Source organism: Monodelphis domestica, chromosome 8 (genome assembly GCF_027887165.1).
Source record: "Monodelphis domestica isolate mMonDom1 chromosome 8, mMonDom1.pri, whole genome shotgun sequence".
NCBI classification, from domain to species: domain Eukaryota; kingdom Metazoa; phylum Chordata; class Mammalia; order Didelphimorphia; family Didelphidae; genus Monodelphis; species Monodelphis domestica.
The window spans coordinates 92300096-92372184 of NC_077234.1; the positions used below are offsets into that span (position 1 = coordinate 92300096).

At 37.9% G+C, this 72089-nt stretch overlaps 1 protein-coding gene across 2 annotated transcripts; it reads right to left on the reverse strand.

The window, feature by feature from the left end:
• Nucleotides 1-3492: 3492 nt before the first annotated feature.
• Nucleotides 3493-56820, reverse strand: CASP18 (caspase-18). Of its 2 annotated transcripts, XM_007501503.3 has the most exons (9): nt 56722-56820; nt 53403-53724; nt 23369-23474; nt 20446-20587; nt 17707-17772; nt 12654-12721; nt 7609-7720; nt 5566-6049; nt 3493-3870 (listed from the first exon to the last, which is right to left on the reverse strand). In XM_007501503.3, exons 2-9 carry the CDS (start codon nt 53693-53695, stop codon nt 3726-3728), a joined length of 1416 nt encoding a protein of 471 aa, XP_007501565.1. In that variant the 5' UTR covers nt 53696-53724; nt 56722-56820; the 3' UTR covers nt 3493-3725.
• Nucleotides 56821-72089: the final 15269 nt, after the last annotated feature.

Sequence of the window (72089 nt, forward strand, 5' to 3'; positions counted from 1 at the left end):
TTCTATATTCCTCTTTGAGAATTTTTTGTTCTTGACATTGCCATTCAATTTTTTTTACTCCCATTGAATGTTTATTTATTTCCCATATTATATATTTGTTGTTGTAGTTCAAGTGTGCCCAGTTATTTGTGACCTCATGGACAATCTAGTGTCCGTGGGATTTTCTTGGTAAATGTGCTAGAATGGTTTGTCATTTCTTTCTCCAGTGTATTAAGGCAAATGGAGGTTAAGTTACTTGTCTAGGGTCCCACAGCTAGTAAGTGTCTGAGAAGGGATTTGAACTCAAGTCTTTCTGACTCCAGGTCCAGCACTCTATCCACTAAGCCATTTAACTGCCCCTATATTATACATAACTTTTGCATACAGATATTTATATGCATATATCTCTTTAAATTAATAGTTGTTGAACGAGTAAACAAAATATTGTAATAAATAATTTTGGAGGGGGATATATTTGATGGGTAAGTGATAACTAATGGATCAGGTATTTATCTTCTTTTGGCTACCCTCCTCCCTCTATACCTCCCTTCCTCCTGTTTTCTCCCTCTCTCTCTCCCAACCTCCCTCTTCAGCCTGTTCAGCTTCCCTCCCCTTTGTCTTCGTCTTCTTTTGCTTACTAAATTACTCAGGGTGAGTTTGTGCTGTCTCAAATGAAAATACTTTCTATCTTCTTTTATCTTAAGCAAGGGTTTATTGGGGAAGACAGGAAAAGATGGAGGTAAGAGGGTTGAGGTTTTCCTATTATTTACAGTGAGCCTTAGGTTGGACTATATTTAGAGAAATGACAATTCAGTCACTACTATGAAACAGAGCAAGTCAGAGATATATGGTCTATTGTCCTTCTTCTTCTGCCTTCAAATCAGCCAGGCCGCCTCCAGCTTGATTACTCCAAGTCCCAGAGATAAACCCAGCTTCTTCCTTCAAAGTCACCACCATCAGCCAAGAAGCCCAGAAATCAGTCAGCAGTTGACTCTTGCCTTCAACTGTTTCCCGGTAACATTCCAAATAGAATCTTCCTTTCATTGACAGCTGATCAACCTCCAGCCATTGCTTCTTGTCTTGCTGCATGCATTATAATTTCTCTCTTTTCTACAATACATATGTACATACAAACACACACACACACATATATTCTCTAAGTCTGTGTGTTGGAGACAATTTCTCAATCTTCACTGGCAAGAGGAATTTCCCCAGAATTACTTACATGTTCAAAACCTTTCAGTTACCTTCTGCTGAGACAGTTTTGCTGGAAAGTGGCTTCTGTGTGTGCTATATCTTCGTGGCACCACAGGTGAGAGTTGGGGAACAAATAGACACCAAAGATGGATGAGCAACCTTGAAAAAGGCTCAGAAAGCCCTTCTACCAGGTGCTAGTCCTCCCTGCCCACCACATACATCCCATTATTTTTTATAATAACCTTTTTAAGGATATGAATCATTTCCCAATATATACTGCCACTGAATCCCTTGTGACAAGAAAATTTGAAACAAAACTCAACCAACAAAGTAACTTTGTTATCCAAGAATATATATATGATTCCAAGAATATATATCCATATATATGTATATGTGTGTGTGTGTGTGTATAGTTCCAACCCCAAAGTCCCCCCATCTATACCAAATGGAGGGAGGAAAGTTGCCTTCTCTTTTCTCAGGAACCTAGTTTGATCATTGAAATTAACCTTAGTTTGGCAGGGCTTTATTTTTGTTTCATTTTACTGCCTAGCAATCATTGTGTCCATTATTCTCTTGATTCTACTTTCTTTTCTCTGCCAATCTTACCATGTTTCTCTTACCAATTTGCCAATCTTACCATAATCAGAACCAGGAGAACGTTGTATACAGTAATAGCACTATTATGGAATGATCAACTTGATCAACAGTGAAAGACTTAACTACTCTCAGCAATACTCTGATCCAGGACAATTCAGAGAAGACTTATGACAAAGGATGCTACCCACCTCCAGAGAAAGAACTGTTGGAATAGGAATGCAGAGGAAAGCATACAATTTTTCACTTGTTTATTTGGATTTTTGGTTTTATATGATTATTCACCTACAAAAATGAATAATGATTTACATGATAATATTTCCATAACCCAGATCAAATTGCTGACCAGTTCTGGAAGGGGAGGAGAGAAGAGAGGGAAAAAGACAATTTGGGTCATATAACTTCAGAAAACTTATATGAAAATTTGTTATCGCCATGACCAGCATGGTCAAGGAATCAGGGAGAGACTGAGAGAAAATTATTTCTCCATTTCATTAAGTATTCACAATTGGAGATGTCTAAGAGGAGGGCTGAATAATGAACTCCCCAGATTTTATTTAATGATTCATAATGCTGTATGTCTTTGCCTGTTGTTACATAGAGAATCATTGACCAAATTAATTTATATTAACTTGTGAAAAGTCCATTGGGACATTCTGAGCCCTTTTGAAGCAAAAGCTGTCAGAAAAGACATATTTGCAGATCCACCTCAAGACCCCGGCAAGGACCTGCCTGATCTTGCAGGTCTACAAATCACTGTCTAAGAATACTTGGCTTCTTATTTGGCTCAGAACATCCTGACCAGTTACTATCACAGAATCTTGAACTCTATCTCTGGGACAAGTGGTCTTTATGCATATGCCCAGCCATATTCTGGTACTTTTGTACTTTAAATGAAATCCTTATGCCAGTGATAACAGACCAAAGAGAACTTTGAAGATTACCATTAGGTGAAGGGTACTCTTAACTTTGGCACCAAGGATGTATGCTCTTGATATATTATTTTCCTTTGATCATAGAGTATAGAAACTGTAAATAGAGTGTAGAAACAATAAATATTGTACTTGTGTGCTTAATAAACTGGAATCCATGATCCCATTCATGGCCCCCTCAACCTGTCAACTTCTCATCCATATGAGACTTTTCTCTCTTCTCCCTTCTCCCCTGGAGCGGGTCTCTGGAAAGACCCTCCCATCAAACTAGTCTATTAATAAATTAATTTTAGAGGGCAGCTGGGTGGCTCAGTGGATTGAGAGTCAGACCTAGAGACGGGATGCCCTAGGTTCAACTCTGGCCTCAGACACTTCCCAGCTGTGTGACCCTGGGCAAGTCACTTGACCCCCATTGACTAGCCCTTACCACTCTTCTGCCTTGGAGCCAATACACAGTATTGACTCCAAGATGGAAGGTAAGGGTTAAAAAAATTAATTAATTTTAATACATGTAACTCTGCCTCTCAGCATTTTTAATCATCATATAACTTTAGGATGTTATTCTCTCCCAACAAATGGATTTCTATACAGCCTAGAAATTTTAAACAGGGACAGGCATCAGAAATTAAGACCTGCCTTCAGGTTTCAAATAAGCACTGCATATAATTGTAAAAGAAATAGCAAAGAAACTTGAGTCAAAGGATTTAGTAAAAGTCAACCACAAAAATGCCCATGGAAAAGGAAAACTGAGAACTTAAAATTTTTTTAATTATTTATTTAATTATTTTTGAATATTTTTCCATATTTACATGATTCATGTTCTTTCTGTCCCCTCTCCCTACTCCCCTTCCATAGCCAACAAGCAATTCCACTGGGATTTACATGTATCATTGATCCTGAGAACTTTTTTGACATCAGAATAGCCCTGATCCTCAACTCAATGCTATTCACATCTCCCTTGCTCAGATGTAGCTCAACTTCATTAGCAGATGGTTGCTAGAAGGACTTGTCATGGAGATATTTTCAGTGCCCAATTGGGGCTTTCTGTGACTCTTCTGGCACCTGAAAGATGAAAGGGGCCCGGAGTGTTGACCTGAATTCTGGCATCTGGATAATGTTACTCACTTTACTGTTCACACTTGTCATAATTTCCAGTAGCTCCTTCTTTCTGGGAGGGGAGAAAAAAGTGAACATGAGAATAAATATTTCCTATCCCTTCCCTAGCCCCAAATCAGTCAAGAATTACCGTCCTTTTTTTTCCTAAAGAGAATTACAAATCTTGGCCCAAGATTCCCAGTGTTTCACACAATTATTTATTAGCTCATCTCAATATTCTTTAGATGAAGGAAGCATTATGTTTGATACTGTTTTAGAAGAGTACCAAGAATGGGCACTATGGAACTATGGGTCCATATTCAGAGCTGCTTCTTCATCCTTGACGGAATGGGGAGAGAGATAGATTGGATGATCTCTAAAGGTTCCTTCTAGCTCCAACATCCCAAGTTCCTATGTTTCTAGGGTTGTTGCTTTAGAACGAATGAGGACAAGCATAAGGAAAATGCAGGTTTTTTTCTAGTTAGGATTTGAGTTCTCTCTTTTGTATTTATTTTGTCTTCATCTACCTACTATTGATATATCATGTGACCTCTCTTTAGGACATTTGGTTTCTTCCACCTGTGACACCTATCAGTTGTGTGACTTCAATAAATCACTCTATGCCATCTGTAAAATTGGGGAGTTAGATATGACTACTACTACGACTACCACCTCCACTTCTACTACAGCTAGCACTCATATAGCACTTCAAAGGTTGCAAAGCATTTTACTTATGTCAACTCATTTGATCTTCACCTCTTTCCTGGACAGTAGATATAACTATTATTCTTATTTTACAGATAAGGAAATTGAGACATAGAGAGGCAAATGACTTGCCCAGGGTCACAAAACTTGCATTCAAGGCAATATTCAAACTTAGGTACTTCTGACTCCAAGTCCCACACTCTATCCTCAATACCACTTAAATTCCTAATTGCATATTTTAACGAATTCCCTGAATCTTAGGAATATCGAGTATTATCAAGCAGAAAGAGACTAGTTGATCTGATCTCTTCCAGTTCCAATACCAATAATAAAATAGCAAATATTGCATTATGCTTAGGAAAAAGCACCTAATTTTATGTGTATCTATATATAATACATTGTCTTTTTTTTTTATTACAAGCATCTCACAGATAGATATACAAACTGCTAGAGTTTGGTTTGTGGTGCCTAATTGCACCAAATACACTCTATATGAATGTAATGTAAGAACATTAAGGATCACACATGGATATTTTTTGAAAGTCAAAAGTAGAGACTTTTTCTCCTCTGTCATTTGTGACCTTCTTAAGTGATCCCAATTCATGAGGCACTCACGGTAGAGAAGAGGAGAACAAGACTCAATGTGTGATTTCATTGGTACAGAAAATGGATCAAAGAATGAACTTTTATTCTTTGTCCTAAAATTAGTTCATTTAGAGTGGCAACATTTACCTCCTAATTCTAGTGCATTGCAATTTGGTCAGAATTAATGATCATCCTCTTCCTATCTTTTATAATTTCATGGACTTTGGTAATAAGCTTGGTCTTTGCTTGCAGCTTTCCAGACACAAGTCCTACCTTTTGCTAGTCTACCCCCATGTAGAAACTTCCATTTCCTTGACGTTTGTAATAAATAGATCTTGAGAGTACGGGAAGGTGAAAGAGAAATTGTGCTCCCTTCACCCTCCAAACCAGCTAGAACCCATTAGCACTAGCTTGGTTCTTCCTCCAAGGCTTATTCAGCTATGCTTTGTGTGCCATGGGAAGAGAGATTAGAACTTACTGAGGGCAGTGAGCCTCAAGCTCTTTGCAGAGATTCTGGATATATGGGCTCCCTATAGAACCACTCCTCTGGGCTAGAGAGTCTTCCACAGTGGCCATGCCAATAAAGATATCAGACCATTCATGAGTGGTGTTGCTGCAAATGGCATCTGCTTCCAAATCAAATTCAACATCCACTTCTGGGAGAGAATCACTTTTTCCATTCTGGCAAGCCTGAATAAAGAATAATTTTGGTTTATCCTTCAGAGTTTTGCACTCATTGGCTGTGAAATAAGACAGCAGCTTTTTGATGGCTACAGGTTTCCAGTCAGTTCCCAATACCACTCCTTTCTTGCCATGCGAGAGGATACAGCAGATGAAGGCATCTTGATCTGTGTAGTCCCTTTTGCTATAGTCTTTCATGACTTCATGCAATTGACTGGCATCCAAGTTCGAATGATATTTCTCTTTGAATTGAAGCCTGCCAAAGACTTTTCTCAGAGCAGCTGGGGATAGGAATGTAAAGGGGTAAAATAGTAGTACATCAATATCAGGGACAATTCAATGTAACTCAAAAGACATTGATTGACTGTCATCTCTAGACAGGACACAGAACTAAGCACTTAGGACCTTAAAAAAATCAAAAGTACATCACTCCTGCCTTCAGGGAGCTTACAACAGTGATGGTCTCTCTATGCATTGTGGTTCTTCTTATTTCACTTAAAAGATTTTTAAGGGTTGGTTTTTGTTTTGTTTGTAGGGTGTGGGAGGCCATGGAGCACCAAGTCAAGGAGCAGGAGGGGAGAGAAAGAGAGAGAACACAGTACTGTAGAGTGAAGGTAATTTTGATGGGGTTTTTTGGAATACAGATTTTTTTCAGAATTCTCTACATAGTCAAATTTATATAAAGTGAGAACTTAGTTTGAAATCTGGTACTGCTAGGCTGCTTTCCATTCCATTTTTGTTGAACAGCATCTGGTTCTGTGCTAGTAAAGGCATTCCTTATAATCTCTTTCTGACTAGTTTTCCAACCCCCTTGCTGCTTCTAGATTGAGAGCTCCTAAAACTGCTGCTGTCTCCCCAACCTCCAAGGCCCACAGTTGGTGTGGCTGCTACATGTTCTTTGGGTCAGCCTCCACTTCATTGTCACAGATCTCTCCTTCTACCCTTCTAAGTTGTCTTGGGCAGGTACAATTTCTCATCTTTTTGTTGTCTCTGCCACTCCAGAGTTCAATTTGAGATGTTATTTTCAAATTGTTTGGAGGGGAATATTGGAAGACCTTAGATGTGGTGCTGCATCTAATCTGCCACTTTGGAACAGTTTTTGATTTCTTAATGCATTTTTAAAAAATCATGTTGGAAGCAAATAAAGGAAATCTGTACACTAGAAGATGAGCTGGGGCTTTAGGCAATGACAAATACAATGCAGAACTTTTCATTTTCTGTAGGTAGTATCTTTAGCAAGTGAGCCAATCTTTTTATTTTTAAATGAATACCTTTTGTCTTAATGCACCAGTTTCTTCCTAACAAACAATCTATGCACTGCCCCCTTAGTATATTCCCATTAAAAACAACAGTTTAAAAAGCCTGCTACAGTGACATCAAATATCTTTCTATCTCATTAACAAAACAGAAGGATATGTTTTGGCTTAAGTTATTTGGACCCAATCTTGCCTATTGTACTTGTCAGCAAGTCAGTCCTAAAGCCTAGCCCAGTTCCTCACAGTGTAAAAGTCTCTATCATCACTTCCTTTCCCCTCACAATAGTATTTTCATTAGGGAGAAAGGCAAAATTGCATCTGAGGACCATGGACCTTCCCTTCGTGTCTCATAGACAACCTAAGTCCCATTCCTTTCTGTTCCAAGACTTCATTGGTGATCAGCCAAACTATTTAGATCATGACCTAAACTATTTTGGAAAATAAAAAGTTGAGGACCTCTGCTTTAGGGCCAGGGCTTCATTCCCCGAATTAGATATCCTTTCTGATCTTGAGATTATCAGGGGGCAGTCCTCCAAGGAGCTATATTAGCAATTCCAGGTCCTAGAGAATTAGCAAAGACTTACCTACATCTTTTTCTGTCCCGATTCTGACATCAACAGGGTTACTAAAATGTATGTTGTCAATGATCACAACATATCCATGGGGTACGTGCTCCATCTTGTAAGGAGGCATGGACTGCAGACAGAGAAGAAGAGCACATCAGGACCTGCTAAAGTAGCCCCGTCTCCATGTCCAAAAATCTAGGGTCTGGAAAGGAAGGTTCTAATGAAAGCCAGTTCTACACTACAGTATGATGTCAGGCCTAGTCATCTAACCTTCTCTGTGGCTCACTTTCCCACTCTGTAACAGGAGAGGACAGGACCAGATTAGCAGTTCTCAAACTTTATGATTTCTCTGGAACTCCCTTACATTTTTAAAAATTACTACGGACATCAAAGAACTTTTATTTATGTGGATTATAAGTTACCATAAGAGAACTGAAAATGTCTTAGTATTATTTTAAAAATAATTGTGACCTCACAGACTTCATAAAAGGGTTGTTTCATGGAAATGTGTTTCTTTTAGTCTTCATTCAGTTCAGAATTTTAAAATACAACAGGTTTGCCTTGGAAATTCTCATTGGAGATCTTCAGACTGAGGCTGGATGAGCATTTATCAGGCAAGTTAGAGGAGAAATTTATTTTCCAGAGTGGGTTAAAACAGATGCCTCCTAGGGCCCTCCTGACTGTAAAATTTTCTGATTCTTTGATTCTTCGTGACAGGTCCATAAGGACATGCTAGGTCCATTGAGGCAAAAGCAGACAGAAAAAGACATATTTATAAGATCTACCCCAGACCTGGCAAGGACTGGTCATGAACTTGTACGTCCAACAAATTTTGTCTTGAGTACAGCTGAGTTTCCTAATTGGCCTTCTTAATTGGCTCAGAACAATCCTGAACAGGTTAACAAAACCTTGGGCTATATCGCGAGACAGAACTCTTGGTGCCACAAGACATTCCTGTGTCAAAAGATAACATGTATTGATGAATGTATTTACTCCATTATGCAGCTGTGTACTTTTAATTGGTCTATATATTTTAAAGGCTAGTATACTTTAATTGACACTTAGAAAATATATGTTTCTGATATGATATCCTTTCCTTGATATATGATGTTGGTAATTAGCATTGATATACTTTTGACATGTTATCCTTTCCTTGATATATCATTTTCCTTTGTTCTCAGTATGAAAATTCCATATACATATTGCCTCTATACCCATTAATAAATTGAGTGTCTGAATACACATCATGGGGTTTCCCTAGGTTTTCCCCCACATCTCTTTGATTCCAGCTGTGCCTGATAGTCTGTTATCTTTCTGTGTCTCTCTTTGTCTCTTGCTTTCTCGCTCTCTGGCTTTGTAGCTCTCTATTTCTTCTAAACTCTGCCTCTCTGTCTCTGTCTCTGTCTCTGTCTCTCTCTGTCTCTGTCTCTGTCTCTGTCTCTGTCTCTCTCTCTCTCTCTCTCTCTCTCTCTCTCTCTCTCTCTCTGTGTCTCTGTCTCTGTCTCTGTCTCTCTCTCTTTCTCTGTCTCTGTCTCTGTCTCTCTGTCTCTGTTTCTCTCTCTCTCCCTCTCTGTCTCTGTCTCTCTCTGTCTCTGTCTCTCTGTCTCTCTCTCTCTCTCTTTCTCTGTCTCTGTCTCTCCCTCTCTGTCTCTGTCTCTGTCTCTGTTTCTGTCTCTGTCTCTCTCTCTCTGTCTCTGTCTCTGTCTCTCTCTCTGTCTCTCTCTGTCTCTGTCTCTGTCTCTGTCTCTGTCTCTCTCTCTCTCTCTCTCTCTGTCTCTCTGTCTCTGTTTCTCTGTCTCTGTCTCTGTCTCTGTCTCTGTCTCTCTTTCTCTGTCTCTGTCTCTCTCTCTCTCTGTCTCTGTCTCTGTCTCTGTCTCTCTGTCTCTCTGTCTCTCTCTCTCTTTCTCTGTCTCTGTCTCTCCCTCTCTGTCTCTGTCTCTGTTTCTGTCTCTGTCTATCTCTCTCTGTCTCTGTCTCTGTCTCTGTCTCTCTCTCTCTCTCTCTCTCTCTCTCTCTGTCTCTCTCTCTCTGTCTCTGTCTCTGTCTCTGTCTCTCTCTCTCTCTCTGTCTCTCTGTCTCTGTTTCTCTGTCTCTGTCTCTGTCTCTGTCTCTGTCTCTCTCTCTCACACACACACACACACACACACACACACACACAAATGTGTTGCAGAGCTTTATGGACTCCTGTAGGTCAGGAGAAGCTATGGTAATGTGGCCCCTAAGTATCTGAGCCATGGCAGTTACCTGAGGGTAGGAATTTTCTGGGGCTCCCAAGCAGCTTTCCCTAAGAATCCAATCAAGGAGCTTCTAAATCAGCTCCTTACATCACCTCAAAATAACTTGGAATAGCCTCACAAACCAGAGGGAAAGCTATCACATGTACCTTGTGAATAGGCATGAATTTCTGACTAATTATGGATGTGATTAGCTACTATATGCAATATCTCAGGCCTCTCTCATATTTCCCAGTTTTAAAGGCTTTGGAAGGTTGTAATCAGAGGATGGAAATGAAAGGAAAGTCAGGTTTACACTGGTTTGGGAGCCTTTGGGATAAAAATCACCATCCACTCAAATTACAATTACAAACCCAGAGTCAGAAAGTGAGAGAAGAAACAGCCTTAATTCTTTCTCTTGAGAAAGAGCAAGTGCCTAGATAGTGCAAATGCAATGCATGGGCCCAGAAACAAACATTACATAGGTTCCTGACCCAAGAGGACCCCTTCCCCCTTCAAGCCTGACTCCCTTTGTCTGGGGGCCAGGACTTACATGTAGTCCAGGCATGAAATCTATCCCAATCAGAAAATAGCAAGATACATAGCATAAACTCATCACTAGCCCCTACTTGGCAGGGGTAAAGTTAAGAGTGTCTCCCTACATTTTCAAAGGTATGAAGAGATAGGACAGCTGGGCTGGGTAATATACTGTTCCCCTTTTTTCTTGAACCATGATGGGATGTCCTTGAAAGGAGATAAAGTCTTCACTGGTCCTAAAATGACAGGACATCCTTGAAACTAAAGCAGACTTGCTTACATATTCCATTCCTCATGGGGGGAGGAGGGTTAGGGTTAGGGTTACAGTTGGTGGGGGGGTGAGGGGGAATTTGGGAGGCAAGATTGATGCTTTACACTGGGAATAACACACTTAATTCCCTTTTTATTTCACTCCAGAAGGAGTCAGGAAAGACTCCCCCTTGCCTAGTCCTTACCGTTCATATCTTAGAATCAATACTCTGTATTGGTTATGAGGCAGAAATAAGAGCTGAGCCAGGCATTGTGTTAAGCCCTGGGGATACACATTTAAAAAAAGAAATTCTCTGTCCTCAAGAAACTCATAATCTAGGGGGAATCTGGGTGACTCAGTGGATTGAGAGCCAAACCTAAAGACGGGAGGTCCTAGGTTCAAATCTGGCCTCAGACACTTCCTAGCTGTGTGACCCTGGGCAAGTCACTTGACCCCCATTGCCTAGCCCTTACCACTCTTCTGCCTTGGAGCCAATACACAGTATTGACTCCAAGATGGAAGGCAAGGGTTTAAAAAAAAAAGAAGCTTATAATCTAATGGGGAAAGACAACCCAAAGTCTCTCCCTCCTCTTCCATTTTTTGCTTTCCTCCCTGCTTTCCTTTAAACTCCAACTAAAACCCTACCTTATACTGAAAACTTCCAACCCCTCTTGATTCTAGTGCCTTCTCTCTGTTGATTATTTCCTATTTACTTTATATATAAAATTTGTTTTATATATGTTTGTTTCCATGTTATCTCCTCTTTTAGATTGCAATTTCCTTAGAGGACTGCCTGTATTTTGCCTCTTTTATATCTCCTGCCTAACACATAGTCAATGCTTAATATACTTTTTTATTTAGTTTATTGATTGATGGACTAATGAGCTTCCTTCCTGGGGCGTGGTTGAAAAAGACAGTCAGAAGGTTTCAAGTAGTACAAAGTGCTTTAAAACTATTACCCCATTTTATGCTCATGGCAATTCTAAACAGTAGGTGTTATTCTTAACTCCATTTTATAGATAAGAAAATTGAAGCAGACCCAGTTGGGATTTGAAATCTGGTCTTTTTGACTCCAGGCTCAGTACCTTCAACTTAATTGCAACTCTTTGACTGAAATTTCATGGGGTAGATGGGTGGATCAGGGATTGAGAGCCATACCTAAAGGCAGGAGGTCCTAGGTTCAAGTCTGGCCTCAGACACTTCCTAGCTGTGTGAACCTGGGCAAGTCGTTTAGCCCCTATTGCTTAACTCTTACATAAAAAAATTTTTTAACCCTTACCTTCCATCTTATTGGTTCTAAGATGGAAGGTAAGGGTTAAAAAAATTTTTTTAATGAAGTTTCTACCCTGATCAGGAGGGGAAACCTTATCATTTCATCAGAGGATTAAATGAGAAAAAAAATTCTGTGGTAGCAAAGAATTGGAAATCGAGGGGATGTCCTCCAATTGGGGAATGGCTGAACAAATTGTGTTATGTGTTGATGATGGAATACTATTGTGCTATGAGAAATGATAAGTAGGATAATTTCAGAAAAAGCTGAAAAGATCTCCATTAACTGATACAGAGTGAAATAAGCAGAGCCTGGAAAATATTGTATAAAGTAACAACAATATTGTGGAATGATCAACTGTGAAAGACTCAGCTACTCGCAGCAATGCAGTGATCCTGGACAATTCTGAAGGACTTATGGCAAAGAAGGCTATCACTTCCAGAGAAAGAACCATTGAGGTTAGAATGCATATCAAAGCATACTATCTTTCACATTAACCTATTTATGGTTTTATTTGGAGATTTTGGTTCTCTATGAATATTCTCTTACAACAATGATCAATATGGAAATATGTTTATATGATAATACATGTATCCATATCAACATACTTACCATCTCTAAGAGGAAGGAGGGAATGGAGGGAGGGAGAAATCTAGATCTTATAAGTTTGGCAAATATATGTTGAAAATTGTTATTACATGTAATTGGGAAAATAATATATCTTTGAATTTAAAAGAGAGAGAGAGAGAAAAAAAAAAGCTCTTGCTCATCTCTCAGTGTTTCCTTTCCTCACCTGTGGTAGTGTATTCATTTCACTTTCTTCAGGTATATTTAGGGGAGCTGCAGCCTGGCCAGCATTTCCTAGGAGAAGCAGATAAAGAGTTTGCAGTGGTAGAGTTATCATGGACTAGATGGCACACATTCAAATGACTGCTTGAAGATTATAATAGGAAAATCTGATTTTCCATTATAGGATTCTTGCTAGAAGAGACCATTGAAGAAATTTTAATAATATCTCCTAAACATAGTATCAAAGAAACAATGTATTCTGTGATTTTGGCATGTCTTCCAGAACCAAATTTATTGAATTTAATATTAATCTATATCCAAAGCATTTCTAGCTTGAAGAAAGGAGTGAGAGGAGAAAGAGAGTAGGAAAACAAGAAGGAGGAGAAGAAGAACAAGAACAAGAAAGGAAAACAAAGAGAAAGAATAATAAGAACAAGAAAGAAAGAAGAGGAAGAGGAGAAGAAAAGAAAGGGGGGGGGGTTGTTTGGAATTATTCTTCCACCACAGCCCTGGACTTCCCAAGATAACTCAGTTCCTTCCTGGACCAGTTTCCTGAAGGTTGGAAAAGAGTTCCTTCTGGTGATCAATATTTTAACTTTTAAGTTTCAACAGAAAAGACACCATCTTTAGCTGGGTGAAGACCTTAATCACTTATGGTAAGGAGACAAGTTTATTATCTAAACAACAGTTATGTTTGATCACCACCCTTATTTTATTTCAAGGGAAAACTTTAGTTTTGTTCTGACTACTTTCTTAAAGAGAAAAGTCTGGAAAGAGTTTAAGGTTGGATTAAAAAGTATTCTTAATATTTCTAGAGAAACTAAAGAGGAAAGTTTTTTTAAAGATATACTTCCACCATAAGATATATGAATTTAGATCTAGAAAGAACCTTAGATGATATTATTTCAGTTTTACAGTTAAGGATACTTGTCCTCAGAAAAGTCAAAGGACTTGCCCAAGGCCTCATAGGAAAGAAGGAAATAAGAATTAATCACCCATTATTTGGCAGGTACTGTGCTATAAATTTTGTAAATATTATCTTATTTGACCCTTACAATGATCATGGGACATAGGTGCTATTATTAACCCTATTTTACAATGTAAGAAACTAAAGCAAACAAAAGTTAAGTGATTTGTCCAGGGTCACTATAAATAATAAGAATCTGAAGCTGGGTTTGAATTTAGGTCTTTCTGACTCCAGGTTCAACATCCTATCAACTTCATCACCTAGCTAGTAAGTGTTGGAAATGCAGATCTTTAATTTGTTTGTACTTTATAGCTTTAGGAAATAATCTGGAAGGCCCCAAGAGCTTCAATGATTTGCTTAGCTAGGATGTATCACAGGCAGGAAACCAGGTCATCAAGAGATGTTTTTTGTTTGTTTGTTTGTTTTTTTGAGGTCTACTTCTTCCTTTAATTCCCTCCATATACATATTAATTATGTTTTGAGAAAATTTCATTTTTGTGCTTCCATTGGAATCTTCCATTTCCCATCTTTGTCTCTTAACCCATACTACAGTTCCATTGTGATTTTGGTTTATTTGATTTATTTGATTTTGATTTATTTCTCTCAGTGATTTTTTTTGTTGTTCTAAAGTCAATTGCCTTTCTGATAGGTTTGTTTTTGTTTTGTTTTGTTTTGTTTTGTTTTCCTATTTTTCTTATGCTATTTGGGGTGGATGGTGGTTTGGGAGTTGAGAGGCAACACTGAAAAGTGGTCTAGAAGATCTAGGTTCCAATTCATCCAGTAGCTGAACAGCCTGTGGTACAAGTTCTGACTATGAAGTGCCCCGGGCACTTCTCTCGGACTGTAAGTTACAGATAAATTGCTCATCTCCCTTTGTGGTTAGAGTTCCCTGCAGATATTATTATAGGTATGGACCTAAAATAAAAATGGAGAAGTTAGGTCTTTTTTTCCCCCAAAAAAATCCTTACCTTCCATCTTAGAATCAATACGGTGTATTCGTTCCAAGGCAGAAGAACAGAAAGGGCTAGGCAATGGGGATTAAGTGACTTGCCCAAGGTCACTCAGCCAGGAAATTCTAAGGGTCAAATTTAAACCCAGATCTCCTCATCTTTAGGTCTGACTCTTACTCTAGCTACCCCCTAGCCAGTATCTCTTTTGTAGCCTCTTAACTCTATTTTCTTCCCAAAAATCTACAACTTTCCCTTTGGGCTAAGTACTTTGAGATCTTTTTAATCTTCAAATAATGACTGTAAAAAAGGAGGGACAGGTGTTATGAATACTTTACCCTAGGTCACATAGGAGCTAGTAGTAATGTGAGTGGTAGATTTTAGGTCTCCTGACTCTAGTATGACTCATGCTAAACTGAACCAGGTGAGATTGCTTCCCAGAAAATACATTATTTCGGAGAGGCTATATAAAAGGTCAAAAGTATTCCAACTTGTTGACAACACCCATAGGTGTTCACTAAATACCTTTGTCCTTGGCAATCTAAAGTCTCTTAAAGTTGACAATGATGGCACTTTCGCAATTTTCTGCTCCACAATTGGGTTAGATTTGAAGTCAAGAAAGTCTAAAATTAAATCCTGCCTCTGCCCCTCATTTGTTGCATGATCATAGGCAAAGTCATTTAAACTCTCAGAGCCTCAGTTGTCTTCAATGTGAAATGGGTATAATGATCTCTGTAACTCAAGAAGCAGAATGAGACCTGGATTTTTGGAAATGAACTACATTGAGATTTGTTCTGTTTGACTATGTATATTTGTTACAAGGACTTTTGTTTTCTTTTTTCGATGGGGAACTAGGAAAAGGCAAAAAAAAAATCTGTGGTGGTATCTGTTGGTGATGGAATACTATTGTGCCCAAAGGAATAATGAACTGAAGGAATTCCATGTGAACTGGAACAACCTCCAGGAATTGATGCAGAGTGAAAGGAGAAGAACCAGGAGAACCTTATACACAGAGACTGATACACTGTGGCACAATTGAATGTAATGGACTTCTCTACTAGTGGCAATGCAATGATCCAGAACAATTTGGAGGGACTTATAAGAAAGAACACTATTCACATCCAGAGGAAGAACTGTGGGAGTAGAAACAGAGAAGAAAAATAACTGATGGGGATGTGATTGGGGATGTAGACTGTAAACAATCACTCTAGTGCAAATATCAATAATATGGAAATAGGTCTTGATCAATGACATGTAAAACCCAGTGGAATTGCATGTCGGTTACAGGAGAGGGGTGGGGGATAGGAGGGAAAGAACATGACTCTTATAACCATGGAAAAATATTCTAAATTAACTAATTAAATAAAAAATTTCCCCCAAAACAAACAAATTCAAGTGGAGACTTGAAAAAAATCTGTGAATTCTTTGATACATGCCTTACAAGATTGTTTTTAAGAGCAACTGAGAAAAGGTATATAATGAGCTTTGCAAAATTTAAACCACTGTATGCAAATCTTCATTATTATTATTGTTATTAATAAGGCCAATCAATATATGTGTATTAAGCACAGAATACTGTGGCAAATGCTATAGGGATAGAAAAAGAGGCAAAAGACAGACCTTGCCCTCATAGAGCTCACAAATTTATGGGGGAGACAATAAGCAAACAAATATATACAATGCAAGCTATAGAAAGGACAAATGGAAGGCATTGCAATTAAGAGGAAGTGGGAAAGACTCTCTATATAAAAGATGGGATCTTAGTTAGGACTTAGAGGAAGTCAGTAAACAGACAAAATTCTGAAACATCTTTTGAAATTTCAGCATGAAAGAATCTTTCTGGAAAAGCAGAACTGGATGGAGGTTTGAGTAGAATTCTTAGAATCAGAAACCCCAACTCCAGAAGTGAACAACGTGGGACAAGTCATTTCATCACGGGCAGGTTTCATTTGTAGCTTGCCTACTTCAAAATAATACATAATAATAACATGAGTTTCTATCATTGGAAATAAGCTTAAGCAATTGTCCTTCAGGATCAGCAGAGATGACAGCCAGCAGAAACCATGCAGCCCCTTAACTATGTCTAAAAGAAGACTATACTGAGACCAGACCATTTTTAACAGTATGACAAAGGATTGGAGTACCAGGATTTAAGTTAGAAGTCATGGTGTGGGGGCAATGGCTATTGCCATATCCATCACACCTGGAATCAGGTAGACCTGGATTCAAATCTAGCTTCAGACACTTCTTAGCTGTTAAGTCACTTAACCCCAGTTGCCTAGCTCTTACCATTCTTCCACCTTAGAACTATGCTTAGTATCAATTCTAAGACAGAAAGTAAGGGTTAAAAAAAAAAAGTCATGGAATGATTTCCTCATCTGTAAGATGGCAGAGGTGGGGTAACAATACTGGTTCTATCTATATTATAAGATTGTTGTGAAAACAAAAATTTGTAAATTATAAAGCATTCTCAAATGGGAACTATTCCTAAGAGAGCAACATGATTTATCTTGGGCTAAGGTGAAAAATATATTAATTAAATTAAATAAACAAACACATATTGAGTGCCTTCTGTGTTCCAAGTCTTACAATGAGTCCTATGACTCCATATCCAGAAGTATAAGCCTCTTCTTCCAAGGAACTTATTCATTTTAATAATTTATAATAAATGTGTAACCTATATTTGTAATCTAGTTTTAGAAATAATACCTAAGCACACAGAGAATTAAATATTAATTCAGTTCTTAATTTTAAGTAACAGTTCAAAAGAATGACAGAGATGGTAGGACAAGGGAAGAACATGGGTATTTGTCAAAAGAGCAGAGGCAACTAACTTAGAGGAGTTTATAGGAAGGGAGGGGAGAGGAGGGGAGGGGAGAGAAGGAATGGGGAGAGGAGGGAGGAGAGGAGAGGAGAAGGAAGAGGAGAGGAGAGGAAAACAGGAAAAGAGAATGGAGGGCAGGAGAAGAGAGAGGAAGGGAGGGGAAGAGAGGTCAAGGTTCAGATTGACCAGACAGATGAGGCTTAAATTCTAGTTTGAAGATTAATTAAGATTCATATTGATGAAGAAAACATTCTGGCTTAGAGGATGGACATTTTCAATGCATTGCTTAATGGTTTTTGTAAATAAAATAGAAAAATACCTGAAAGAAGACTGAGATGTCCCAAATGACTTTCCAGTTGTGCTGTAACTGCTGATCCAGCCAGATCTAAAAACAGAGAGATGAGCAATAAAATGTGGAAGAGTCTGGTATGATGGAAAGAGCACTGAAGTTGGAGTCAGAGGATCTAAACTTGGGTATTGGCTCTATTACTTCTTATCTATATGACCAAAATGCTATAATGTTAAGTAGTGTTGAACCTGGAGTCAGGGAGACACGAGTTCAAATCCTGAATAGGATACTTCCTCACTTTGTGATCCTGGGCAAGTCACTTAACCTTGTTTGCTTCAGTCTTCTCATTTGTAAAATGATCCAGAGAAGGAAATGGCAAACTACTCCACTATCTTTGCCAAGAAAATCCCAAATCGGGTCATGAAGAGACAGACACGACTATACAATAACACCCATTCTCCACTCTGTTTTAATTTTTGGCCTACTGGCTACATGGTTTCTGTCTAATTGTTTAATGGTATACCAACCAGCCACATCAAATAGATCTCTTTTATTGATAAATATACCGAAAATATGTTTGCATAGAGGAGAAGATAGGGCTGAGTTAGCCATTATTAAACAAAAATTTTAAAGTAGGAGAAAAAAATCTGTGCTACAAAGACCTGGGAGTGGGGTGGGGGTGGGGGTGGGGGTGGGGGAAGACCAGCAAGTTATTCCTCAGACTGATTGGATAAAGGCTTTCAATTGAGCCTTAAAGAATACATACTATTTAAAGAGGCACGAAAGACCTTTGGCTGGTCCTTCACTTCAGATCCAAGGCTAGTAGAATGAAAAAGAAAAATTTCCCACCAGGAGCAGAGAAAGTCTGCCTTCATTGAGGAAGGGCCCAGAAAAGAAGCTAAATGCAGGAAGCTTCTTCATTCCTGGAAACACTTGGGAAAATGGATTGTACTTCCTGACCCAGACAAGGCTATTGTTCTTCACCTTTTAACCATAGACTGATACCAAATCGAGTCAAAAATGATCAGCCTGTATTCACTATTATTTATTTAGAGGACTCTAGCCTTCTGGGACCAAAGGAAAACAAAGCCTGAAAAGCTGGAGCGCCACATTCAATGGAAGCAGGCAAGCTAGGCAAACCAGAGCCGGCTCTCTCCACCCCTTCTGGGTCAGTATGGGGAGGAAGAGATGATTATGATCTCTACAAGTGACTGCTCTCCAGCAGAGTAGAATACTGCTGGCCAGTTGTAGAGCTCTGCCAATTTCAAGTGACGGAAGCATGGGCTTCCTTTCAGTATGGGATTCTTGCCCTGTTAATTCTCCTATAGGCTTCAGAGTGGGCTAGAGGTTGGTTCGGAGACCCCTATCCTCTCCTGGGGGTCAAACCACAAAGCTGCTATTTGCTTCTGAACTTCCTCCTTTCAGGATACACAAATAAGGTCCTAAGACAGTTCCCTACCCTCCAGCTCTTAGGAGGAAGTTCCTTCCTCTCTCCACCCTGCATCTGTGACTTGGAACTGGGTAATGAGTAACAGAATGACAGTTTGATATTCATTCCCATTCCCTGCATGAGGCTGCAGGTCTGGGGCCTGGGGAATAGCCCCTGGATGCTGGAATGCTCTGGGCGGAGTTCCTGGCCAGGTGTGGTCCCCATTGTCCATGGACCTTTCTTGTTTTCCTGTGCCAATCTTGGATTTCCTCCTAGAGATTTAGATCAGTGCATTTTCTGGATCTTTTAGAGAAATTTCGTGAAGTAGCTTCCTGCTTCTGCTGATTCTACCTTAATAACATCTCTTAGATTTAAAATGATAAAATAGTGGCCATTCTGAATTGGTAGAGACTCACCGAACTGTGAGTACCTTATATATACATTACAGAACCAGTCCAAAAAATAAATTGCATGTTTTTGAATACACACACACACACACACACACACACACACACACACACACAGAGGCATATAAGGAGAGAGAGAGACAGAGACAGAGAAAGAAACAGAGATAGAAAGGAGGGAGAGACAGAGAGAAAGAGAAAAATAGAGAGAGGAGAAAAGAAACAGAAAAAGGCAGAGGCAGACTGAAGAGAGATAGAGAAAGAGGCAGTTGAAGAGGCAAGGAGAGAGAAAGAAAGAAAACCAGAGAGAAAAAGACAGAGAAAAAAAAAGAAATGCAAATATTTAAAGAACTAGCAATTTCATCCGTGTAGGAGATTTCTAAGAACTGTCTCCAGTACTAAAGATAAATCCTATTTAATTGCCCAAGAATTAAAGAGACTTGTTTAGGATCACACTGCTAATAAGCCTTAGAATCAGGACTTGAATCCAGATCATCACAAAACTAATGCTATCATCCTATTTATTATGTCATGTTGCCTTTACATATATATAATGCCATAATATCTACCTACCTACCTGTCTGTCTCTCTGTCTCTGTCTCTCTTTCTATCTATAAATATACGATGGGATTCCATTTTATATTGGAATCAGGATGACTCATCTTCATGAGTTCAAATCTGACTTCAGATACTTATAAGCTATGAGACCCTGGTCCAGTCACTTAACCCTGTTTGCCTCAGTTCCTCATCTGTAAAATGATCTGGGCAAGGAAATGGCAAGCCACTCTAGGATCTTTGCCAAGGAAACCCCAAAATGAAATTACAAAGAGTCATCCACAACTAAACAACTGAACAGCAACACAATATATAGATATACTTTAGATAGATGTATGTATATATCTTAAAACTCCACATCATTCAAAGTTTAATCCTCACCTTTTGTTTTTTTTTCATACTCTTTAATATGCTTTAGCAGACACTCAGCATTTAGGCTCTGCAAAATGTCCTTTAATGCTTTAAGGTTAGTTTTCTCTATTAATCCATGTTTTTCCATTTCAATGAAGAGCTTTAATGGAGTCTGCGGATGAAAAACAACACACAAAGAATGAAACTTTCTCTCCACCTCTACATGAGTAACTGGAGTAAGATTAGATTCTCTTCTATGTCTCCACAAGTTGCCAGGATTCGTTGATTTCTCATGTGACCAACATTAGAGCAGAAACTACAAGAAACAAAAGGAATGTAGAAGACTTAGTTCTTTTCTTAAAAAAAAAAAAGTTCCAGGGGGGCACTGGGTAGCTCAGTAGATTGAGAGTTAGGCCTAGAGATGGGAGGTCCTAGGTTCAAATTTGACCTCATATACTTCCTAGCTGTGTGACCCTAGGCTAGTCACTTAACTCCCACTCTTCTGCCTTGGAAACAATACACAGAATCGATTCTAAGATGGAAGGTAAGGTTTAAAAAAAATCCCCAATTGACAAACAGTTAAAATATACAAACAAGCAATTTTCAGATGAAGAAGTCAAAGCCATCAAACACCATATGAAAAAATGTCCTAAATCACTCTTGAATAGAGAAATGTAAATTAAAACCATGCTGAGGTACCACCTCATTCCTATTAGTTTGGTCAATATGGCAGCAAAGAAAAATGGTAAATTTTGGAGGGCACATGGCAAAATTAGGACACTAATGCATGTTAATAGAGTTGTGAATTGATGTAACCATTCTGTAAGGCAATTTGGAACCATGTCTGAATGGCTTTAAAACTGTGTATTTCCTTTGATCTGGTAATACCTACTACTGGGTTTGTATCCCAAAGAGATAATTTTTTTAAAAGGAAAAGACCCTCCTTGTACAAAAACATTTATAGCTTCTCTTTTTGTAATGTCAAAGAAGTGGAAATTGAGGGGATGTCTATCTATTGGGGAATGGCTGGACAAATTGTGGTGCATGTTGGTGATGGAATACTATTGTGCTATGAGAAATGATAAGTAAGATGATTTCAGAAAAAGCTGCAAAGATCTGCAGAGCGAAATAAGCAGAACTGGGAGAACATTGTACACAATAACAGCAATACTGGACCATGATTATCTGTGAAAACTTGGCTGCTTTCAGCAATGCACTGATCTGGAACAATCCTCAAAGGCTTATGACAGGGAATGCTCTCTACCTCCAGAGAAAGAACTGCTGAAGTTGTCTTCCACATCAGTGCATCTTTGATTTTATTTTGGGGGTTTTGGTTATGTATGACTTTGCTCTTACAACAATGACTAATATAGAAATGTGTTTTGCACGACAATAAAAATAAAAATTTTAAAATAAAACCTTCCATAACATGGACCCCCCCCCAAAACCCTACCTTCCATCTTAGAATCAATACTGTATGTTGGTTTCAAGGCAGAAGTGAACTAAGCAGCTAAGCAAAGGGGGTCAAGTGACTTGCCCAGGGTCACACAGCTGGGAAGTATCTGAGGCCAGATTTGCACATAAGACCTCTTTTCTCTATGCCTTATTCTCTATCCACTGAGTCATCTAGCTATCCCTAAAAGACCTAGTTCTTACCCTGTAGCAGCTATTATCAAGTTTTGGGGAGTTGTTTCCTGAAGGACCATAAGATTATACATTTAGATCTGGAAGGGACTTTAGAGGCCATCTAATTCAACTCATAAACAAACAAACAAACAAACAAACAAACAAAACAGAAACTTGAGACCCAGAGAGGTAAATTGCTTTGCTTATAACTATAGAGGGTGTAAGTGGCCAAGTAGGGCTCTATTCAAGCTCTTATCCTTATCCTCCAAATCCAAATCCAGGATGATTCCCAGTGGCACAGTGCCACTGCTTCACACTGAATATATTCCCCTGTTACCCTTCATGGAACAACCTTAGCAAATTCCAGGCTTTGAGGCAGAAAAAGAAATCTTTTGCTCATAATTCTTACATATTGTTTCTCTTCTCTTGTTGTGTCTTTTTTTTTTTTAACCAAGAAAGAAGGATATCTAGGGAGCCCACTGAATAGTCCACCAGCCCTTGAGTCCGGAGGACCTGGATTCAAATTTGACCTCAGACACTTTCTAGCTGTGAACCCCAGACCAGTCGCATAACCCCATTTGCCTAGCCCTTACTGCTCTTCTGGCTTAGAACTGATACTAAGACAGGAGATAATGGTTTAAAAACAAAACAAAACACAAAAGCGACTTCAAGATTATCTAATAGCCCCTTGAGAAGGATGAGATGTTGTAGAAATAATATCATCTTGAAAGTCAAAAAAGTCTGGGTATAAATCCCGGCTTTGCCCCCCAAGTGGCTGTGGGGCTTTAATCAAGGGTTTTCATCTTGCTAAGCTTCACTATGCTCGTTTATAACATGAATCCTCAATACCTAAACTGCCTGCCACATCAGATTATTATACAGCAAATACTTTGTAAACCTTCGAGCACTCTAGAAATGGGTCGCAGGCATTACAGATGAAAAAAACGAGGTCCAGACAGAGAAGGATGATTTCCCCAATATTACATAGTTGCTAACCACGGGGCTAGGACAAAAACCCCCGCCTCCCAAAATGACTTTTAGCCCAATATTCAGTCTGGTCTGTGTTTGTCCAACACGGCCCCCCCCCCATCCGCCCCGCCCCGCAACTGACCAGTTCTAAATGCAACCTTTAGCAATGGGGATCTTCAGTGAAGAAGGGGGAGAATGCACCGCCCCCTCTCTCCACACACTCCTCTCCCCCCTCCCCTTCCGCAGGGTTTCCTAGCATTACAGTCCATTTTACTTTCTCTTCCTCTGTCTTGACAATGATCAGCCTATTTACATAGAAATTTCTATGCATCAGTCAACAATGAATGCTTTTTCTCACCTTAATACCTTCCAGTTTACTCTGTGGAAGATCTCTTCGGAGCAGAAATTTAGCACTATCCAGATAATCACTGGTCATGTTTTCTGCAATCTTAAATAGTAGCTTCCTGGTAAGAGAAGAAGCAAATGTTATTAAATTAAAGAAAATGAGCTTCCTAAAAAATAACAATAATAGTAGCCAGCATTTCTTGTATTTTTATCTTCCACATCCAACTCGTTCTAGCCAAATAACATGGATTGCTTCCCATGAGCTCTTGTTACAAGTGGCACAGTTGACATGGTTGATAGAAATGATTGATTCAGAAGTATAATATTTCAAATGAAACTAACTGATCTGATTTTGTAGTAATAGATTCAATGGCTTAGTTAAGTTAACTTTAATGTTTAGGATTAATGATAAGATAATCACTTAATGACTTGCCCCTGGCCACACAGTTGAGACATGTCTGTGGTCAAATTTGAACCCAGAACTTCCCTTCTCTAGACCTGGCTCCCAATTCTCTGAGCCATCTAGCTGCTCCTGAAGTACTATTTAAGGGATACATCACCTTGTAATATGTCTCAGAATTTACAGCATAGGCTTTATTTATGAAAAGGGGCAATCTATGTATTCTTTCGATTGATACTTTGTTTTCTATTTCTATTTCGGTTTGGGTTTTTTTTTTTTGGTAAATAAATTGCTATAACTTTATTTAAAAAGATAATCTCTTAAATATAAACACATAAGAAGATAATCATCTTCATGATTTAGGAAAAAGAAAATGAATTAGAGTGACTAATTGTCCCAACACACCTACCTTTCTGCCCTTTTGATTTTTTTAACACCCTTTCTTTCTGTCTTAGAATCAGTACCATGTATTAGTTCCAAGGCAGAAGAGCAAGAAAGGCTAGGTAATGCTGGTTAAATGACTTGTCCAGGGTCATACAACTAACTAGGAAGTATCTGAGGCCAGATTTGAATCCAAGAACCTCCCTTCTCTAGACCTGGTTCTCAGTCCACTAAGTCACTGAGCTGTCTCCCTAAAGATATAGACCAGGGCAAATCTATGGTCCTAGGACCAATTTACATTTTTTTTAAACCCTTACCTTCCATTTTAGAATCAATACTGTATATTGGTTCCAGGGCAGAATTGCTATAAGGGATAGGCAACAGGGGTCTTCTGTGAGTCAAATGCTTTACAAATATTATCTCATTTGAACCTCATAACAATTCTGGTAGGTGCTAGTATCATTCCTATTTAATAATTGAGTAAATTGAGGCAGAAAGTATTCAAGAGACTTGCCCAGGGTCACACAGCCCATAAGGGTCTGAGGCAGTAGGGATTATGTGAATATGGTGAAAAAGGCAGGAAACTACCTGCTCTCCTAAATAACTTAAATAACTTAAAATAATGCCACAAATTGAATTTTAGAGTGATAGAAATAATTAAAAAGTCATGGTAAAGTGGTCACCCTTACTAAGACCCCTTAGGAAGACATTAGGAAAAATCTGCCTATGGGGTTGTGGTCTGACCAGGAGCAAAATACAGCTATCTCTGTTGCAATGGAGGCCGGTGGCATATTTCAAGGACCATGGGAAATGAGAGTATTTGTGGTGGCAGCAGTATGGGGGAACTCAGGAGTGGAATGGAGTTCCTTGAGGTCATTCATAGCTTTAGGCATGAACTAGAGGCATGAACAGAGAACTTTACAAAAACTGACCTTATATTAAGGGACAACAATCTTAGAAGAAATATTAAATGTATTACTTTCAAATAATGATGTAATAAAAAGTATATTTAATAAAGGACCATGGAAATGGAATAAAAATTAATTGGAAACTAAATAATCTAATTTTAAAGAATGAGTTGGTAAACGAACAAATCCTAGAAACAATAAATAATTTTATTAAGGAGAATGATAATGAGACAACATACCAAAACTTATGGGATGCAGTGAAAGCAGTAATCAGAAGAAAATTTGTATCTTTAAATGCTTATATCAATAAAATAAAGAGCAGATAAATGAATTGTGTGTACAATTTAAAAAACTAGAAAAAGAACAAGTTTAAAAAACCAATTAGGGAGCAGCTGGGTGGCTCAGTGGATTGAGAGCCAGGCCTAGAGATGGGAGGTCCTAGATTCAAATCTGGCCTCAGACACTTCCTAGCTTTGTGACCGTAGGCTAGTCACTTAACCCCCATTGCCTAGCCCTTACCATTCTTCTGCCTTGGAACCAATACATAGTATTGATTCTAAGACAGAGGGTAAGGGTTTAAAAAAAAAACAATTAAACATCAAATTTGAATTCTTGAAAATTAAAGATGAGATTAATGAAATTTAATGTAAGAAAAACATTGAATTAATAAGAAAAGCTAAGATCTGGTTTAAAAAAATAGATAAGCCACTGGTCAACATGATTAGAAAAAAAGAGAAAATCAAATCACTACTATCAAAAATAAAAAAGATGAATGTACCACTAATGAAGATAAAATTAAAACAATTATTGAACTATTTTGCTCAGTTATATGCCAATAAATTTAACAATATAAGAGAAATGGGAGAATACTTTTTAAAATATAAACTGCCCACATTCACAGAGGAGGAAATAAACTAGCTAAATAACTATATCTTAGGAAAAGAAATCGAACAGGCCATAAATGAACTTCCTAAGAAAAGAGCATGAGGACCAATTCTATCAAACAATTGAATATTAACTAAATCCAATATTTAATACTGGAATAACAGGTAAAGAGAAAGTCCACCAAACTCCGTTTCCAAAACAAACATAGTGTTGATATCTAAACTGTGAAGAGCAAAAACAAGAAAAAGAAAATTACAGACCAGTTTCTCTAATAAACAAGAATGCAAAAACCCTAAATAAAACATTAGCTAGAAGACTACAGCAATATATCACAAAGATTATATATTGTGACCAAGTGGGAGTTATACCAGGAACACAGGGCTGATTCAATATAAAGGAAACTATTAACATAATTGATTATATCAATAACAAAATCAACAAAAATATACAATTATATCAATAGATGCAGAAAAGACATTTGCCAAAATACATTCATTCTTCTTTAAAACACAAAAAGCATCTACTTAAAACCATCAGCAAGCTTTTTAAAAAATTTTATAATATTTTATTTGATCATTTCCAAGCATTATTCATTAAAGACAAAGATCATTTTCTTTTCCTCCCCCCGAACCCCCATAGCCGACACGTGATTCCACTGGGTATCACATGTGTTCTTGATTTGAACCCATTGCCATGTTGTTAATATTTGCATTAGAGTGTTCATTTAGAGTCTCTTCTCTGTCATGTCCCCTCAACCTCTGTAGTCAGGCAGTTGCTTTTCATCAGTGTTTCTACTCCCACAGTTTGTCCTCTGCTTATGAATAGTGTTTTTTCTCCTAGATCCCTGCAGAATGTTCAGGCACATTACACCGCCACTAATGGAGAAGTCCATTATGTTCGATTATACCACAGTATATTAGTCTCTGTGTACAATGTTCTCCTGGTTCTGCTCCTCTCGCTCTGCATCACTTCCTGGAGGTCGTTCCAGTCTCCATGGAATTCCTCCACTTTATTATTCCTTTTTGCACAATAGTATTCCATCACCAACATATACCACAATTTGCTCAGCCATTCCCCAATTGAAGGGCATCCCCTCATTTTCCAATATTTGGCCACCACAAAGAGCGCAGCTATGAATATTCTTGTACAAGTCTTTTTCTCCATTATTTCTTTGGGGTACAAACCCAGCAGTGCTATAGCTGGGTCAAAGGGCAGACAGTCTTTTATCACCCTTTGGGCATAGTTCCAAATTGCCCTCCAGAATGGTTGGATCAGTTCACAACTCCACCAGCAATGAATTAATGTCCCTACTTTGCCATATCCCCTCCAGCATTCATTACTTTCCTTTGCTATCATGTTAGCCAATCTGCTAGGTGTGAGGTGATACCTCAGAGTTGTTTTGATTTGCATCTCTCTGAATATAAGAGATTTAGAACACTTCTTCATGTGTTTATTAATAGTTTTGATTTCCTTATCTGAAAACTGCCTATCCATGTCCCTTGCCCATTTATCAATTGGAGAATGGCTTGGTTTTTTGTACAATTGATTTAGCTCTTTCTAAATTTGAGTAATTAAACCTTTGTCAGAGGTTTCTATGAAGATTTTTTCCCAATTTGTTGTTTCCCTTCTGATTTTAGTTACATTGGTTTTGTTTGTACAAAAGCTTTTAAATTTGATGTAGTAAAAATTATTTATTTTACATTTTGTGATTCTTTCTATGTCTTGCTTGGTTTTAAAGTCTTTCCCCTCCCAAAGGTCTGACATGTATACTATTCTTTGTTTACCCAATTAACTTATGGTTTCCTTCTTTATGTTTAAGTCATTCACCCATTTTGAATTTATCTTGGTGTAGGGTGTGAGATGTTGATCAATTCCTAATCTCTCCCACACTGTCTTCCAATTTTCCCAGCAGTTTTTATCGAATAGTGGATTTTTTCACAAAAGCTGGGATCTTTGGGTTTATCATAGACTGTCTTGCTGAGGTCGCTTGCCCCCAGTCTATTCCACTGATCCTCCTTCCTGTCTCTTAGCCAGTACCAAATTGTTTTGATGACTGCTGCTTTGTAATATAGTTTAAGGTCTGGGACTGCAAAGGCCCCCATCATTTGTGTTTTTTTTTTCATTATTTCCCTGGATATCCTTGATCTTTTGTTATTCCAGATGAACTTTGTTATGGTTTTTTCTAAATCAGTAAAGAAATTTTTGGGGAGTTCAATGGGTATGGCACTAAATAGATAAATAAGTTAGGGTAGGATGGTCATTTTTATTATATTGGCTCATCCTATCCATGAGCAGTTGATGTTTTTCCAATTGCTCAAGTCTAGTTTTAATTGTGTGGAGAGTGTTTTATAGTTGTGTTCATATAGTTCCTGTGTTTGTCTTGGGAGATAGATTCCTAGGTATTTTATTTTGTCTAAGGTGATTTTGAATGGAATTTCTCTTTCTAGTTTTTGCTGCTGAGCTGTGTTGGAGATATATAGAAATGCTGATGACTTATGTGGGTTTATTTTGTATCCTGCAACTTTGCTAAAGTTGTTGATTATTTCAATTAGCTTTTTGGTTGAATCTCTTAGGATTCTTTAAGTAGACCATCATGTCATCTGCAAAAAGTGATAACTTGGTCTCCTCCTTGCCTATTTTGATGCCTTCAATTTCTTTTTCTTCTCTAATTGCTACTGCTAGTGTTTCTAGTACACTGTCAAATAGTAGAGGTGATAATGGGCATCCTTGTTTCACTCCTGATCTTATTGGGAATGCATCTAGTTTATCCACATTGCAGATGATATTAGCTAATGGTTTTAGATATATATATTGTTTAGGGGGCAGCTGGGTAGCTCAGTGGATTGAGAACCAGGCCTAGAGATGGGAGGTCCTAGGTTCAAATCTGGCCTCAGCCACTTCCTAGCTGTGTGACCCTGGGCAAGTCACTTGACCCCCATTGCCTAGCCCTTACCACTCTTCTGCCTTGGAGCCAATACACAGTATTGACTCCAAGACAGAAGGTAAGGGTTAAAAAAAAAAAAGATATATACTGTTTATTATTTTTAGGAATGACCCTTCTATTCCTATGCTTTCTGGTGTTTTTAATAGGAATGGGTGTTGTATTTTATCAAAGGCTTTTTCTGCATCTATTGAGATAATCATGTGGTTCTTGTTGGTTTGCTTGTTGATGTGGTCAATTATGTGGGTGGTTTTCCTAATATTGAACCAGCCCTGGATCCCTGGTATAAATCCTACTTGATCATGGTGGATGACCCTTCTGATCACTTGCTGGAGTCTTTTTGCTAGTATCCTGTTTAAGATTTTTGCATCTATATTCATTAGGGAGATTGGTCTATAGTTTTCTTTCTCTGTTTTTGACCTGCCTGGTTTTGGAATCAGTACCATGTTTGTGTCGTAAAAGGAGTTTGGTAGAACTCCCTCTTTGCTTATTATGTCAAATAGTTTGTATAGTATTGGGATTAACTGTTCTCTGAATGTTTGATAGAATTCACAGGTCAGGGCCATCAGGCCCTGGGGATTTTTTCTTAGGGAGTTCTTTGATGGCCTGTTGGATTTCATTTTCTGATATGGGATTATTTAAGAATTCTATTTTTTCTTCTGTTAGTCTAGGCAGTTTGATTTTTGTATATATTCATCCATATCACCTAAATTGGTGTATTTATTGCCATATAGTTGGGCAAAGTAAATTTTAATGATTGCCTTAATTTCCTCTTCATCAGAGGTGATGTCCCCCTTTTCATCTTTGATGCTGTTAATTTGCTTTTCTTCCTTCCTTTTTTTAATTAGATTGACCAGTACTTTGTCTATTTTGTTTGTTTTTTCAAAGTACCAACTTCTTGTCTTATTTATTAAATCAATAGTTCTATCGTTTTCGATTTTATTAATTTCTCCCTTAATTTTTAGGATTTCTAGTTTGGTTTTCTGCTGGGGGTTTTTAATTTGATCGCTTTCGAGTTTTTTTATTTGCATTTCCAATTGATTGATCTCTGCTCTCCCTAGTTTGTTAATATATGAACTCAGGGATATGAATTTACCTCTGATTACCTCTTTGGCTGCATCCCAAAAGGTTTGAAAGGATGTCTCGCCATTGTCATTTTCCTCGATGAAATTATTAATTGTTTCTATGATTTCTTCTCTAACTAAACGATTTTGGAGTATCATATTGTTTAATTTCCAATTAGTTTTTGATTTGGTTTTCCATGTACCATTACTGATCATTATTTTTATTGCCTTATGATCTGAAAGGGCTGCATTTATTATTTCTGCTTTTTTGCATTTGTGTGCCATGTTTCTGTGACCTAATGTATGGTCAATCTTTGTGAATGTGCCATGTGGTGCTGAGAAGAAGGTGTATTCCTTTTTATCTCTATTTATTTTTCTCCATATGTCTATTAATTCTAATTTTTCTAAGATTTCATTCACTTCTTTTACCTCTTTCTTATTTATTTTTTGATTTGATTTATCTAAATTTGATAATGGTTGGTTTAAGTCTCCCACTAATATGGTTTTACTATCTATTTCTTCCTTCAATTCTCCTAGTTTCTCCATTAGAAATTTGGGTGCTATATTATTTGGTGCATACATGTTGATTAGTGATATTTCCTCATTATCTAAAGTCCCTTTTAACAAAATATAATTACCTTCCCTATCCCTTTTGATCGGGTCTATTTTTGCTTTGGCTTTATCAGATATCATGATTGCCACTCCTGCCTTCTTTCTGTCAGTTGAGGCCCAGAAGGTCTTACTCCATCCTTTAATTCTGACCTTGTGGGTGTCTACCCGCCTCATGTGTGTTTCCTGAAGACAACATATGGTAGGGTTTTGGATTCTAATCCATTCTGCTATTTGTCTACATTTTATGGGTGAGTTCATCCCATTCATGTTCAAAGTTATGACTGTCACTTGTGGACTCCCTGGCATTTTGATATCCTTCCCTAATTCTAACCTTTCTTCTTCAGCTCTACCTTTTAGTCCAGTGATTTACTTTAAATCAGTCCCCCTTGTCCCCTCCCTTGATATGTTTCCCTTTCTAGTCCCTCCCTTTTTGTTCCCTCCCCCTCCCCCCTCTTCTTCCCTCCCTTTTTTGTGTTCCCTCTCCCTTACCCCCCTTGGTTTCCCCTTCTCCCTTCCCTTGTTGAGTAAGATAGAATTCGCGATCCCAATGGATCTGGATGTTCTTCCCTCTCAGAGTTGATTTCTCTGAGAGTAAGGTTTAAGTAAAAACTCTCTTCCTCTCCTTCTTATAGGAGTTTTCTTCCCCTCCCCTTCCTGTGTGAATCTTCGTGTGAGAAAGATTATTCTATTTGGTCTTTCTTTTCCCCCTATTTACATATTACATTTTCCCCACATGTTAGTATACATAGATTGATATAAATGTAGTCCTTATAGAAGAGAGTTTGAGTAAAAGAAAAAGATAACATTTTTCTCCTTTTCCCTTTCCTTTATATTTACCTTTTCAGGTATTCCATGCTCTTTGTTTTTCGATATCGAACTTTCCACAGAGCTCTGGTCTTTTCTTTGCAAAAACTTGGAAATCTTCTATTTTGTTGAATGCCCATACTTTCCCTTGGAAGTATATAGTCAGTTTTGATGGATAGCTGATTCTTGGTTGAAGGCCCTGCTCTCTTGCCTTTCTGAAAATCATGTTCTGTGCCTTATAGTCATTCAGAGTGGAACTTGCAAGGTCTTGTGTGACTCTGATTGGCATTCCTTTATATTTAAATTGTCTTTTTCTGGCTTCTTGTAAGATTTTTTCTTTTGCTTGAAAGCTTTGGAATTTGGCAATTACATTCCTGGGAGGTGTCTTTTGGGGATTTAGTGTAGAGGGTGTTCTGTGAGCTCTTTCAGTGGCTGTATTGCCCTCTTGTTCTAGGATCTCTGGGCAATTTTCTTTGATTATATCTTGTATTACGATGTTGAGTTTGCTGTTTATTTCTGGCTTTTCTGGTAGTCCAATTATTCTTAAATTGTCTCTTCTCCCTCTATTTTCCAAGTCTGTCACCTTGTCAGTGAGATATTTTATGTTCTCTTCTAATTTCTTGGTCTTTTGGCTTTGCTTTATTAGTTCTTGCTCATTGTCTTCGAGTTGCCTAATTCTGACCTTTAAAGCCTGGTTTTCCTTTTCACTTTGGTCAAACTGGTTTTGTAGATGCGTGAATTTCTTTTGCATTATTTCCCACTTTTCCTCCCAGAAGGCTTCCATCTTTTTGATCCTTTCTGAATCAAATTCTTCATGGGTTTGTGGAGAGTTTCCATTTCCTTTAGAAGGTTTCAGAGCATTTGCTTGTGTTTCCTCTTCTATGTCCTCTGTATTTTGTATTTTTGCTCTATAAAATGTGTCCAAAGTCTCCCCCTTCTTCTTCTTTTTCTTGGAATTTTGGGGCTTTTGTGCTTCTGTGGAGTTTGCCATCTCTATCTGAGTGGGGAGGACTAGCTTTTCTTATCTCTGTCTGGTGTTCAGAGGTTTTAGCCCCAGGCAGATTGTCCGTTATATGCAGTTGTTGTTCTGTCTTCCCGGGGAAGCCAGGAATTGCTGGTGTTTCTGTGTTACTGCCCTCCTCAGTTCCCTCCTGATGCTTCTCCATTGCCTTACTTCCACACTCTGAGCCTGGCTTGGCCCTTTCCAAGGGGTGTTTGTTTCTGTGCCTTGGCCGGCCAGAAGAGCCAGCACTCTGAAGGGGGAGGGGCCACAGCTTCCAGGAGCTCCGAGGGCTCCTGATAGGATTAGCTTTCCCTGGGTTGAACTGAGTATGCCCTGAGGCAGGGACCTTCCATGAGACTCGAATGGAAGGATCCAGCCAGGGGGTTACAAGCTCCCCCCATCTCTCTCTGTTTCCCTGCTGTCTGTGTTGGGTGCCCCTTCATCTGAGTCAGGTTGTTTTTAGGAAGTGGTCTTCAGAATAGCTGGTCCTGAGGCTCTGAGGTTCCCTCTGCTGCCTTGAACTAGGCACTCTGGGTTGGAGGGGATGGATCCTGGGACCTTCCTTCTGCCTACCCCTTGTGTCCGAGTGATCTCGGGTTCTGGCTTTGGGGGGGGGGAGTACCTTTTGATCCAGGTCCAGGAGAAGGATTTCCGGGGTCTATGCTGTTGTTCATTTTGAATTTCGGTGCCCAAGGAGCATATAGTTTGAGTTCGGTAGGGAAGGATTTCCGGAGATCTGAATTTTAGCTTTCTATAAGCCGCCATCTTGGCCCATCAGCAAGCTTTATCTGTAATGGGAATACGCTCAAGTCCTGCCCAATAAGATCTGATGTGAAGCAAGAGTGCACTGTTATTCAACTGTACTAGAAACGAGGTCTTTGGCTTTTTGGTTTTTCTAATGTACTATGTATGTTCCATGGCCAGCTATGGCCACTCCTTTTCCAGCTTATGCTTTGGTTTAGGAATGACCTCAAGTACCTCTCTTCACATCTAAATTCAAACATTCACCACTGCAGTCACATACTGTCATTTCCCATGGTTCCAGAAATGCACCTCCACAAGACTCAGGTCACCTCTGCCCTGAATCTGAAATTAAGGGCTCCACTTTCCAGGAGACTAACTAAAACTAATCCTCAGTGTTCTAGGTCCTTGAGCAGGGAACCTACCCTGGGACCAAAGTTCTCCAGTGCTTGCTGTTTGTTGATCGGTCATTATCTGGACTAGGTTGGATTCTATTGTGAAAATTATGTACCACTTTTAATGATCTCAAATTGTATGATGCCATAAAGGCCTTCTCTTTAAGTAGGACAGAAAGACTAGAGCTTTTCCCCTGGGAGTCAAAATTTCAAGGGAATGTTGATAACATTCACATACCTCAGACCAGTAAAGAAACAACCAAACATAGCATCTAATTAGTAATAAAAGTTGGTAAAATAGGAAGCTATTAGACAATGAATACTTCTTCCCCTTCATCCATAATAAATCCAACGTTAGCTTCCTTAACTGTGAAAATGCTCTTCAGTTTCTTAGGGTCTTGTCTTGAGGTCTCCTTCTCCCTTCATGTACAATGAAATATATCTTCAAAAGTTGATTTAAAAATGCATTTTGTGAAGGTTGTCCCAAAGCTTAAAAATCCTAATCATTGCTAAGTATAGATCTATCTGACACCAATACTTTCCTGGCTATGAATCAAAGCACAACAGACCTCAGAAGAATTGAAATTACAAATATTTCAAAGAATAAAATAGAGTTGTATAGAGAGCATAAGCAGACTATATCATATGATCAAAGCAGAAACTGATACAAAAAAATTTATCCACAGATGAAGAGAAGTGGAGAAGGTGATCTGATCATGTAGTGAGAATGAGGCAAACAGAGAGATAGTTTATGTATTATGTTTGTAAACCATTAGTATGGGACTCTCTCTTCCATGGTGGAAATCAATGCTCCATTTTTGCATGAGGAGCTAGGCAGGCTTGACAAGAGCAGAAAAGAGAAGAGCTCCAGACTCTTCAGTCTCTTTGAGTGCTTCAGATTTCTAGCTTTGAAAGAGAAAATGGATGATGCCAATTCCACTTCATGTTGCTAAAGGAAAAGACTCTGGTAAGAAACCAACACATTGATCATGCCCCTTTCCTACCTCACAACACTAGAAGCTCAAGTAAGATCTGAGACTTTCTCTTGGTTGAAGTGGGTTACCCCACCCCCAATGGTAGAACTCCTTCACTCTGTATTGTTTGTTATATATTCTTCTATGAAAACTATTTATTTTGTTATCAACATAGATAAATGGATGTCTTTGTTACTTGTTGGGTGTGTTCATTGTGAAAGTAGTATTTAATTGGAAAGCTGTCGAGTCTTGGATATAGAGCTTGGGGTCCTCTTTTCCCCATTAATAAACAGAAAGTAGAAATTTAGTTTAGGATTTCAAAGGGTAGAGCCAAGATAATGGAGAAGAGAAGGCATTGAGCTGAGCTCTCCCTATATTTCCTTCCAAACAACATTAAGATAATGCTTCGTGTTGAATTTTGCAGTGACAGAAGCAACAAAAGGTCATAGTGAGATTTTTTTTCAGTCCAAGAAAATGTAGGAGTTTGGAAAGAGATATCTGTGAAATAGAGGTGTTAGCTGGCTTAGGGCCTATGTGAATTACACACCAGTTGTGGGACGAGGTGATAGCAACAATAACAGCATCAGCTTCAGAAACTTTCAAGCCAGAGTTGGTAAGGAAGCTGGTAACCAGTCAGAAAGTGATTATAGGGGACCCCTATGCTAGCAATGAACATAGGACCAGATGCCACATTAAAGAATCAGAAAGCTTGGAATATGATATTCCTGAAGGAAAAAGAGCTGGAATTACAACCAAGAATATCCTACCCAGCAAACCTGAGTATAAACCTTCAAGGGGAAAAAATAATTATTTAATGAAATAGAGGACTTTGATGAAAAGATAAGAACTAAATAGAACATTTGACTTTCAAATACAAAACTCAAGAGAAGCATAAAAAGGTAAACATGAAAGAGAAATCATAAAGGACTCAATAAAGTTAAACTATTTACATTCCTATATGGGAAGATGATAATTATACCTTCTAAGAACTTTAACATTTTTAGGTGTGACAGAGACTGGCACTAAAGAAAAAGTGCCAGGCTGAAGAGGGTGTGGATCTGATCATCTTGATGGGGGAGGGACCCCAGGAGATTGAAATCTTGAGGAGCAGAAGTTTCTGGCTGGTAGAGTTGGTCTCTCAGTGAGGAGAAGCCAAAGAAAGAAGGTTGAATAAGACTTTCTCCTAAGGGTTACCCACTTTTTCCTGCTTGTGACTGGAAATTCTTCCCCTCAACATTTCTCAATTGAAGAGACTTATGGAAAAGAAACCTGAGAAAAGGCATTTTGAATCTCTGTCAGACTTTACCTCAGCTCCTGTTACCCTGGGTCTGAACTGTGGCCAAGGGGCCAAACCCAGGGTCAGTCAACCTGACTCTCTCAGGGGACTTAGGCTGCCAAAGCCTGAGCCCCCCCCCCAACTCGAGGAGGGAGGGAAAAGTGTTTAGACAGAGACAGGAACTCCCTTTTCCCCACTTTACTTTCCCATTATTTTCCTGCCAGTTATTCCTTTGTATTACCCTGATTGAGTTGACATTAAAATAATTAACTTTTCCCCAAGCTGTGAATCAAGTGTGAGTGAACAGATCAAGGGGAGACCCTTTTGTCTCTAGTAGAGGTGGGGGGACAAGAGGGACAAAAGCAAATCTGGGAGAGCAGCTATAGCGAAGGAGGGAAGACAGAAGGGGAAAATCTTCAAACCCCTTTTTCTCTCTCTGAACCAACCCTAAACATCAGCTGTCTTCCCTGAACCCTGCTTTGAGAAGGGAGGTCTCCTCTCTTTTCCTCTCTCTCTTTTCTGAAAGACTGAACCCCTTGACTTCATAGGGCAGTTAGAAAAACTCTATATAGAAATAGTGCATGGAAATAAATCAATTAGGTTGTGATGTCATCCAAAAAAATTAGAAAAGAGATAGAGGGATGCATTGGAGAATGGAAATAGGAAAGGTTGAATGGGGAAAATTGTGTCACATAAAAGAGGTATGTAAGAAAGAGGTTTTATAATAAAAGAAGAATGGAGGGGGGCAGGCAACACTTGAGCCTCACTCACATCTAAATCTGTTCAAAGAGAGAAAAACACATAGACATATTCAACTAGTAATAAAAAAAAAATTTGTCTTATCCAGCATGGAAACAGAAAGAGAAAAAGAGAAGAGAAGAGGGGAGGGAGAGAAGTAAAAGGGGGTTGAAAAATGGAAGACAGAAGTCAGAAGCAAAACATACTTCAGAGAAGGGACAAGATAAAAAGAGAGAAAGTTAAACAGAAGAAAATGGGATGGAAGAAACAGTAATCACAACTATGAATGAAAATGGGATAAACTCATCCATTAAATGTAAGAAAACAGAAAATGTATTAAAGGGAGGTGGAGTCAAGATGGCAGCATAGAGGCAGCAAGAGTTCAGACCTCTGAAAATGCTTCCTCACCAGTTAAAGATAAAATGCTCCTAGAGGACTGAAAATCTAACCTAACAACAAGACAGAGCTAAGGAACCCTCCTGCTGGACTCAACTTAAAAGGTATGCCCCCAAAAAGCCTGAATTTGAGAACACTCAGGTTTAAGGAAGGAAGAAGGAAGGTCCCAGGACCCCTCCACCAACTATACTACTGAGCCTCCAGCAGTGACTGGAATCTCTGGGCCAGCAAGGATGCTAGTCTAAAGGGAGTACCTTGCAGGCAAAGCTGTGCCAGGCTCAGGGCTTTGAACACAGATGGTGGGGAGGCAACTGGAGGGAGAGAAGTAAAAGGGGGTTGAAGTCAGAAGAAGTAGCCCAATTACAGCTGAGCCACTCCATTCCTCACCCCCCCCCCAAGGTTTTGGACTCAGGGCACATCTAGCTCTGCAAGTTCAACTCTGCTGGGTTTAATTTTATTAAGCCTTCAGAGGGCAGGGAAGCTCAAGTTCCAACACCCCTTACACACAGTCTGCTCTGAGAGCCTTGCTAAGCTCAAAGAGTGAAGATTGACAAAAAAGCCCACACCCACAGATCCAGCACATAATGAGAGGAGCAAGACTACAGGCAATTACAGGGGCTAAAGAAGGGGCAAATATGAGCAAACAACAGAAAAAGAAAAAAGAAATTACAATTGACCGCTTCTATCCAAACAATGAACAAAGAGCAAATGTAACAGAGGAAGATCAAGGAACACCAAGCAAAAACACAGAAACTCCAGCAAATTGGACACAGGCTTTGGAAGAACTCAAAATACAATTCAAAACACAATTAAGAGAGATTGAAGACAACTGAGAAAAGAACTTAAAAAGCAAGATAAGTCATCTGGAAACAGAGGCACTTGAACTAAAAGGAGAAAATAGTGTCTTGAAACATTGAAAATGAGGCAAAGGAGATGAAAGATGACCTCCAAAGAAAATCAGACCAGAAGGAAAAGGATGACCAAAAATCCAGTGATGAAATTCAGTCTTTAAAAACCAGAATACAACAATTGGAAGCAAGTGACTTCATAAGGCAGCAGAAAAAAAATAATAAAACAAAATCAAAAGAATGGAAAAATTGAGGAAAACATGAACCACCTCATTCACAAAAGAGAAAATTTAGAAAATCGGTTCAGGAGAGACAACTTAAGAATCATTCATGTACCAAAAGACTATGACAAAAGAAAAAGCCTGGACATCATCCTACAGGAAATTATCCAAGAAAACTGCCCTGAATTCTAGAATAAGAAGGGGAAATGGAGATTGAAAGAATCCACAGATCACCTCCTGTACTTAATCCCCAAATGACAACAGTCAGGAATGTTATAGCCAAATTCAAGAACTATCAGACCAAGGAAAAAATATTACAAGCTGCTAAGAAGAAGGCATTCAAATACCATGGATCGACAGTGAGGATAACACAGAATGTGGCTGCATCTACCCTGAAGGACCAAAAGGCGTGGAATATGATATTCCGGAAAGCAGGGGAATTAGGTCTACCACCAAGAATCAACTACCCAGAAAAACTGACTATATTCTTGTAGGGGAAAGTATGATCATTTAATAAAATAGAAGACTTCTAAGCATTAATAAAGAAAAGACCAGACTGGAAGAGAAAATTTGATGTCCAAGCATAGAACTCAAGAGAATCATCAAAAGATAATTATGAAAAGGGGGAAAACAAACAAACAAACAAAACACAAACTTTTTTTGAGACCCAATAAGTTAAAATAATATATATTAGATCTAAATAATTGGAAAAACATTAATTGCTTATAGGTAGGACAAGCTAACATAATACAAATGACAATCTTACACAAACTACATTGGGGCTATAACCATTAAACAACCAAAAAACTTTTTTATAGAATTAGAAAAAACAATAGCAAAGTTTATTTGGAGGAACAAAACATCAATAATATCAAGGGAAATAATGGAAAAATAGTGCAAAGGCAGGTGGCCTAGCAGTACCAGATTTTAAACTGTACTATAAAGCAGTGATCATCAAAACCATATGGTGCTGGCTAAGAGACAGAAGGGAGGATCAGTGGAATAGTCTTGGGGTAAGTGACCTAAGTAAGACAGTCTATTATAAACCCAAAGATCCTAGCTTTGGGGACAAAAATCCACTATTTGACAAAAACTGCTAGGAAAATTGGAAAACAGTATGGGAGAGATTAGGTTTAGATTAAGATCTCACACCCTATACCAAGATAAATTCAGAATTGGTGAATGATTTGAAAATAAAGAAGGAAACAATAAGTAAATTAGGTGAACACAGAATAGTATACTTGTCAGATCTTTGGGAAAGGAAAGATTTTAAGTCCAAGCAAGAGTTAGAAAAAATTACAAAATGCAAAATAGATAATTTTGATTACATTAAATTTAAAAGGTTTTGTACAAACAAAACCAATGCAGTAAAAATTAGAAAGGAAACAACAAATTGGGAAACAATCTTTATAACAAAAACCTCTGACAAAGGTCTAATCACTCAAATTTATAAGGAACTAAATCAATTGTACAAAAAATCAAGCCATTCTCCAGTTGATAAATGGGCAAGGAACATGTATAGGCAATTTTCAGATAAAGAAATCAAAACTATTAATAAGCACATGAAAAAATGTTCTAAATCTCTTATAATCAGACAAATGCAAATCAAAACAACTCTGAGGTATCACATCACACCTAGAAGATTGGCTAACATGACAGCAAAAGAAAGTAATGAATGTTGGAAGGGATGTGGCAAAATTGGGACATTGATGCATTGCTGGTAGAATTGTGAACTGATCCAATCATTCTGGAAGGCAATTTGGAACTATGCCCAAAGGGCACTAAAAGCCTGTCTGCCCTTTGTTTCAGTCATAGCACTGCTGGGTTTGTACCCCCAAAGAGATAATAAGGAAAAAGACATGAACAAGAATATTCATAACTATGGTCTTTGTGGTGGCAAAAAATTGGAAAATGAGGGGATGCCCTTCAAATGAGGAATGGCTGAGCAAATTGTGGTATATGCTGGTGATGTAATACTATTGTGCTCAAAGGAATAATGAAATAGAGGAATTCCATGTGAACTGGAATGACCCCCAGGAATTGATGCAGAATGAAAGGAGCAGAACCAAGAGAACATTATACACAGAGACTTATGCACTGTGGTAAATTCAAATATAATGGACTTATCTACTAGTAGCAATGCAATGATCCAGAACAATTTGGAGGGTCATATAATAAAGAACACTATCCACATCCAGACAAAGAACTGTGAGAAAAGAAACACAGAAGAAAAACAACCATTTGATCACATGTGTCGGTGGGGCTATGACTGGGAAAGTGGACTCTAAAAGATCACCCTAGTGCAAATACTAATAATAAGGAAATGGCTCTTGATCAATGGCACATGTTAAACCCAGCAGAACTGTGCATCATATATGGGAGGAGAGTGGGGGAAGGGGAGGGAAGGAACATGAGTCTTGTAACCATGGAAAATTATTCTAAATCATCTAACTAAATAAAATTTAAAAAAATTTTTTTAATTAAAAAAAATAATATGTATCCCTACAAAAAAAGAGGATATTGATAACTCTTAAAATTGTTATTATCATCTAGAAGAACTATTCTTAGAGGGAACAGTGAAAAACTGTATAGAAAGAAATGTCAAGAAATAAACATGTATATAGATATATGTATGCATAAATATATATATATATACATACATATATACAACTAGAGTTAAAAAGGAGGTTAATATTAAGAGAAATGGGAAAAGAAACAAAATGGGGTAATTTATATGTCACAAAGAAGTGCATGGTGGGAGGTGGGGAGAACATCAATAAACTGGAAGGGTAAAGAGGTTGGAAGTAGTAAATACTCAATTCTTACATGCATTGAAATTGACTCAAAGAGGGAAGAACAATCGAATACATTGGGGCAGAGAATTGATTTGTGCACTATAGGGAAGTAGAAGGGTAACAAGCAGACTGGTGGGGAGGGAAGCAATACAAAGGAGGGTGAGGGTGGGGGGTAGTTTAGAAAGACTATAAAGAAAATAAGATGGGAATAAGAAGGGAGGAGGATAGAAAGGGAAGTAAAATAAGGGTGGGAATTAGGAGGACTGATTAAAAATATAAGAGTGGTGTAGAAGGAAATAGTGAAAGAAGAAAGGGCAGGAATAGGAGTAGAAATAAAAACGCTGGGAAATACACAGCTGGTAATCATAACTCTGAATGTGAATGGAATAAACTCATCCATAAAATGCAAGCAAATAGCAGAGTGAATTAGAAACCAAAACTCTACCATATGCTGTCTACAGGAGGAAGGTAAACACACACAGGGTAAAAGTAACTGGATGGAGCCAAATCTATTGGTCATCAACTGATAAAAAGAAGGCAGGAGTCACAATCATGATATCTGACAAAGCCAAAGTAAAAATAGATCTAGTTAAAAGAGATAGGGAAGGTAATTACATCCTGATAAAAGGCAGTATAGACAATAAGGAAATATCAGTACTCAACATGTATGCACCAAATGGCATAGCATCCAAATTTCTAAAGGATAATCTTGTGGAGCTCAAGGATGAAATAGATAGAAAAATTATACTCGTGGGAGACCTGAACCTTACTCTATCAGAACTAGATCAATCAAACCAAAAAATAAATAAGAAAGAAGTAAGAGAAGTAAATCAAATCTTAGAAAAATAAAGTTAGTAGACATGTGGAGAAAAATAAATAGGGACAAAAAGGAATACACCTTCTTCTCAGCAGCACATGGTACATTCACAAAAATTGACCATGTATTAGGGCATAAAAACATTACAATCAGAAGAGTCATTCACCATGATCAAGTAGGATTTATACCAGGGATGCAGGGCTGGTTCAATATTAGGAAAACCATCCACATAATTGACCACATCAACAAGCAAACCAACAAGAACCACATGATTATCTCAATAGAGGCAAAAAAAGCCTTTGATAAAATACAATACCCATTCCTATTAAAAACACTAGAAAGCATAGGAATAGAAGGGTCGTTCCTAAAAATAATAAACAGTATATATCTAAAACCATCAACTAATATTATCTGCAATGGGGATAAACTAGATGCATTCCCATTAAGATCAGGAGTGAAACAAGGATGCCCATTATCACCTCTATTATTTAATATTGTACTAGAAACACTAGCAGTAGCAATTAGAGAAGAAAAAGAAATTGAAGGCATCAAAATAGGCAAGGAGGAGACCAAGTTATCACTCTTTGCAGATGACATGATGGTCTACTTAAAGAATCCTAGAGATTCAACCAAAAAGCTAATTGAAATAATCAACAACTTTAGCAAAGTTGCAGGATACAAAATAAACCCACATAAGTCATCAGCATTTCTATATATCTCCAACACAGCTCAGAAGCAAGAACTAGAAAGAGAAATCCCATTCAAAATTATCTTAGACAAAATAAAATACTTAGGAATCTATCTCCCAAGACAAACACAGGAACTTTATGAACACAACTACAAAGCACTCTGCACACAACTAAAACTAGACTTGAACAATTGGAAAAACATTAACTGCTCATGGATAGGATGAGCCAATATAATAAAAATGACCATCCTAACCAAACTCATCTATCTATTTAGTGCCATACCCATGGAACTTCCAAAAATTTTTTTTTACTGATCTAGAAAAAAACCATAACAAAGTTCATTTGGAAGAACAAAGGATCAAGGATATCCAGGGAAATCATGAAAAAAAAAATACAAAGGAAGGGAGCCTTGCAGTCCCAGATCTCAGACTATATTATAAAGCATCAGTCATCAAAACAATTTGGTACTGGCTAAGAGACAGAAAGGAGGATCAGTGGAATAGACTTGGGATAAGTGACCTCAACAAGACAGTATATGACAAACCCAAAGACCCCGTTTTTGGTACAAAACCCCACTATTTCATAAAAACTGCTGGGAAAATTGGAGAACAGTGTGGGAAAAATTAGGTTTAGATCAACACCTCACACCCTACACCAAGATAAATTCAAAATGGGTGAATGACTTGAACATAAAGAAGGAAACTATAAGAAAATTAGGCGAACACAGATTAGTATACATGTCAGACCTTTGGGAAGGGAGAGGCTTTAAAACCAAGCAAGACTTAGAAAGAGTCACAAAATGCAAAATAAATAATCTGGAATACATCAAATTAAAAAGTTTTTGTACAAACAAAACCAATGTAACTAAAATCAAAAGGGAAGCAACAAATTGGGAAACAATCTTCATAAAAACCTCTGACAAAGGTTTAACTACTCAAATTTACAAAAAGCTACATCAATTGTACAAAAAATCAAGCCATTCTCCAATTGATAAATGGGCAAGGGACATGAACAGGCAGTTCTCAGTCAAAGAAATCAAAACTATTAATAAGTACATGAAAAAGTGTTCTACATCTCTTATAATCAGAGAGATGCAAATCAAAACAACCCTGAGGTATCACCTCACACCTAGCAGAATGGCAAACATGACAGCAAAGGAAAGTAATGAATGCTGGAGGGGATGTGGCAAAGTTGGGACACTAATTCATTGCTGGTGGAGTTGTGAATTGATCCAACCATTCTGGAGGGCAATTTGGAACTATGCCCAAAGGGTGATAAAAGACTGTCTGCCCTTTGACCCAGCTATAGCACTGCTGGGTTTGTACCCCAAAGAGACAAGAGTAAAGAGTAAAAAGACTTGTACAAGAATATTCATAGCTGCACTCTTTGTGGTGGCCAAAAATTGAAAAATGAGGGGATGCCCTTCAATTGGGGAATGGCTGAACAAATTGTGGTATATGTTGGTGATGGAATACTATTGTGCTAAAAGGAATAATAAAGTAGAGGAATTCCATGGAAACTGGAACGACCTCCAAGAAGTGATACAGAGCGAAAGGAGCAGAACCAGGAAAACATTATACACAGAGACTGATACACTGTGGTACAATCGAATGTAATGGACTTCTCCATTAGTGGCAATGCAATGTCCCTGAACAATCTGCAGGGATCTAAAAAACACTATCCACAAGCAGAGGATACACTATGGGAGTAAAACACCGAGGAAAAGCAACTGCTTGACTAAAGGGGGGAAGGGGATACGACTGAGGAGAGACTCTAAATGAACACTCTAATGCAAATACCAACAACATGGAAATGGGAACCAAGAACACATGTGATACCCAGTGGAATCGTGCTAGTTGGCTATGGGAGAGGTGGTGGGAAGGGGGAGGGGGGGAAGAAAATGATCTTTGTTTCCAATGAATAATGTTTGGAAATGACCAAATAAAATAATGTTTAAAGTGAAAAAAAAAACATTGCAATCAACATAAGAACTAGACCTGGGACTGACTTGCATATATCACCATTTGAAATGCTATATTGTCAGCCACTTTGGCATGATAGGACAGTAAAGCCATAATACTTGTCCATGTTAAAAGGGGAATGTGTACTTCATGAATATTTAAAACAGATACAACGTAGACTAGGTGAACTAAGAAAACTGGGCTTGCTTGTGTAAAGAATACTGCTAGATTTTTCATTGCATAAGATAAAACCAGGAGATAAGATATATGTCAAGAACTGTAATAGAGAATCTCCTATAGAACCAAGATGGATCAGACCAACATTGGTCATAATGACAACTCCAACAACTATAAAGGTTGATCAAAAAGATCCATGGTTCCATGCTTCACATGTAAAATTACATCATACCCATAATGTTGAGTAACCCTAGGAAAATAATCAACAATCAATAACAGTCCCTATGGAAAACAAAGGAAAGCATACATGAGAGTACATATGAAGAGATAGCACAGATAAGAGAGCATTGTACATATTAAAATGATAGCCTATAAATGTAAACTATGAAAGGAAAGCACTACAAAAGCCAGAAGAAAAGAGTAAAATAATATATAATATAATAATAATAAATATATATATATAACTAGAGATAAAAAAGAGGTTAATACTAAAAGAAATGAGAAAAGAAACAAAAGGGGATAAATTTATATGTCACAAAGAAGCACATGGCAGGAGAGGGGAGGACATCAATACACCAGAAGGGTAAAGAGGTTGGATATAGGAAATACTCAACTCTTACATGCATTGAAATTGACTCAAAGAGGGAAGAACAATAAAATACATTGTGGAAGAGAATTTATTTGTGCCCTATAGGGAAGTGGTAGTATGGTAGTTGTCTCTCGGTAACCAAGGATGACGATTGTCATATAAATAAATATATATAAATATAAATAAATAAATATAAAAGAAAGAAAGAAAGAAAGAAAGAAAGAAAGAAAGAAAGAAAGAAAGAAAGAAAGAAAGAAAGAAAGAAAGAAAGAAAGAAAGAAAGAAAGAAAGAAAGAAAGAAAGAAAGAAAGAAAGAAAGAAAGAGGTAAGAGAAGTGAATGAAATCTTAGAAAAATTAGAGTTAGTAGATATATGGAGAAAAATAAATTGGGGCAAAAAGGAATATACCTTCTTTTCAGTAGTATATGGTACATTCACAAAGATTGACCATGTACTAGGTCATAAAAAAAAAAAAACATGGCAAACAAATGCAGAAAAGCAGAAATAATAAATGCAACTTTTTCAGATCAAAATGCAATAAAAATAATGATCAATAATGGTACACAGAGAGCCAAATCAAAAATTAATTGGAAATTAAACAATAAGATTCTCCAGAATCAGTTAAAGAACAAATCATAGAAACAATTAATAATTTCATTGAAGAAAATGACAATGATGAGACATCCTTTCAAAATCTATGAGATGCAGCCAAAGCAGTACTCAGGGGGGAAATTCATATCCTTGAGTTCATATATTAACAAATTAGAGAGGGCAAGGATCAATGAATTGGGCATGTAAATTTAAAAACTAGAAAGTGAACAAATTAAAAATCCTCAGATGAAGACTAAATTAGAGATCCTAAAAATCAAAGGAGAAATTAATAAAACTGAAAGTCAAAGAACTATTGATTTAATAAATAAGACTAGAAGCTAGTACTTTGAAAAAACAAATAAAATAGGCAAAGTACTGCTTAAACTAATTTAAAAAAGGAAAGAAGAAAACCAAATTGACAGTATCCAAGATGAAAAGGGAGAACTCACATCTAATGAAGAGGAAATTAAGGCAATCATTAAAAACTATTATGCCCAATTATATGCCAATAAATACAGCAATCTGGGTGATATGGATGAATACCTACAAAAAATGTAAATTGCCTAGACTAAAAGAGGAAGAAATAGAATACCTAAACAATCCCATATCAGAAAAAGAAATTGAACAAGTCATCAAAGAATTCCCTAAGAAAAAATCCCCAGGACCAGATGAATTCACAAATGAATTCTATCAAACATTCAAAGTACAATGAATCCTAATATTATACAAACTATTTAACAGAATAAGCAAAGAAGGAGGTCTACCAAATTCCTTTTATAACATAAATATGGTACTGATTCCAAAGCCAGGCAGGTCAAAAACAGAGGGGAAAAAAACCATAGACCAATCTCCTTAATGAACATAGTTACAAAAATCTTAAATAGAATACTAACAAAAAGACTCCAGCAAGTGATCATGAGTGTTATTCATTATGACCAGATAGGATTTACACCAGGAATGCAAGGATGGCCCATTATTAGGAAAACCATCCACATAATTGACCATAATAACAATCAAACCAACAAAAATCACATGATCATCTCAATAGATGCAGAAAAAGCCTTTGACAAAATACAACACTCATTCCTATTGAAAACACTAGAAAGCATAGGAATAGAAGGGCCTTTCCAAAAAATAATAAAGAGTATATATCTAAAACCATCATCAAACATCATCCTCAATGGGGATAAACTAGAAGTCTTCCCAATAAGATCAGGAGTGAAACAAGGATCCCCACTATCATCTCTATTATTTAACATTGTACTAGAAATATTAGTTGTAGTAAATAGAGAAGAAAAAGAAATTGAAGGTATTAAAATAAGCAATGAGGAGACCAAGCTATCACTCTTTGCAGATGATATGATGGTCAAAAGTATCCTAGAGAATCAACTAAAAAGCTAGTCGAAATAATCAACAACTTTTGCAAAAGTTGCAGGATACAAAATAAACCCACGTAAGTCATCAGCATTTCTATATATTTCCAACATATCTCAGCAGCAAGAATTAGAAAGAGAAATTCCATTTAAAATCACCCTAGATAATAATAAATACTTAGGAATCTATCTGCTGAGACAAACACAGGAACTATATGAACACAACTACAAAATACTCTCCACACAATTAAAACTAGATCAAAACAATTGGAGAAACATTGATTGCTCATGGGTAGGATGAGCTAACATAATAAAAATGACAATGCTACCCAAATTAATTTACTTATTTCGTGCCATACCCATTGAATTACCAAAAAACTTTTTTACTGAATTAGAAAAAAGCACAACAAAGTTCATTTGGAAGAACAAAAGATCAAGGATATCCAGGGAAATAATCGGGGAAAAAAGTGCGAAGGAAGGTTGCCTTGCAGTCACAGATCTCAAACTATACTATAAAGCAGTGTTCATCAAAACAATTTTGTACTGGTTAAGAGACAGAAAGGGGTATCAGTGGAATAGACTTGGGGTAAGTGACCTTAGCAAGACAGTCTATGATAAACCCAAAAATCCCAGATTTTGGGACCAAATTCACTATTTAATAAAAACTGCTGGGAAAATTGGAAGACAGGATGGGAGAGATCAAGTTTGGATCAACATTTCATACCCTACACCAAGATAAACTCAGAATGGGTGAATTACTTGACTATAAAGAAGGAAACAATAAGTAAATTAGGTGAACACAGAATAATATACATGTCAGATCTTTGGGAAAGGGGAGATTTTAAGACCAAACAAGAGTTAGAAAAAAATCACAAAATGTAAAATAAATAATTTTGATTACATCAAATTATAAAGTTTGCAATGGAAAGTAATGAATGCTGGAGGGGATGTGGCAAAGTTGGGACATTAATTCATTGCTGGTAGAGTTGTGAATTGATCCAATCATTCTGGAGGGCAATTTGGAACTATGCCCAAAGGGCACTAAAAGTCTGTCTGCCCTTTGATCCAGAGATAGCACTGCTACGTTTATACCACAAAGAGATAATAAGGAAAAAAGACCTGAACAAGAATATTCATAGCTATGCTCTTTATTTGTGGCAAAAAATTGGAAAATGAAGGGATGCCCTTCAAATGGGGAATGGCTGAACAAATTGTGGTATATGTTGGTGATGGAATACTATTGTGCTCAAAGGAATAATAAAGTGAAGGAATTCCATGTCAACTGGAATGACCTCCAGGAATTGATTCAGAGTGAGAGGAACAGAACCAGGAGAACATTATACACAGAGACTGATACACTGTGGTACAATCGAAGGTAAAGGACTTCTCCATTAGTGGCAATGCAGTGATCCTAAACAACTTTGAGGGATTTAAAAGAAAGAACACTATCCACATTCAGAGGAAAGACTGTGGGAGTAAAAACACTGAAGCAAAACAACTGCTTGTTTACAGCAGTCCAGGGGGATATGATTGGGGATATAGCCTCTAAATGATCATCCTAGTACAGACATCAACAACATGGAAATAGGTTCTGTTCAAGGACACATGTAAAACCCAGTTGAATTGCACATTGGCTATGGAAAGGGGTGGGGGCAGGGGAGGGAGGGAAAGAATATGATTCTTATAACTAAGGAATAATGTTCTAAATTGACTAAATAAAATTTTTGAAAAAAAGAAAATGGATTAAAAATTAGAATTCAACCATATGTGGTTTCTAAGAAACACACTTGAAACAGAGAAACTCAATCAGAGTTAAAATAAGGAACTGTAGCAGAATCTATTATGCTTCAGCCCTAAGGGGAAAAAGTAGGCCAGGATATGAATCATGAGATCAGATAAAGCAAAAGCAAAAATTGACTTCATTAAAAGAAAATAAGATGGAAACTATATTTGGCTAAAAGATACCATAAACCCAAAAGCAATATCAATACTACAAATATATGTGCCAAATGGCATAGCATTCAAATTTTTAAAGGAAAAATTATATGAGTCATAGAAGGAAATAGGCATCAAAACTATACCAGAACCAAGCAAGAAATAGAAAGAGTCGCAAAATGCAAAATAAATAATTTTGACTACATCAAATTAATAAGGTTTTGTACAAACAAAACCAATGTAACCAAAATCAGAAGGGAAACAACAAATTGGGAAACAGTCTTCATAAAAACCTCTGACAAAGGTTTAACTACTCAAATTTACAAAGAGCTAAATCAATTGTACAAAAAATCAAGCCATTCTCCAATTGATAAATGGGCAGGGGACGTGAATAGGCAGTTCTCAGATAAAGAAATCAAAACTATTAATAAGCACATGAAAAAGTGTTCCAAATCTCTTATAATCAGAGAGATACAAATCAAAACAACCCTGAGGTATCACCTCACACCTAGCAGAATGGCAAACATGACAGCAGAGGAAAGTAGTGAATGCTGAAGGGGATGTGGCAAAGTAGGGACATTAATTCATTGTTGTTGGAGTTGTGAATTGATCCAACCATTCTGGAGGGCAATTTGGAACTATGCCCAAAGGGTGATAAAAGACTGTCTGCCCTTTGACCCAGCTATAGCACTGCTGGGTTTGTACCCTAAAGAGATAATAAGGAAAAAGACTTGTACAAGAATATTCATAGCTGTGCTCTTTGTGGTGGCCAAAAATTGGAAAATGAGGGGATGCCCATCAATTGGAGAATGGCTGAACAAATTGTGGTATATGTTGGTGATGGAATACTATTGTGCTAAAAGGAATAATAAAGTGGAGGAATTCCATGGAGACTGAAACAACCTCTAGTAAGTGAGAGGAGAAGAACCAGGAAAACATTGTACACAGAAACTGATACACTGTGGTACAATAGAAGGTAATGGACTTCTCCATTAGAGGCAATGCAATGTCCCTGCACAATCTGCAGGGATCTAGGAAAAAAACACTATCCACAAGCAGAGGACAAACTGTGGGAGTAAAAACACCAAAGAAAAGCAACTGCTTGACTACAGGGGTTGAGGGGACATGTCTGATGAGAGACTCTAAATGAACATTCTAATGCCAATACCAACAACATGGAAATGGGTTTGAATCAAGAACACATGTGATACCCAGTGGAATCGCACGTCAGCTATGGGAGAGGTGGGGGTGGGGGAGAGGAAAAGAAAATGATCTTTGTCTCCAGTGAATAATGTTTGGAAATGCTCAAAATAAAAAGAAATAAATTTTAAAAAAAACCCTAAAAAAAAAAGAATAATGGAAGAAAACAAAACAAAACAAAAACTATACCAGAGGGGAATCTCAACTTTTCCCTCTCAGGATTAAATAAATTTTACTATAAAAGAAGTAAGAAAGAGTTTAAGGAGATGAATAGATTTTTATTTTTAAAATTTTTATAATTACATATAATAAATTTCGACATGAGTTTTCCTAAGTTATATAATCAAACTCATCCCCCTCCTTCCCTTCCCTACCCTTTCCCAGTGCCAGCAGGTGATTCAGTCTGGGTTTTAGATGTATTATTATGCAAAACATATTTCTATACTGTTCATTTTGGTAAGGAATGTAATCTTATAAAACCAAAGCCCCAAAACAAACCCAAATAAACAATTGAAAAATTGTATGCTTTCATCTACATTCTGACTCCAACAGGTCTTTCTCTGGAGGTGGAGAGCATTCTTTGTCATAAATCCCCCAGAACTGGCCTGGATCATTGTATTGCTGAGTAGTTAAGTCTATCACAGTTGATCATTCCATAATTTTGTTCTTACTGTGTACAATGTTTTCCTGGTTCTGCTTATTTCATTCTGCACCAAGCCATGAAGATCTTTCCAGATCTTTCTTAAATCATCCTGTTCATCATTCCTTATAGCACAATATATTCCATCACTATCATATACCACAATCCATTCAGCCATTCCCCAATTGAAATGAATAGAATTTTAGAAAAGTTAGATATGTTAAACTATGGAGAAAACTAACAGGAATAGAAAGGAACCTGTATTTTTCTCAGCTGTACCTGGCACCTTCACAAAAATGAATCAAGTATTTTGGCATAAAAGTTTCACAATCAAATGCAGAAAAGCATAAATATTAAATTCATCCTTTTCAGGCCATATTGCAATAAAATTTATATTCAGTAAAGGGCTATGAAAACAGATTAAAAATTAATTGGAAACTAATCTAATTCCAAAGAATGGGGGAATCAAAGAACAAGTCATAGAAATAATTAATAATTTCATTAAAGAAATGACAACAATGAGACAATATACCAAAATTTTAGGGATGTAGTTAAAGCAGTACTTAGGGGAAAATTCATATCCCTTAGTGATTATATCAGTAAAATAGAGAAAGAGCAGATCAATGAAAATGGGCATGTGATTAAGAAAAACTAGAAGGGAAAACACAAATTAAAACCCCAGTTAAACATCAAAATAGAAATCCTGAAAATCAAAGGAGAGATTAATAAAATTGAAAGTAAGAAAATCATTAGACTATTAATAAAACTAGGAGCTTATTTCTTGAAAAGAAAACAATAAAAACAAATCATTGATTAATTTGTTTTTTTAAAAAGGAAAGAAGAAAACCAAATTACCAGTATCAAAAACATAGAGTAAATTTGCTATCAATGAAGAAGAAATTAAAGCAATTATTAGGATCTATTTTGCCCATTTAAATGCTAATAAATCTAATAATCTAAGTGAAATGGATGAATATTTATAAGAATACAAATTGCTCAGATTAAACAAAAAGAAATAGAATACTTATATAACCCTATCTAAGAAAAAGAAATTGAACAAACCATTAATGAGCTCTTGAAGAAAAAATCCCCAAATCCAAAATATTTTGCAAGTGAATTCTACCAAACATGTAAAAAACTATTAATTCCAATACAATCTAAATATTTTTTTTGGAAAAATAAAGAAGAAACCTTACCAAATTCCTTTTACATCACAAACATGGTACTGATACCTAAGCCAGGAAGAGCAAAAACTGAAAGAAAACTTTAGACCAATTACCCTAATGAATATTGATACAAAAATTTTATATAATAAAAGCATAGAAGTTACAGCAATATGTCAGAAAGATTATACACTATGACCAAATGGGATTCATACCAAAAATGCAAACTTGGCTCAATATTAGGAAATCTATCAGCATAATTGACCATGTCAATAAAAAAAATCTTGTGTATATCTCAATAGATACAAAAAAGTTTTTGTCAAAATACAACATTCATTCCTATTGAAAAACACTAGAAAGCCTAGGAATAAATGAAGCTTCCTTAAAATTATATATCTGTAACAGAGATACACTAGAAGCCTTCCCAGTAATCTCAGGCATGAAGCAAGCATGCCCATCTTCACCATTATTATTCACTGTGGTACTAGAAATGCTAGGGACAGCAATAAGAAAAGAAAAAGGAATTGAAGGAATTAGGACAAGCAGTGAATAAGGAAATAAAAACATTACTCTTTGTGAATGATATGATAGTATATTTAGAGAATCCTAGACAATAAACTAAAAAACTAATTGAAATAATTAATAACTTCAGCCAAATTGCAGAATATAAAATAAAACCCCACATATCAGCATTCTTGTATTACCAACAAAATTCAGTAGGAAAAAATGGAAAGAGAAATTTCATTTAAAATAATTGTAGGGGCAACTAGGTGGCTCAGTGGAATGAGATCCAGGTATAGATAAGGGAGGTCCTGGGTTCAAATTTGAACACTGAACTTCTTAGCTGTGTGGCCCTGGGAAAGCCACTTAACCCCAATTACCTAGCCCTTACCATTCTTTTGCGTTAGAAGCAATACACAGTATTGATTCTAAGATGTAAGGTAAGGGTTTAAAATAAATGAATAAAAGAATTGTAGACAACATACAATACCTGGGAGTCTACCTGCCAAGAGAAACCCAGTAACTATATAAGCACAATTACAAAACACTTTTCATACAAATCAAGAGAGATCTAACCAATTAGAAAAATATTAATTGCTCATGGGTAGGCAGATCCAGTATAATAAAAATGACACTAACCTAAAATAATTTACTTATTCAGTACCATACCAATCAAACTATAAAAAAAAAAATTCTATAGAGCTAGAGAAAATAATAAAGTGTATCTGGATGATCAAAAGAATATCAAGAGAATCAATGAAAAAATGTGAAAGAAAGTAGCCTAGTGGTACCAAATATTATAAAATAATAATCATCAAAATAATCTGGTGCTGGCTAAGATATAGAGCAATGAATCAGTGGAATAGATAAGGTACATGATACACTTTCACACCTCTTAAGGAATTTACAATCTAATAGGACAGTGAGGCAGATACATACCATGAACTATAATACAAGTAATAAAATATTGTAATGCATTTTACACATTACAAAGGAAAGGTTCTATAGAGGGAATTTATTGCTACTTACCTATAGGGAGAAATCTTCAGGCTGTCTGAGTGCTGAAGTTTTCTCTTCAACTCTTCTATATTGACATTCAGTTGTTTGGTCAAGATGTCTTTTCGACCTATTAGGAACAAAAGTTCCTCTAATATGGAATTGTTATCCAACAATTCCCTTTTCTGGAGTGCCTGAAAGAATGCTAGAGATCTCGTAATGTTTTCTTGTTTCTGTAATGGTATGATGTCAGAGCTTAGAAATTTCAGACTTTCTAGATCACTTCTCGTCAGTTTATCTTTGATTTGTAGTAGTATTTCGTCCATTTTTCAGTTGTTCAGGAAGAAATACAAACCTGATAAGATAATAAGAGTAATTGACCACTATATGTGATAGACATAGGTATTGGCATGAATCTACAATCATAAGATACAGTACCAACTGAATGCCCAGCTGCCTCATTGACATTTTTTTCACTTTCATCTTTTTACCTTTAGATATAACCTTTAGGGAGAATGGGGAAGAAGCATTATCTTTTTATCATCAAGATATTCAAGAATAGAAAGCTTTCGCAGCAGCCTAAGATAACCTGAAAGATCCAATTCTGTTTTAAAGTTCAAGATTTCTGCTCCCTTTTCTGAATTGTGGAGACAGTAGGTGGTGTACTATAGATCTCTCTCCCACCCTATCCCCCATACTCAATTCCCTCAAATCTGGCATGGCTGATTATATCGTAGTAAATGCTCTTGATCATAAGATAGACCAGGTATAGAGAGCTTGAGATTTTGCCATTGTCAATTTTTCATATTACACCAAAAGTTCTTACTCTACAAGGGATTCAAGGATAGATTTCAGGGGGTCTGTGAACTTGGATGGAAAAAAAGAATTGTATCGTTATTTTCCCTAACCACTAATTGAATTTAGTATTTCTTTCAATTAGGGATGTTAGTAACAAACTATAGCAGTGATAGCAGTACCTGTGACTTTCTGCTCATTAAATATCAGATATTTCTATCTCACATTAATGTTGTTGCACATACCTAGAAGTCACAGGTTTGAAATTACAATATTTATCAGACTACCCCATGACCGTGCATGGCCATCATCTCATTGTCTACAAATTGTATTTCTTTTTTTAATTAAGTTTTCATTGACATTTTCTGCTTCTTACACCATCATAACATTCCATGTATCCCTCCTCTTCTACCTCCCAAAGATCAACCCCCATGACAAATAGTAATTTTGAGAATGGAAAAAAAAGTCAACATGACAGATCACTAGAGTGGAAAAAGTCCAAAAATACATGCAATGTGTAACACCTATGGAGCTCCCATCTCCACCAAGGATTAGGTTGGGGATATCTTTTCATTCAAGTTCTACTTGATCTTTATAATTTTGTTACATTTACTTTTGATTTTTTTCAGTGTGTCATTCTTTCCATTTGCAATGTCATAGTTACTATGTACATTGTTTTCTTGTGGTTATTTTACTTGCAGAATATATTTCAATATCAATCATTTTCTTTGTAGCTCTATTTGTATTTTATTTGAGGCACTTATAACTTTATTCTGCAGTGTCCATTAGTTGTATTAGAGTACCAAAGGATCCATGACTCAAAACAGTTTAAGACTTCCTGTTCAGTCAAGTGCTTATTTTATATGTGGACCATTCTGTAAAGCAATTTTTATGCAATGAGAATTTGCCTAAGGATGTGGGAAAGGGAGCGAGGGAACAAGATGGGAAACAGGAAGACTGGAGGGAGGGGTCCAGGTTAGGATTCAAGAAAGAGGGGCCAGGGACAGAGAAAAGAGCAGAAGAAACATGGGAACAAGGCCAGCCATGTGAGGACCTGGAAGAAGGGGGAAGAATGACACATGGAGGCTGGACAGGGACATGGAGAAGAGTGGACAGGCAATGGGTGGCACATAGGGCTAGGGACAGACACACAGTGTCCAAGCGCTAATGGAAGACAGACATACTAGACTAGACCTGTGGGCCCATCTGTGCCTCAGTTTTACTTTCACTTTGAGGATTTTTTTTTCCTTTAGTTTGGTTGGTTGGTAGGTTAGTGGAGTAGGAATCCAGAAAGTTAGGCCCACAGGCAGGAACAGAGAAAAAGCACAATTCTATACATTAAAGTTAACATAAAAGTGTTTTTTTGGAATGCAGATTTCTTTCAGAATTTAATTCTGAAATTTAATTGGGAGGCAAAATAGTCCACCCTTTGCAAAAAAAAAAAATAGTACTTGACAATTTTTGTATTATTGTACAAATTTGTTTCCAGAGATTTTTTTTTTCCATTCTTTAGAATTTAAGAGCAAGACTACACAAAGTGCAAAACATGATTCCCCCAACCAAACACTTCTAGAAGGGGGTAGGGGGGCAACGGTGTGGCTCAGTGGATTAAAAGCCAGTCCTAGAGATGGTAAGTCTTAGGTTCAAATCTGGTCTCAGATACTTTGTAGCTGTGTGACCCTGGGCAAGTCACTTAATCCCATTGCCTAGCCTTTACCACTCTTCTGCCCTTGAACCAATACACGATATTGATTGTAAGACAAAAGGTAAGAGTTTTTTATTTTTAAAAAAAGAATGAATAAATGCCAGAATAAAAACATTTATTTTTGGATCTATGTTAAGGATCTCTGATTTTTCTTCCATATATATTACATTATATAAGTCTTGAGACTTGAGAGTTGCCTTGAGCTCAGAGATTGTATGACTTCCTCGTGGCCTCAGAGACAGTAAATGTTAAATGCAGAATTTGAAATCAGGTCTTTCTGACTCCAAGTCCAAAATGCTATGCTGCCTTTTACATGTAGAGCTTGTAAGAACCTATGTGAGGATTATGGGTGCTTTTTGGCTTAGCGGATAAGAAATGACAATGCAAATACCCATTTGAATCTCCTTCATTCCCTTTTCAAGTGCCCAGCCAAATTTATTCCAATCCTGTGTGGGTTTGAGGCTGTAGGTGGTGGTGGAAAGGTATATTCTATTCTAGTTTAGAGCTAGTTTAGAGATCTTCCTCTCCCTGAAAAGTATTCTTAGTCCACTGAATCCTGGAGCAGCGAAAACAAGAGCTTCCCATTCCTCTAGGTCCCCAGTCATAGCTGCCTCTCCACTTTCTTTGGAAAGCCACAGATGTGAGCTCAGGGAATTATCCCTACATTTAGAATTTTTTAAAAAGGGAAAAAGAATCAAAATTCATGAATTTTTTTTGCTTGGTCACACATATGACAAAAAGGCACCAAAGAAAGAAGTACAATTGTAAAAGAACATTTAAAAAATTGCACACATATTTTCCAGACAGTAAGCTGCTTTTCCTTTAAATCTACGAACACAGTTTTGTACTTACTGTAAAGATCCGGCTGCCTGAAGATCAGAACATGTTTTCCTGAACAAGCGAGCGAGACAATTCCCACCTCCTGAACTCCAAGAGAAACTAAAGATTGTTGCAGCTTATGAACTTCCTGGCTTTGTTGAATGACTCATCAGTCAACTAGCTTTTTTTCTTTCCTTTTCTTTAAAGGTATCTCATCTATTCTTTACCAAAGGGGAAATGCCATAAACACAATGTCCATAAATGTAGCCATAAAATACATTCTCATAGTACCCAAGTACATTGTCATAAAGAAAAAGGTTCAGCAAATCTTCCCTGAACTGACTGTTCTGGAAATCCCTCTGCCTAATGGGAAAAGATATTCAGCACCATCAATAACATGTTATATGTGACCTGGAACAACTTCCAGGAATTCATACAGTGAAAGGAGCAGAACCAGGAGAACATTGTACACAGAGACTGATACACTGTGGTACAGTTGAGTGTAATGGACTTCTCTACTAGCAGAAATGCAATGATCCAGGATAATTCGGAGGGACTTATGAGAAAAAACATTATTCACATCCAGAGAAAGAACTGTGGGAGCAGAAACACAGAAGAAAAACAACTACTTGATCACATGGTTCAATGGGGATATGATTGAGGATTATATAAATGGAGATTTTGAACACTAGACTTCATTCCCGAGAAGTCCCTGGTATTTCCCAGAATTCCCTATAATCTCTCCTGTGGCTCCACATTGGCAAGATCATGTTATTGGTATTTAACTGGCTGTAATGCCTCCCATGTCCTCTCTTCTTGCATGATGTAGCATAAGCAGTGATGGTGGTAAGGTGGGGAAAATTTGAAAATGACTAACCAGCCATGGACACATGATTTTTATTTTGTATCCTGATTTCTAATGATCCTTAATAAACCTCATAAAATATAATAATTTTATTATTAGAGATATAATTTAATTTTTACAGTTTATAGACTCTAAATGTCACCCTGATGCAATTATCAATAATATGGAAATAGGTCTTGATCAATGACACATGTAAAACCCAGTAGACTTGCACAATGGCTACAAGAGGGGGGGTGGGGAGAAAGGAGGGAAAGAACATGAATCATGTAACCACAGAAAAATATTCTAAATTAATTAATTAATAAACTAAATTTTAAAAAAATATTTTGCAAACAAAAAAATCAATAACATGTTATGGGGGTAAAGATCATTGTATCAATCTCTTCATTTTTCATATAAGGAACATGATCACTGAAGAACTGAAGGGTCTTGTCCAAGGTCACACATACAGTTGGCGAAATCAGGATTAGTACACAGGTTTCTGACCAGTAGTCTAATGCCCTGTCTACTATTCCATCCTATTGATTTTGAAGGCACTTTCAAGTCCAAAATCCTTTGAGGAGGGGTGCCCAAGAGTGCCATGGTTAAAACCAGAAGATCAATCATTGGACACACAAAACTAATTCAGGTCACAGATATTATGTAAAGAAATATGCTATTTCAAAATAACAATTCATCATCCATATTCTGAAAATAGAACCTTAACTCCCTTCATTTTATACATGAAAAAACAAAGGACCAAAGACATGAAGTATAGCCCATAGCTACCCAGATTCTTATTAACAAAGTTAGATCTTGAATTTGTATTGTGATCCTCAAGTCAGTGGTTTTTTAGTTTAGTTTTTATTTTCTTTATAATAGACCACAAATTTTTCCTAAGTGTTGTAAAACAATATGCCTTGGGGCAGCTAGGTTGCTCAGTGGATAGTGAGCCAGGTCTGGGTCAGGAGGACCTAGGTTCAAATATGACCTCATATAATTCCAAACTGTATGATCTTGAGCAAGTCATTTAATCCCCATTAACTAGACCTTACCACTCTTTTGCCTTAGAATTATTACTAAGACAGAAGGCTTAAAACAGGGGTCCTCAAACTTTTTTTACACAAGGGGCCAGTTCATGTCCCTCAGACTGTTGGAGGGCCAGACTATTAAAAAAAAACAAACTATGAATAAAACCCTATGCACACTGCACATATCTTATTTTAAAGTAAAAAAACAAAACAGGAACAAATACAATATTTAAAATAAAGAACAAGTAAATTTAAATCAACAAACTGACCAGTATTTCAATGGGAACTATGGGCCTGCTTTTGGCTAATGAGATGGTCAATGTCCGGTTCCATATTTGTCACTGCTAGCCGTAACAAGTGATGCAAGTATGCATCAATTAGTCTAGATCTGGTTGGAGATTTCAGATGTTTCATCCTGGAAAAAGTCTGTTCACAAACATAAGTGCTGCCAAATATGGTTGCCATTTTGAGTGCATGGTTCCTGAGATTAGGATATGTCTCAGAGGGGAGAGATGCATAGAAATTAGGCAAGCTCCTTGACTTGAATGTGTCTTTCAGAGAGTCACAATTCTGCAGTTCAACCAGTTCCATTTGGTAAAATGTATCCACATTTTCAATGTCAATAGAAAGTGGGTTACAGAAAAGCTGTATGTCCTGTTCATGGAGATGAAGCTCCTTAAATCTGAATTGGAACTACTTTTGCAACTTTTCCAGTGAATCCACATATGTTTCTTTGGGGAATGCAATCAAGGGTTTTTCTGCTAACAGATTTTGAGTTAAGGGGAAATGGCAGAAATTTTTCTCCTTCACTTGTTTGATAAAGAGGCCTAATTTTACTTCAAATGCTTTCACATGTGATTGCATATCACAGATGAGCTTCCCTTTTCCTTGAAGTTGCACATTGAAATTGTTGAGTAGCTCTGTTACATCTGTCAGAAAGGTGAGGTGCCATTTCCATTCTGTATCACTGAGTTCTGGTACTTCTTTGTTTTTTGAAAGCATAAAAGCTGTACTCTGTGGAAGTAAGTCATAGAAATGTCTTAAAACTCTCCCTCAACTCAGCCAACAGACTTCTATGGTACAGAACATCTTCATAGACAACATTTAACTCAGACAGAAATTCCTGAAATTGTCTGTGATCTAGTGCATTAGTTCTAATGAAGTGAACACAAGGTATACCACAATTTTCCTAACAAGAGTCCCACTTCAGTGATTTACTACATAGCAGCACTTGGTGGATGAAGCAGTGTATGGCTATTAGATGAGAATAGTTATGTTTGTCCAACTCTTGGTTAATGTGAGCAATTACTCCTTTCTTAGACCCCACCATGGTAGGAGCACCATCAGTTGTCACACTGGCTAGTTTAGCCCAGTCCAGATCCAAATCCTTCACAGTTTGGAAAATCTTTTCATAGATATCCTCTCCTGTAGTTGTTCCTTTGATACATTGCAGTGCAGCAAGCTCTTCTGTGACTTTGAAATTGTCATTTGTCCCACGAATAAAAATTAGAAATTGTGCAGAATCATGAACATCATTGTTTTCATTGAGTACCAAGGAAAAATAGCAAAGTTTTCTTGTGGGGTTTTGCAAATGCTGATACAAATTGTCTCCCATTTTTTCAATCCTTCATGTAATTGTAGATCCTGAAAGACTAACTGTACTAAACAAGTCTGCCTTTTCTGGACACATCTCTTTGGCAACAGAAAGAAGGCACTCTTTAACAAATTCTCCCTTCAGGTATGGTCTGCCAGTGCATGCTATTAGCTTAGCAAGTTGAAAACTCGCTCGCAGTGATGAAATATTTAGCTGCTTCTGCTTTACAAAAGTATTTTGCTGAGTTGTTAATGTATTTTTCAGTTTTAATAATTTATCTTGTCTCACATCTCTGACAAAACAATCATATTTATCTTTATGTTGAGTTTGATAGTGTCAATGCAAATTGTATTCTTTGAACACAGATACTATATTCTGGCATATCAAACTCACAGCTCTTTCCTTGTACTGCATGAAAAAGTAATCATAAGTCCACTGTTCTTTGAATATCCTACACTGAGTCAATTTTTCTCTTTCTTGACATCATTGTTTCCTAGGGATTCCAAATTGCTATTAGTAAAATACACACACACACACACACACACACACATACACACACACAGCCTTACAAAAACAATATACCAACAATAATTTTGCCCACACAGAGGCATACAGACTGCACTGCCCATCAGTGCAGTCTGATCTGTGCCCATCAATGCAGCCTTCCCAGTCCACATCATTTCAGCCTCGCCAGTGGCCATATTGGTGGAACTTCACTTTTACCTCAGGCTCACACTGGTGCAGTGCAGGAACCAGCATGATTACAGAGCCAGTTGGTTCCTCCACTACCTTTCCAGTTCACACTACCCTGTGGGAATTGCATTGTGATCTGTGAACTCACACAGGAATCTGAAAAGACCCATACGATCAGATTCCACGGCAGGAAAAACGAAGGCACAACACCAGTGTGTGTCCTCTTGTGGTCTGTACTTATGGATCTGTAATTATAGACTGTAATACAAAAAACACAGGCCTCACTTCCCCCACATAGTACAATGGCAAACATACTCCCCCAGATGCACAACATAATGACTCTTATAACCTCCCTTTGCCCAAAAGTCTCTCCCCCATTACTATATAGTACAATGGCCCTCATACTCCCCCCAGCTGCACAACATATATAATAGGGGCCATTATGTTGTGCATCTGGGAGAGTATGGGGGCCATTGTACTATCACATTTCCCCCAAAATAAGACACTGTCTTATATTAATTTGACCCCCAAAAAATGGGATATCTTATAAAACACCCAGTGGCAGTGGTGGGCTTCTCACAGTAGAGGCCCACTGCTGATGTCACAGGCCAGTTCACCACTATCCAATGCCTGTATAGAGTATTGGAGGCAGTTCTGGCTCTGTGACACTGTATACACTGTCTGGGATAGCGGAGGCTGCAGCGCTGGCTGTGATGGGCCTGTCACACCTTGCACAGGTCCATCACTACCACCACTATACTGGGCAGCAGCATACACATTGAGGAATCCCCTCCCCCAGATCACTGCTCACCATGTTGACATCTTCCATTGTGCTGCCACATAATCTTTTTTGTGGCACCTCGTTCTCATTCAGTTACTCTCAGAACAAGGTACCATGCAAAGGATTATGTCACCAGAAGTAGTACTGTATGTGAGTGATGCTGTGCTTTGTGGTGCTGCCACACACAGTACTCTCACTGACCACCAATGAAAGAGGTGCCTCTTCCGGAAGTGAGGTGGGGGCTGGGTAAATGGCCTCAGGGGGCCACATGTGGCCTGTGGGCCAGAATTTGGGGATCCCTGGCTTAAAGTGATGGTAAACCAATGTTATGGGTATAAAAGATGGCACACAGAGAGCTCTCTGTGTGCACTAGGACACCCTCCCTCCCCATCACCCACCTCCAGAATTTGTTACTAGACAGGCAAAGAAATTGGGGCCCCCCTCCTCTCCACTGAGCCTGACCACATTTTTTCACATCACCTGCCCTTCTACCCAATAGCCCAATGGGAGCACACAACTGGGAAGATGGGTGGCTGACAGGTGGCAGAGGTGGAGGGGAGGGGAGTTCTCAAGCCACTCCCTTCCCTCTCTCTATACTTGCTGAGGACTTCCTCACTTCATTCACCCCTCAGTCCAATAGCCCAATGAGAGTGCTTTCTTCCTCCCCTTTGTGAGGCGAGGGGATGGAACATACCCAGCAAGTGAGGATGGGAGGGGTACAGCACAGTCTCTGGGGGTGGGTGAGCAGGCATGGCACTAGGTCTGGGGTGTGGGCTGGGAGCAGGGTCCAGCACTCCATCTCTAAAAGGTTTATCATCACTGGTCTAAAGAATGAGATTTTCAGGTTCAATCTAACTTCTGATCACTGTTCATTGTTGGGGAAGAGGAAGACCGCAAGCTTTATATCCCAGATTTGATCCCTTGCCCACCTTTTTTCCACAATGAACAGATGCAGCTAATAGTCAAAAGCCCATTTAACATAGTAAGGGAAAAAATTAGAAAAGGAGAATATATATTAAACAATACAGAAAAAAGGGTCTTTCCCAATGGGAGGGAGATGACTCAGTTTAACCAAGAGAGAAAGTTCTATATCTCTCCACAAAAGGAAATTCCCTGATGACTCAGATGTATGAAGTTAGGGAATGAGACATGATGATCAGCAGCTCTTCTCATGCCTTCCTAGAGACTTTTTATTCAGTAATATGAAATGGAGTTGACCTCATTCATCTTCTCTCTCAGAGTTAGAAGCCAGGAGCAACTGAACTCAGAGAAGACTAGAAACACTAGAGCTCTCTCCCTACTGCTAATTTGCCTCATCCCTTACATAGGGCAGGGTATTCACCTCCATCTATGAGGAAAGAGTCTCATATCAGTGAACTCTGGGAATGAGGTTACAGACATTATAAAATATGGTCTATGAGTAAGAAACGAGAGAGGTCAAAGGGTGATAGGGACTATTTATCCTCTCCATATTTACTGGCTCCTTCCCTACTGCCTATAAATATGCCCCAGCTTCCTCATGTTTAAAAAATCTTCACTTGATCCCACCATTCTACTTGATTCTACCATAGCTGTCATTACATAGCTTTCCTCCTGTGTATGGCTAAAATACTTTAGAAAACTCTCAATTCTCAGTGCATCAATTTCTTCTCTTCTGACATTCTTCTAAACCTTCTGCAATCTGGCTTCTGACCTCATTATTCAACTGAAATCAATCTCTCCAATATTATCAATAATCTCTGTCACATCTAATGGCCTTTTCTCAATCACAAACCTCTTTAATCTCTCTGTATTAGATCTTGTAGTTGACCTCATTCAGGATATTCTGCTCTAAGTTTTTGTGACATTGCTCACTCTTCTTTTTCTCCTACATGCCTGATTACCCTTTACTGGATATTTGGCCCTAGCATGCTCACTTTTCATGGGTTCTCACAAAGCTCTTTCCTCCCCGCTCTTTCATTTCTCATTTATGTTGGTTGGTGATCTCATCAGCTCCCCATCGATTTCATTATTCTCACTGCAGATAATTCCTCAATTTTTATTTCTACCACATCTCTCTGCTAGGCTCCTTTACATATTTCCACCTTCCTCTTAGACATCTCAAATTAAAAGCCCCATTGGTATTTCAAATACATGCCCAAAAAAGAATTCATTATCTTCCCCTACCCAAAACTTTCTCCCCTTCTCAACTTCCCTATTACTATGAAAGCTACTCCCATAGTCTCAATCACACAGGACTTCCACTTCAGTGTTAATTTGATTCTTCACTCGTTTTCATTCCCACATACCAATAAACTGCCAGATCTTGCCACTTCTACTTCCACAATATGCCTTGCACCTGATCCCTCTTCTCAGTTCATAGGACTCATCTCCTTTTATCTAGTTTATTGCAAAGCCTCCTAATTGATTTCTATGCCTCATCTCTCCCCCCTCTTCACCCTATTCTGCATAGTGCTGCCACAGTATGTTACCCTTCTATCTTTATCCACTGTACTTACTATCATACTTCCTGATCAATAAATTTTGGTGTCTTCTTATTGCCTCCTGAAACCAATATAAACTTTTCTCTTTAGCTCTTAAAGTCTGCAACCTGTGCCCAACCTTTAAGTCCAGGCTCAGTGTAGTTACTCCCCCTCTTGCATTCTGTCAACAGATTAGCACAATCACTGCCCTTTCACTGATCCCAGATCCAATCCATATGTCAGAGTTGTGGCTACTGCAAGGAATGTGGACTCTGTCCATACTATAACTTCTTGGAGTCATGGGTGAGAGCTAGGTAAAAGGCAGACACCAAAGATGCATGAGCAACCCTGAAAAGGGCCTGGAAAGCCCTCATACCAGAAGTATGAATCCTTCTTGAACACTCCATACACCCCAGGGGAAAGGAACAGAACACATACTCTAGCTATCACTTCTCCCACCCCAAAGCTGTAAACTAGCTTTCCCCAATTCCTAATTTCTTGTGTCCTCTCTTTCCACTGCCTTCTGGAACTGATGAAAACTTTCCTGTCATCCTAGTTGCCTTCTTTTCACATTCCTGCCATCTTTTCACATGCACTAAAAATACTTGCAGACCCTCCTTTTGCCACTGTCCCTCAGCAATTACCTCTTTAACTTTAAAGCAAACTTTTCTTGTGATCTATGCACCTGCAGGGCACTCATCCTCCTTTTCAAAAGTTCAATACCTGGCTTAGAGTCTTATTCTCTCCCCCAAGCCTTTCTCCCTTTTAAACACTCTAGTATCCCAGCACCTCAGTCTATTGTAATTTCATGACTATTGTTTGAGGCTGTATCTTTCTCCTTAGAAAATCCAGATTTGGAAGGCAACTAGCTGGCTCAGTGAATATCAAGGCAGACCTAGAGAAAGGAGGTCCTGGTTTTGGCAAATTGCTTAACCCCAATTGCCTAGCCCTTACCACTCTTCTGCCTTGTGACCAATATGCAGTATTGATTCTATGACAGAAAAGGAAGGAAGGAAGGAAGGAAGGAAGGAAGGAAGGAAGGAAGGAAGGAAGGAAGGAAGGAAGGAAGGAAGGAAGGAAGGAAGGAAGGAAGGAAGAAAGGAAGAAAGGAAGAAAGGAAGAAAGGAAGAAAGGAAGAAAGGAAGAAAGGAAGAAAGGAAGAAAGAAAGAAAGAAAGAAAGAAAGAAAGAAAGAAAGAAAGAAAGAAAGAAAGAAAGAAAGAAAGAAAGAAAGAAAGAAAGAAAGAAAGAAAGAAAGAAAGAAAGAAAGAAAGAAAGAAAGAAAGAAAGAAAGAAAGAAAGAAAAAGAGAAAGAAAGACATTTTTGGAGAGGAGGCAGAGCCAAGATGGAGTAGAAGAGACACCAAAGCAATATCTCTCTGAAAATCCCCTCCAAGTAACCTTAAATTAACACTTCAGAATGAATACTGTGAAGATTGGATTTAGCTATCTCCTGATTGTAACAATGAAGGTACTTAGATCTTCCTTTATTGTGAAGATTAAATTGTTTTTTGTTTGTTTGTTTGTTTTTAAACCCTTACCTTCCATCTTGGAGTTAATCCAAGGCAGAAGAGTGGTAAGGGCTAGGAAATGGGGGTTAAGTGACTTGCCCAGGGTCACATAGCTGGGAAGTATCTGAGGTCAGATTTGAACCTAGGGCACCCCCTCTCTAGGGCTGGCTCTCAATCCACTGCACTACCTAGCTGCCCCCAGATCTATCCATTTTAACCACAAAAAGGTATGAACTAACTACAAAATGGTGTGAACGCCCATTTCATACATTGAGTGGGCAGTCCTGGAGAGGAGTGTCTACTGTGATTGATAGACATAAAAATTTAGGGGAGGTGACACAAGAGAAAAAGGTCTTTAAATAGAGGAAACAGAGGTACACAAGGATCAACAGAGAGATCGAGATCATTCAGTCACTTGGAGTTGAACTGGAAGATAGACACTTGAGGAGAGACTGGAAGACAGACACTCAGACTTGAAGTGATGACACATGGCTGTGGAACTGGACCCCAGGAGGACCTGGTGCAGGAGACCTCAGACTGCTTTCCTTTTAGACAGTTACGATGGTGAGTGTAAAGGCTGACTTAGTTCCTTGCCCTTTCTGGAGGTGTGAACCTCAAGGAAAGGCCCATTGTCTTGAGACTCCTTTCCCCTCTCTGGGGCTTAGAATTTCTACCTGGCTCTGAGAAAGCCAGAGCTCTATCTGCCTCTCTGTCTCCCCTTTTCACTCTTCCTTAATATCTTCCCTCTATTGTAAAAATAAACTACCATAAATTCCATTTACTTTAGTAATTCATTTTGGGATTTAGAAATATAAAACATAAAAACATAACAATTTTAACAAAAACTCATTCAAGAAAACAATGAAGGGCAGTTGGGTAGCTCAGTAGATTAAAAGCCAGGCCTCAAGATGGGAGGTCCTAAGTTCACCTCTGGCCACAGACACTTCCTAGCCATGTGACCCTGGGCAAGTCTCTTAAGCCCCATTGCCTAGCACTTATCACTCTTCTGTCTTGAAACCAATACATAGTATTGATTCTAAGGTCAAAGGTAAGGGTTTAAAAAAAAGAAAAAGAAAAGTGCGTTAAAAATTAAAATTGGACAAGTGAGACATCAAGAAACAATAAAATCAAATCAAAAGAATGAAATAATAGAAGAAACTGTTAAATATCCCATTGGAAAAATAACTGAACTAGAAAATAGATCCAATAGAGATAATTTCAGAATTATGGAACTATCTGGAAGCTATGATTTTTTTGAAGCCCAGATATATTCTAAGATCATCAAATCATCAAAATTACCAATTATCAAAATAAATGTTATCTATTATTACAAGAAAGTATCAAAGAAAATGCCTCAGGAAGGGAGAAGGGAAGGAGAGAATTTGGACCTTGTAATTTCAGAAAATATAAGTTAAAAATTGTTATGATATGGAATTGGGAAAAGTAAAATATTAAATATTTTTAAATACCTAATAAAAAAAAGAAAATGCAAATTACAAAGTTTTAACCTGGTCCTTAGCAGACAGCACAGAGAGGATTTTTTTTTTTTGTTACATAGATAAGTATGGATTTTGGAAAGCATAAAGAGAAAATACAGAAGTAGGAGCATTCTTCACACTCTATACATGAATGAATACAGATTCACTTTGTTGGCTTACAGATCTCAAATATGGTTTTGAACTTCCTCCTAACTTTTGTTGCCTGCTGCTCTTCATTTTTCTTCCCTCTACCAAGTTTCTCATGATAATATTACAGCTGCTGCTGCTTCTTCCTGAAAGAAGCAGTCTCATCCCTTCAGAGTAAAATCATCCTGTTCAGCTGACTCATTTTTGACTGGTTGTTCTTATCAGCCATCTTGTTCAAAAGGATCACTTAGATAGGTGTGAGACTTGCACACTCACCTTTCTTCACAAAAGGCCCACAGCTCATAATCCTAAGAGAGTTAGGCTCATTGATTCTCATTTATCTCTTCCCTGAATGAGGGCATAAACAATATATTCACCTCTGTGGTCAAGCCAAGCCTTAGCCAAGGTGGAGTAGTTTATCCTGTGAAACCTGTGCTGAGGGTTGAATGCGAAAGCTGTGTCCCATCCATCATTCAATTGAAACCATCCCACCTCTAAGACCCCATCCCCTGTGGGAGGCTGGCCCACCCCACAGCAATCACATTAGAAAAAATGTTAAGAAACCTTTTTTTCCTTTTTTTTCTGACAAGTCAGTTTGACCAGAGTGCTCTCTGTAGCTTCTTACATTCAATTTTCCTACTATTGCCTGCATTGAGTGTGGAATTGGCAGGGAAACTTGGTAGTTTCAAGAGTTTGATCCAGCTGGTGCTGCCGAAGAAGGGAAGTCTCCCTTTAGCAGCCAGCTATCAGAAGGAAAATTAAAGCCTATCAATTCTAGCCTAATCTATTATTAATTAATATATTAATATTTATTCCTAGAAAACTCTTTATTACTTCATTTATCTGCTACTAAATGATTAGCTTAAATATTAATCTCAAGTATTAAAGTTGATTCAATTCAGCTGTTAAACTTACTAATAGCTGGGACTGTCTCTGACTACAAAATCAGATCAATCCACCACCGTTTTGGCTTAATGATTATACTTCTCAATCAGTAATCATCCCTAATCAATAGTCAAACTTACAAAATTTTGAGAGGGAAGAAGGCCCTTTTTCCCCAGCAGGAGCTCACTGAAGCTAACAGCTGTCTCCAGAGGGCCATCATAGGGTGGGAGAGTTCTTAGGTTTGCCAGGGCTCTCTTTCAACCCCCTTCCCCCAAACACCAAGAGAGCGTTATCCTTTGAACTAGGGCTCAAACTAAAGTCAAAGGTTTCAAGTATTGCTGTGGTTGTGTCTTCAGAGCACAAAGCAGAACTCTGCAATTAACCAGTGAATTGAACCAGTGTGTACCTAGAGGTGGAATAATCCAGATCCCTAAATGCATTTGTGGGAAGCTGACTCAGTTGTTTTGATTTTCTGCTGCAGGTGCAATTGATCCAGGTGATGCCAAATGGTAATTTCCTTTGGTCCTGGGTGGGCATTCCTTTTTCACAGGGAGTCTGTTCTCAATTCAAGCTTCCTCTAATGCCCCATCTGGAGTGAAGGTGACTCTGAATTCTCAACCAATCAGTCAGTAAGTAAAGATCTATTAAGCACAGGCTATATTCTAAGCATTGTGCTGCATCATGAAATCTCAAAGGCAGAACCAGAACAGTGAGTACCAACTCTGATAGAGCCAACCTAAGTGGAAAGACTTCAAAGCCAGGCCCAGAGCCAGGCTGTGTATATGGTTATTGGGTGTGTATCAGACCAGCCAGGAGCATAATCATTCCATATGATGGTATTTGGAAGTGAGTGGAAACCCAGTCATGAACTAGGATGTGGAGGCTACGCCTTATGACATGCCCAGTCTTTCGAAATATTGCTGGAGGTGTATTTTAGAGACCTTGGGCTCCGGATATTTTTTGCTTGCTTCCAGGCAACCACATGAGAGAATTAGAAGGTGACTTCTGGATGTATATGAATCATAAGCTTGTAATAGAAGAACCCACTATTGTTCTGGGAAAGCTAATGATCAGGATAACAGTAACTTTGCCTGTGGACGGAATGATCTGGGTCCAGCTATGGAAACTTTGGCCAAGAGTAGTATAAATGTAGTTTTAAGAACTCGGTTTCCCTATCTGTAAAATGGGGATAACAATAATACCTCCTTCCCAGGGTTGTTGCGAGGATCCCAGGAGATAATTATAAAGCTCTTTGCAGACCTCAAAAAAATATTTAGCAATAAAAAACTGTATTTTGTCACTGTCAACTAACAACAATGTCAATTACTTGACTATGAACAAATGATGATCCACTATGCTGGCTAAAGTTCCTCACAAATTCTTTTATTTTTTTCACAGACAATTTCTTCAGTATAGGCTGGATCATGAAACCCTCCAATAAAATCTATTTCCAGGACTATTTACTTTATAAGCCAGAGTGAATCCAATACTACTGATTTGGTCTATTAGAAGCTGATGCTGCCTATCTTGGATTCTCCCCTTACTAGAGAAAAAAAATGGGGGAATGGAATCTTGACCTCCTGCCAATAGGACCCCCTCATGTGTGAACATGAATAATTGTTCAACTGATGAGTTTTATGGCTTAGGTCAGAGTCTGGTGGGGGAAAGCTCATAACATCCCAGGGAATCTTATTGCCCACTCTTTCCTTCTTGCCAGTGGTTTTTCTCCTCCTGAGCTTTTAAACTGCTTTTTGGGAATTGCTTCCTCCTGAAGGTAGTGGAATATCATGTTAATACAATGATGGTTTGTTTGAACTGTTGTGTTCTAAGTGATTCATTATAGTAAATATTAATAGTGACCTGGACACAGGAGTATACAAAATCAGGCTCCGAGTCTCTCTGACTCTCTCTTCCTTTCTGGCCAGAAACCTGTTTTGAGCTGTGTCTCTAGTTGGCTAGGACAAGAGTTAATTTCCTCTTTTCTTCCTCTTCCTCTTCCTCCTCCTCACTTTGATGACTATATTTCAGTACCGTTGGTTTCCTTTGTATTCCTAAGTAGTTTATTTTATATATTTAAAATCATTGCTATTAGTTCTTCTGGCAGCCAAGATGATAGAATAGTATGCTCTGAGCTCACCCAAACTTATCTCCAAACGACCATAAAAAAAAACCCAAACCAAGCTAAAAATACCTCAAAACAAATTTTGGAGCAGCAGAACCAACAAAAGACAGAGTGAAGCAGAGCTTCAGTCAAAGAAAACATGGAAAGACATGAGAAAGGACCAGTCTTGCTAGGTAGGGTAAGAGGGAGAGAGCAATGGAACCAGTATCATGGGGAGCAGCCCAGCGCATGTAGAGTAGACCAACACATGTGACATCAAATCATAAAATAAATAAATAAGTAAGAGAAAATTATTGTTCTAAGAAAAGGTCCACAGGCTTCATTAGACTGCCAAAGAGATCTGTGACCCAAAAAAGTCAAGAACACTTACTCTAGGAAAGAGGATCTGGGCACAGCACTGAGCCAGGCTCAAAGTTTGCCTTACACAGACACATAAGAAAAGTCAAATACAACAACAAAATTTTTTGAAGAAGCAAAAGAAGAAAAAAATGGATTTGGGACAGCTAGGTAGCAGAGTGGATAGAGGGCCAGTCAGGAGGAGCTGAGTTCAAAGCTAGCCTCAAACTCTTTCCCAGATGTGTGATTCTGGACAAGTCAATTACCTAGTTCTTGTTCTTAATTCTAAGACAGAAAGTAAGAGTTTTCAAGAGGAAAAAAAGAAAAGAGAGAATTGGATTTGTCATACCCACCTCTTATATTTCCCCCATTAGTTCCCCGATAATTCTAGATGTGCTTGTGTGACCTTAGGTAAGTCACTCAACCTTTTTGGGAGGAAGTTTCTTCATCTGTAAAAATAGAGAGTTAGAGAAATTTTAGGTCTCTTTTCGCTCTGTGATCTATAGTGCCATTACACTATGCATCAATAACTTCCAAATGGGCACTCAAATACAAAATATCACACCAGAAAAAGTGTGTGTGTGTGTGTGTGTGTGTGTGTGTGTGTGTGTGTAAATAAATGATGAATTTTTTCACAATTATGACTTTGGGGTGTATGGGGTTTTCAGGGAGGGCTATCAGCTCTGGTAGAGGGATTTCTAAACCCTTTTCATGCCTTCTCATTCTTCTTTAGTGACCACCTTTCACCTAACTCTGACCTGTGGCTCTAACAAGCTGTAGCATGTACAGAGGCCACTGTAAAACTCAGAGAGGCTGAAACAGATTGAAGGTAACTTATGGAACACAAATATGTCAATGAGTTAGGGAAATTTCTACTCCAAGCATATGAAGACTTCCCCCAGGAATGGATAGATAAGAATAATTTCTTCTAAAGGTCATGAAGGTGGCTGAAGAAGGGCCTGTGGACTACTTAGAGCTTGGTTAGAAATCAAGATACCAAGATCATCCACTGCATTCTGGGCCATTGCCAATTATCTTGATTTTTGTCTTGCCACTCAATTTTGATTACTCTGGAAAAGAGAGTGAGACTGATGACTTTGTATAATTTTGCCTCACTTAAATCCAACTCAAGAGCAATTAAGATAACTTAGATGTCAATGGTCCTCTTTTTGAAAAGGAAGAGCAGGGACAGCTAGGTGGCTCATTAGATAGATAACCATGCCTGCAGATGGGAGGACTGGGGTTCAGATCTGGCCTCAGATATTTCCTAGCTCTGTGACCCTAGATAAGTCACTTAACCCCAATTGCCTAGCCCTTATCACTTTTTTACCTTAGAATTCATACTCATTATCCATTCTAAAATAATGGTTTAAAAAAGGAAAAAAAAGGCAAAAGGAAGGTTGAATAACGATGGCTAGACAGAGAATTCTCAGTCAAATAAGAGATGAAGTAAATCACAGAAGATATAATAATAGATCAAGATGGTCAGCAAACTGGCCCAAGGATCAAATATATCCC

Excerpts from the sequence above, each read along its gene's own strand:
- CASP18 (XM_007501503.3), bottom strand. The coding sequence starts at position 53,695 with ATGGACGAAATACTACTACAAATCAAAGATAAACTGACGAGAAGTGAT. Across the intron at positions 20,588-23,368 it reads GTAAACTGGAAGGTATTAAG|ACTCCATTAAAGCTCTTCAT; the intron begins GTGAGAAAAAGC and ends TTTCATCCGCAG. Across the intron at positions 17,773-20,445 it reads GTATGAAAAAAAAACAAAAG|ATCTGGCTGGATCAGCAGTT; the intron begins GTGAGGATTAAA and ends CTCTGTTTTTAG.